This window comes from Oncorhynchus kisutch, linkage group LG16, assembly GCF_002021735.2.
Source record: "Oncorhynchus kisutch isolate 150728-3 linkage group LG16, Okis_V2, whole genome shotgun sequence".
In the NCBI taxonomy this organism is placed as follows: domain Eukaryota; kingdom Metazoa; phylum Chordata; class Actinopteri; order Salmoniformes; family Salmonidae; genus Oncorhynchus; species Oncorhynchus kisutch.
This window is the reverse complement of record NC_034189.2, coordinates 45659665-45730896: the sequence shown is the minus strand read 5'-3', so window position 1 is coordinate 45730896 and position 71232 is coordinate 45659665. Positions and strand designations below refer to the sequence as shown.

The window sequence follows — 71232 nt, the reverse complement described above, 5'->3', positions numbered from 1 at the left end:
AGCTATATACAGAAAGTACTAGTACCAGATCAATGTGGAGCTATATACAGAAAGTACTAGTACCAGATCAATGTGGAGCTATATACAGAAAGTACTAGTACCAGATCAATGTGGAGCTATATACAGAAAGTACTAGTACCAGATCAATGTGGAGCTATATACAGAAAGTACTAGTACCAGATCAATGTGGAGCTATATACAGAAAGTACTAGTACCAGATCAATGTGGAGCTATATACAGAAAGTACTAGTACCAGATCAATGTGGAGCTATATACAGAAAGTACTAGTACCAGATCAATGTGGAGCTATATACAGGGAGTACCAGTACTAGAACAATGTGGAGCTACATACAGGGAGTGCCAGATCAATGTGGAGCTATATACAAGTATACCAGTACTAGATCAATGTGGAGCTATATACAGGGAGTACCAGTACCAGATCAATGTGCAGTGGTATGAGATATTTGAGATAGATATGTATATGAAGGCAGGGTAAAGTTTAAAGGCATCAGGATAAATAATAAGAGTAGAATAAAGAACAGAGTAGCAGCAGCAAACAATTACTGTAAAAGTGCGTGTGTGTTTGTATGTGTGTGTGTGTGTTTATGTTGTGTCGGTATGCATGTGTGTGTTATGTGTGTGTGTGTGTATGTATGTATGTAGTGAATGTGTGTGGGTTTTGTGTGGGCGTGTCAATGTAGTGTGTGTGAGTGTGTATATGGTGTGTACACAACATCACCAAAAGTATGTGGACAGCTGCTCGTCGAACATCTCATTCCAAAATCATGGGCATTAATATGGAGTTGGTACCCCCTTTGCTGCTATAACAGACTACACTCTTCTGGGAAGGCTTTTGGAACATTGCTGCGGAGACTTGCTTCCACTCAGCCACAAGAGCATTGGTGAGGTCGAACACTGATGTTGGGCGATTAGGCCTGGCTCGCAGTTGGTGTTCCAATTCATCCCAAAGGTGTTCGATGGGGTTGAGGTCAGGGCTCTCTGCAGGCCAGTCAAGTTCTTCCACACCGATCTCGACAAACCACAATAAGAGCACTTACAGTTAACAGTGGCAGCGCTAACAGGGCAGAAATTGTACAAACTGACCTCTTGGAAAGGTGGCATCCTATGACGGTGCCACGTTGAAAGTCACTGAGCTTTTCACAAAGGATATTCTGCCAAAGTTTGTCTATGGAAATTGTATGGGTATATGCTCGATTTTATGCACCTGTCAGCAACAGGTGTGGCTGAAATAGCCACATCCACGAATTTGAAGTCGTGTCCACATACTTTTGTATATATATTGTATATATACAATTATATTTGTGTTTGTGAATTCATTTACTTCTGCCAGATGCCTTTTATTTTATTTTTTTCGCTGAAGACCATTCAAAAAGCCTACAATAGAATAAAACCTACAAGGCTTCTTCCTGGAAAATGATGTGTCACTTGCATAGCGTATATGATATGTTCAAGACAACTCGGAAGTTGTGCCGTTTTCAAGACAACTTGGAACTCAGAAACACAGATATTTTTGACATGGAAACTCGTAGAAAGATACATTCCAATTTGGAAACTGGAGCTTATCAAAATCAACCTATAGGACGTTCTATGCAAAAAAACGTACACCATTTTTAATTCAGAGGATCCGAGTTTCCGAGTTCTCTTGAAACCCCATCAGAACTTGAAAATCTCAGATGTTTGACTTCAGGGCTTTCAAGTCAATTGGGAACTCTGTGAAAAAACGAGCTCCGGTGTGGCACTGATGATGCAATCCTCTTACAGTGCATCTCATCCCGCAACATCTGGAGAACCCCAAGGCCTATGCTCAACTGCTATTTGTGGATTTTAGTTCAGTAAGCTCAGACAGATGTTAGTAAACCCCTACACCATCAGTTAGTATCATAGAAACCTTCTGCAGGATTGTTGAAAGTGATATCGGTGACCTCCTGAAAGAATCAGAATCACAAATCCTATGATAACCTGAGTAGACTTAGATTCGGATTTAGAATCAGATCGCTCAATTATTATGAATTAAATATGTGACAAAGGAGGAGGAATTGCATTTTTGTGGACCACCACATCACACCGATGGTTGAGAATCTCTCACCTTATGACCAAGATACCAGTCACATGATCTCATTGAGAGAGGGCCTAGGTAGGATACAGGAAGGCACCCTGCTGGCCACTTTTGATGTAGAGAGTTTGTACACTAACATCCTACATATGGAAGGCTTGTGGGAGCTGCAACACCTCTCCAGCAGAGAGACCCTACCCTTGCTCCATCCAATGAATGCATCCTGCAACTGACTGAACTGATATTATCCAACAACTACTTTGTCTTTCAGTCAGACTTTTTCCTCCAAATTTGGGATGTGGCCATGGGCTCTCCCTTTGCTCCTAACTATGTGAATCTGTATGTGGGACAATTTGAGGAAGCACTCATTTACAAAACAGACACACCCCTCCTGTCTAAAATCCTCCTATGGAAGAGAAAGATGTCTTTGTGCTCTGGGAAGGAAGTTATTGAATACATTTTTATTTGGATCCTGATGAAGTAGCATCTACTCTTCCAGGGGTCCACACAGAACATGAAACATGACATAATACAGAACATTAATAGACTAGAACAGCTCAAGGACAGAACTGCATACATTTTTTAAAAGGCACACGTAGCCTACATATCAGTACATACACACAAATGATCAAGGTCAAATAGGGGAGAGGCATTGTGTTGAGGTGCTGCTTTGTCTGTTTTTTTAAACCAGGTTTGCTGTTCATTTGAGCAAGTTCCATGCAATAATGGCTCTACATAATACTGTACACTTTCTTGAATTTGTTCTAGATTTGGGGACTGTGAAAAGACCCCTGGTGGCATGTCTGGTGGGGTACATGTGTGTGTCAGAGCTGTGTGTAAATTGACTATGCAAACGATTTGGGATTTTCAACACATTCATATTTCTTAGAAAAAACAAGAAGTAATCCAGTCAGTCTCTCCTCAAGTCTTAGCCAAGAGAGTTGGATCATTAAAGAGAATGATGCATTACACACAGACTTATACACAAAGCCCAGAGACCGCAACAGCCTGCTACGTGCGGGCAGTATGCATCCCCTTCCCCTCAAGAATGGTTTATCATATGGCCAGTTGTGGAAGATTGAATGAATCTGTGCCCAACGGTCATATTTTGACACCAATGCTAAGAAAATTACAGACAAATTCAAAACGAACTCTTGATGATGCAATGATAAAAATATCCCAAACACTAAGAGAGGAACTACTCAAACTAAACCAAAGAAGAAAACCAACGCAACAGTCTTCTGCATGAAGTATACCAAGTGTTCAGAGAAAATGAGAGCAATCCTGAAAAAGCACTGGCATCACGGGAGGCTGCTAAGGGGAGGAATGTTCATAATAATGGCTGGAACGAAGCAAATGTACATGCAAACCATGTTTGATGTATTTGATACCATTCCACTTATTCTGCTCCAGCGATTACCACGAGCCTGTTTTCCCCAATTAAGGTGCCACCAACCACCTGTGACTGGCATATTCTGTAATCAGACCAAAAAATCACACCTCTTTTAAGGAACCTCCACTAGTGGTGTAGAAACAAGTCTCTCACCGTTGCCGCTAGCTATAGACCACCTTCTACCCCCAGCTGTGACCTGGACACCATATGTGAATTGATTGCCACCCCATCTATCTTCAGAGTTCGTACTGTTAGGTGACCTAAACTGGGACATGCTTAACACCCCGGCCATCCTACAATCTAAGCTTGATGCCCTCAATATCACACAAATGATCAATGAACCTACCAGGTACAACCCCAAATCCGTAAACACGGGCACCGTCATACACCTCTGCTGTCTTCAACCAGGATCTAAGCGATCACTGCCTCATTGCCTGCGTCCGTAATGGGTCTGCGGTCAAACGACCACCCCACATCTCTGTCAAACGCTCCCTAAAACACTTCAGCGAGCAGGCCTTTCTAATTGACCTGGCCCGGATATCCTGGAAGGATATTGACCTCATTCCGTCAGTAGAGGATGCCTGGTTATTCTTTAAAAGTACTTTCCTCACCATCTTAAATAAGCATGCCCCATTCAAAAAATGCAGGACCAGGAATACATATAACCCTTGGTTCACTCCAGACCTGACTGCCCTTGACCAGCACAAAAACTGTGGCGTACTGCATTAGCATGGAATAGTCCCCACGATATGCAACTTTTCAGGGAAGTTAGGAACCAATATACACAGGCAGTTAGGAAAGCAAAGGCTAGCATTTACAAACAGAAATGTGCATCTTGTAGCACAAACTCCAAAAAGCTCCAAAAAGTTCATCTCATCTGAGATCCCCAAAGATTGGAAAGCTGCCACTGTCATCCCCCTCTTCAAAGGGGGAGACATTCTAGACCCAAACTGCTACCGACCTGCGCCGGTACTTCCGGGGCCGACACAGAGCCTTCTCGCTTCGCGTTCCTAGGAAACTATGCAGTATTTTGTTTTGTTACGTGTTATTTCTTACATTGGTACCCCAGGTAATCTTAGGTTTCATTACATACAGTCAGGAAGAACTACTGAATATAAGAGCACCGTCAACTCACCATCATTACGACCAGGAATAAGACTTTCCCGAAGCGGATCCTGTGTTTTGCCCACCAGCCAGGACAATGGATCGGATCCCAGCCGGTGAACCAAAACAACGTCGCCGTAAAAATGGTCTTCTGGTCAGGCTCCGTAGACGGGCACATTGCGCACCACTCCCTAGCATACTACTTGCCAATGTCCAGTCTCTTGACAACAAGGTTGAAGATCAAGGGTAGCATTCCAGAGAGACATCAGAGACTGTGATGTCCTTTGCTTCACAGAAACAGGGCTCACTCGAGACACGCTATCGGAGTCGGTACAGCCAGCTAGTTTCTTCACGCATCGCGCAGACAGAAACAAGCATCTTTCTGGTAAGTATGCCTTGTGTGCCTTGTGATTAACGAGACGTGGTGTGATCATTACAATATACAGGAACTCAAGTCCTTCTGTTCACCTGACTTAGAATTCCTCACAATCAAATGTCGACCGCATTGTCTACCAAGAGAATTCTCTTCGATCATAATCACAGCAGTATATATACCCCCCCAAGCAGACACATCGATGGCCCTGAACAAACTTTATTTGACTCTATGTAAACTGGAAACCACATATCCTGTGGCTGCATTCATTGTAGCTGGGGATTTTAACAAGGCTAATCTGAAAACAAGACTCCCTAAATTCTATCAGCATATCGATTGTGTAACCAGGGCTGGTAAAACCTTGGATCATTGTTATTCTAACCTCCGCGACGCATATAAGGCCCTCTCCCGCCCTCCTTTCGGAAAAGCTGACCACGACTCCATTTTGTTGCTTCCAGCCTATAGACAGAGACTAAAACAGGAAGCTCCCGCGCTCAGGTCTGTTCAACCCTGGTCCGACCAATCTGATTCCACGCTTCAAGATTGCTTCGATCACGTGGATTGGGATATGTTCCGCACTGCGTCAAACAACAACATTGACAAATACGTTGATTCGGTGAGCGAGTTTATTAGCAACTGCATCAGCGATGTCGTACCCACAGAAACTATTCAAACATTCCCAAACCAGAAACCGTGGATTGATGGCAGCATTTGCACGAAACTGAAAACGCGAACCACTGCTTTTAACCACGGCAAGGTGACCGAAAACATGACTGAATACAAACAGTGTAGCTATTCCCTCTGCAAGGCAATCAAACAAGCTAAGCGTCAGTATAGAGACAAAGTAGAGTTGCAATTCAAGACACAAGAGGTATGTGGCAGGGTCTACAGTCAATCACGGATTACAAAAAGAAAACCAGCCCCGTCGCGGACAAGGATGTCTTGCTCCCAGACAGACTAAACAACTTCGTTGCTCACTTTAAGGACAATACAGTGCCACTGACACGGCCTGCTACCAAAACCTGTGGACTCTCCTTCACTGCAGCCGACGTGAGTAAAACATTTAATCATGTTAACCCTCGCAAGGCTGCAGGTCCAGACGGCATCCCCAGCCGCGTCCTCAGGGCATGCGCAGACCAGCTGGCTGGTGTGTTTACGGACATATTCAATCAATCCTTATCCCAGTCTGCTGTTCCCACATGCTTCAAGCCACCATTGTTCCTGTTCCCAAGAAAGATACGGTAACTGAGCTAAACGACTACCGCCCTGTAGCACTCACTTCCATCATCATGAAGTGCTTTGAGAGACTAGTCAAGGACCATATCACCTCCACCCTACCTGACACCCTAGACCCACTCCAATTTGCTTACCGCCCCAATAGGTCCACATACGACGCAATCGCAACCACACTACACACTGCCCTAACCTATCTGGACAAGAGGAATACCTATGTGAGAATGCTGTTCATTGACTACAGCTCAGCATTTAACACCATAGTACCCTCCAAACTCATCATTAAGCTCGAGACCCTGGGTCTCGACCCCGCCCTGTGCAACTGGGTACTGGACTTCCTGACGGGCCACCACAGGTGGTGAGGGTAGGTAACAACATTTCGACCCCGCTGATCCTCAACACTGGGGCCCCACAAGGGTGCGTTCTGAGCCATCTCCTGTACTTCCTGTTCACCCACGACTGCGTGGCCATGCACGCCTCCAACTCAATCATCAAGTTTGCAGACGACACTACTGTGGTAGGCTTGATTACCAACAATGACGAGACGGCCTACAGGGAGGAGGTGAGGGCCCTCGGAGTGCGGTGTCAGGAAAATAACCTCACACTCAACGTCAACAAAATAAAGGAGATGATTGTGGACTTCAGGAAACAGCAGAGGGAGCACCCCCCTATCCACATCGACAGGACAGTAGTGGAGAGGGTAATAAGTTTTAAGTTCCTCGGCGTACACATCACAGACAAACTGAAGTGGTCAACCCACACAGACAGCGTGGTGAAGAAGGCGCAGAAGCGCCTCTTCAACCTCAGGAGGCTGAAGAAATTTGGCTTGTCACCAAAAGCATTCACAAACTTTTACAGATGCACATACGAGAGCATCCTGTCGGGCTGTATCACCGCCTGGTACGGCAACTGCTCCGCCCACAACTGTAAAGCTCTCCAGAGGGTAGTGAGGTCTGCACAACGCATCACCGGGGGCAAACTACCTGCCCTCCAGGACACCTACACCACCCGATGTCACAGGAAGGCCATAAAGATCATCAAGGACAACGACCACCTGAGCCACTGCCTGTTCACCCCGCTATCGTCCAGAAGGCGAGGTCAGTACAGGTGCATCAAAGCAGGGACCGAGAGACTGAAAAACAGCTTCTATCTCAAGTCCATCAGACTGTTAAACAGCCACCACTAACGTTGAGTGGCTGCTGCCAACATACGGACTCAACTCCAGCCACTTTAATAATGGAAAAATTGATGTAAAAATGTAGCACTATGTCACGTCCTGACCTTAGTTCCTTTTTTATGTCTCTGTTTTAGTTTGGTCAGGGCATGAGTTGGGGTGGGCATTCTATGTTTTGTAGTCTAGGTTTTGTATTTCTATGTGTTTGGCCTGGTATGGTTCCCAATCAGAGGCAGCTGGCAATCGTTGTCTCTGATTGAAAACCATACTTAGGCAGCCTGTTTTCCCACTATGGACTCCTGGACTTGGGAGGGGATTTTGGACGGTAAGGGACTCTGGGCACAGGCGTGGGAATATCGCCGCCCCAGGGAAGAGCTGGAGGCAGCTAGAGCCGAGTGGCAGCGATATGAGGAGTTAGCACGGCAGCGCAACAGGGACGAGAGGCAGCCCCAAAAAAGTATTGGGGGGGCACATGGGGTGGCTAAGTCAGGTAGGAGACCTCAGCCAACTCCCCGTGCTTACCGTGGAGAGAGGTTGACCGGGCAGGCACCGTGTTATGCGGTGAGGCGCACAGGGTCCCTAGTGCGCACGCATAGCCCGGTGCGCTACATCGCAGCTCCTCGTATCGGCCAGGCTAGAGTGGGCATCGAGCCAGGAGGAATTGTTTAGTAGCTACTATCTTGTCTCATCGCTACAACTCCCGTACGGGCTCGGGAGAGACGAAGGTTGAAAGTCATGTGTCCTCCGATACACAACCCAACCAAGCCGCACTGCTTCTTAACACAGCGCCATCCAACCCGGAAGCCAGCCACACCAATGTGTGAGGAAACACCGTGCACCTGGCAACCTTGGTTAGCGCACACTGCGCCCAGCCCGCCACAGGAGTCGCTGGTGAGCGATGAGACAAGGATTTCCCTACCGGCCAAACCCTCCCTAAACCGGACGATGCTAGGCCAATTGTGCGTCGCCCCACGGACCTCCAAGGTCGCGGCTGGTTACGACATAGCCTGGGCGCGAACCCAGAGTCTCTGGTGGCACAGCTGGCGCTGCAGTACAGCGCCCTTAACCAATGTGCCTACCCTGCCTTTCTAAGGTCTTCGAAAGCCAAGTTAACAGATCACCGACCATTTCGAATCCCACCGTACCTTCTCCACTATGCAATCTGGATTCCGAGCTGGCCATAGGTGCACCTCAGCCACGCTCAAGGTCCTAAATGATATCATAACCACCATCGATAAGAGACAAGACTGTGCAGCTGTATTCATTGACCTGGCTAAGGCTTTTGACTCCGTTAATCACAACATTCTTATTGGCAGACTCAACGGCCTTGGTTTCTCAAACGATTTCCTCGCCTGGATCACCAACTAGTTATTTTATGGAGTTCAGTGTGTCAAATCGGAGGGCCTGTTGTCCGGACCTCTGGCAGTCTCTATGGGGGTGCCACAGGGTTCAATTCTCGGGCCGAGTCTCTCCTCTGTATACATCAATGATGTCGCTCTTGCTGCTGGTGATTCTTTGATCCACCTCTACGCAGATGACACCATTCTGTATACCTCTGACCCTTCTTTGGACACTGTGTTAACTAACCTCCAGACAAGTTTCAATGCCATACAACTCTCCTTCCGTGGCCTCCAACTGCTCATAAATGCAAGTAAATCTTAATGCATGCTCTTCAACCGATTGCTGCCCGCACCCGCCCGCCCATCCAGCGTCACTTCTCTGAACGGATTTAGAATAGGTGCACAACTACAAATACCTAGGTGTCTTGTTATACTCTAAACTCTCCTTCCAGACTCACATTAAGCATCTCCAATCCAAATTTAAATCTAGAATCGGCTTCCTATTTTGCATCAAAGCATCCTTCACTCATGCTGCCAAACATACCCTCATAAAACTGAATATCCTACCGATCCTCAACTTCGGCGGTGTCATTTACAAAATAGCCTCCAACACGCTACTCAACAAAATGGATGCAGTCTGTCACAGTGCCATCCATTTTGTCACCAAAGCCTCATACACTACCCACCACTGTGACCCGTATGCTCTCGTTGGCTGGCCCTCGCTTCATACTCGTCACCAAACACACTAGCTCCAGGTCATCTACAAGTCTCTGCTAGGTAAAGCCCAGCCTAAACTCAGCTCACTGGTCACCATAGCAGTACCCACCCGTAGCACTCGCTCCAGCAGGTATATCTCACTGGTCACCCCCAAAGCCAATCATTCATTTGGCCACCATTTGGCCGACAAGACAGTACGGGGTTGGTGGTAATGAATCCAATTCAGTGACGCCTAGAAGGCGACGTAGACCTGAATCATCAAATCAAATCAAATCAAATTTATTTATATAGCCCTTCGTACATCAGCTGATATCTCAAAGTGCTGTACAGAAACCCAGCCTAAAACCCCAAACAGCAAGCAATGCAGGTGGAGAAGCACAGTGGCTAGGAAAAACTCCCTAGAAAGGCCAATACCTAGGAAGAAACCTAGAGAGGAACCAGGCTATGTGGGGTGGCCAGTCCTCTTCTGGCTGTGCCGGGTGGAGATTATAACAGAACATGGTCAAGATGTTCAATGTTCATAAATGACCAGCATGGTCGAATAATAATAAGGCAGAACAGTTGAAACTAGAGCAGCAGCACAGTCAGGTGGAAGTTGAAACTGGAGCAGCAGCATGGCCAGGTAGACTGGGGACAGCAAGGAGTCATCATGTCAGGTAGTCCTGGGGCATGGTCCTAGGGCTCAGGTCAGTTGAAACTGGAACAGCAGCATGGCCAGGTGGACTGGGGACAGCAAGGAGTCATCATGTCAGGTAGTCCTGGGGCATGGTCCTAGGGCTCAGGTCCTCCGAGAGAGAGAAAGAAAGAGAGAAGGAGAGAATTAGAGAACGCACACTTAGATTCACACAGGACACCGAATAGGACAGGAGAAGTACTCCAGATATAACAAACTGACCCCAGCCCCCCGACACATAAACTACTGCAGCATAAATACTGGAGGCTGAGACAGGAGGGGTCAGGAGACACTGTGGCCCCATCCGAGGACACCCCCGGACAGGGCCAAACAGGAAGGATATAACCCCACCCACTTTGCCAAAGCACAGCCCCCACACCACTAGAGGGATATCTTCAACCACCAACTTACCATCCTGAGACAAGGCTGAGTATAGCCCACAAAGATCTCCGCCATGGCACAACCCAAGGGGGGGGGGGCGCCAACCCAGACAGGATGACCACAACAGTGAATCAACCCACTCAGGTGACGCACCCCCTCCAGGGACAGCATGAGAGAGCCCCAGCAAGCCAGTGACTCAGCCCCTGTAATAGGGTTAGAGGCAGAGAATCCCAGTGGAAAGAGGGGAACCGGCCAGGCAGAGACAGCAAGGGCGGTTCGTTGCTCCAGAGCCTTTCCGTTCACCTTCCCACTCCTGGGCCAGACTACACTCAATCATATGACCCACTGAAGAGATGAGTCTTCAGTAAAGACTTAAAGGTTGAGACCGAGTTTGCGTCTCTGACATGGGTAGGCAGACCGTTCCATAAAAATGGAGCTCTATAGGAGAAAGCCCTGCCTCCAGCTGTTTGCTTAGAAATTCTAGGGACAATTAGGAGGCCTGCGTCTTGTGACCGTAGCGTACGTATAGGTATGTACGGCAGGACCAAATCAGAGAGATAGGTAGGAGCAAGCCCATGTAATGCTTTGTAGGTTAGCAGTAAAACCTTGAAATCAGCCCTTGCTTTGACAGGAAGCCAGTGTAGAGAGGCTAGCACTGGAGTAATATGATCAAATTTTTTGGTTCTAGTCAGGATTCTAGCAGCCGTATTTAGCACTAACTGAAGTTTATTTAGTGCTTTATCCGGGTAGCCGGAAAATAGAGCATTGCAGTAGTCTAACCTAGAAGTGACAAAAGCATGGATTAATTTTTCTGCATCATTTTTGGACAGAAAGTTTCTGATTTTTGCAATGTTACGTAGATGGAAAAAAGCTGTCCTCGAAATGGTCTTGATATGTTCTTCAAAAGAGAGATCAGGGTCCAGAGTAACGCCGAGGTCCTTCACAGTTTTATTTGAGACGACTGTACAACCATTAAGATTAATTGTCAGATTCAACAGAAGATCTCTTTGTTTCTTGGGACCTAGAACAAGCATCTCTGTTTTGTCCGAGTTTAATAGTAGAAAGTTTGCAGCCATCCACTTCCTTATGTCTGAAACACATGCTTCTAGCGAGGGCAATTTTGGGGCTTCACCATGTTTCATTGAAATGTACAGCTGTGTGTCATCCGCATAGCAGTGAAAGTTTACATTATGTTTTCGAATAACATCCCCAAGAGGTAAAATATATAGTGAAAACAATAGTGGTCCTAAAACGGAACCTTGAGGAACACCGAAATTTACAGTTGATTTGTCAGAGGACAAACCATTCACAGAGACAAACTGATATCTTTCCGACAGATAAGATCTAAACCAGGCCAGAACATGTCCGTGTAGACCAATTTGGGTTTCCAATCTCTCCAAAAGAATGTGGTGATCGATGGTATCAAAAGCAGCACTAAGGTCTAGGAGCACGAGGACAGATGCAGAGCCTCGGTCCGATGCCATTAAAATGTCATTTACCACCTTCACAAGTGCCGTCTCAGTGCTATGATGGGGTCTAAAACCAGACTGAAGCATTTCGTATACATTGTTTGTCTTCAGGAAGGCAGTGAGTTGCTGCGCAACAGCCTTCTCTAAAATTTTTGAGAGGAATGGAAGATTCGATATAGGCCGATAGTTTTTTATATTTTCTGGGTCAAGGTTTGGCTTTTTCAAGAGAGGCTTTATTACTGCCACTTTTAGTGAGTTTGGTACACATCCAGTGGATAGAGAGCCGTTTATTATGTTCAACATAGGAGGGCCAAGCACAGGAAGCAGCTCTTTCAGTAGTTTAGTTGGAATAGGGTCCAGTATGCAGCTTGAAGGTTTAGAGGCCATGATTATTTTCATCATTGTGTCAAGAGATATAGTACTAAAACACTTGAGCGTCTCTCTTGATCCTAGGTCCTGGCAGAGTTGTGCAGACTCAGGACAACTGAGGTTTGGAGGAATACGCAGGTTTAAAGAGGAGTCCGTAATTTGCTTTCTAATAATCATAATCTTTTCCTCAAAGAAGTTCATGAATTTATCACTGCTAAAGTGAAAGTCATCCTCTCTTGGGGAATGCTGCTTTTTAGTTAGCTTTGCGACAGTATTAAAAAGGAATTTCGGATTGTTCTTATTTTCCTCAATTAAGTTAGAAAAATAGGATGATCGAGCAGCAGTAAGGGCTCTACGGTACTGCACGGTACCGTCCTTCCAAGCTAGTCGGAAGACTTCCAGTTTGGTGTGGCGCCATTTCCGTTCCAATTTTCTGGAAGCTTGCTTCAGAGCTCGGGTATTTTCTGTGTACCAGGGAGCTAGTTTCTTATGAGACATTTTTTTTGTTTTTAGGGGTGCAACTGCATCTAGGGTATTGCGCAAGGTTAGATTGAGATCCTCAGTTAGGTGGTTAACTGATTTTTGTCCTCTGGCGTCCTTGGGTAGGCAGAGGGAGTCTGGAAGGGCATCAAGGAATCTTTGTGTTGTCTGTGAATTTATAGCACGACTTTTGATGTTCCTTGGTTGGGGTCTAAGCAGATTATTTGTTGCAATTGCAAACGTAATAAAATGGTGGTCCGATAGTCCAGGATTATGAGGAAAAACATTAAGATCCACCACATTTATTCCATGGGACAAAACTAGGTCCAGCGTATGACTGTGACAGTGAGTGGGTCCAGAGACATGTTGGACAAAACCCACTGAGTCGATGATGGCTCTGAAAGCCTTTTGGAGTGGGTCTGTGGACTTTTCCATGTGAATATTAAAGTCACCAAAGATTAGAATATTATCTGCTATGACTACAAGGTCCGATAGGAATTCAGGGAACTCAGTGAGAAACGCTGTATATGGCCCAGGAGGCCTGTAAACAGTAGCTATAAAAAGTGATTGAGTAGGCTGCATAGATTTCATGACTAGAAGCTCAAAAGACGAAAATGTCATTCTGAATGAGCAGCAGTACCGGAGGATCCGTGACAGATATGAGGTAGAGCATATTATTTTAATTTAAAATGTGGTTACATGGATTCAATATAAATATTAGGTATGACTGTGCTCAATAGGTTAAAAAAAAACTACAAAAATGAATGTTTCCAGCATTTGATTACACATGAGAGCTTCTGTGGGTAGTCATGGCAATGGGGCCTTCATTGTGACATCACAAGATTCTGATTCTGGGAGGTTAGCTGTTGCACAGACAAACAGAACAGTGCTAAGAGACTGATTCAATTAACCACTGATATATTATTAATGTCCTATTTCATTAGCAAGAGCACACGCTGCTAACTTGAGAGGTAGGTTGTAATATAACTTACTGTATAACTATGTTTCTGAAGAATAACTACTTATCAAATGACTTGTGTACTAACATGACCCTTTGAGTAGGCCTGACATGCAATCATGGTGACAAGTGAAACTATTGACGAGAGACAGTTTGCTTGAATCAATTTTTTGTGAGAAAAATGTTCATCCTGACAACTGAGATGGCATGTTACAGTTGGTGTAGTCAACCAGCCTAAAGGCAAATACATTCTATTGATGAAAGAAAACCCCATCTCTGTGTTAATCCCCAACATACATTGTAATCAATTATCTCTATAAATATGTATCAAATATGTACCTTTTAAATTGAGTTGCTCTCAGAGACACTCAAAGAGCAGACTGGAGTGTTTCAAATAGATGAAACTGTACAACAAGTTAGGTCCATGATGGAAATCACTTTCTTCCCCAAAAACCTTTTTGAATGATATTATATAAGTGATTAGTGTGGTTTGTGATGATGTGCAAGTAGAGATACTGGGGTGCAAAAGAGCAAAAATAAATAAATAACAATATGGGGATGAGGTAGTTGGGTGTGCGATTTACAGATGGGCTGTGTACAAGTACTGTGATAGGTAAGCTGCTCTGACAGCTGATGCTTAAAGTTAGAGAGGGAGATATATGTCTCCAGCTTCAGTAATTTTTGCAATTCGTTTCAGTCATTGGCAGCAGAGAACTGGAAGGAAAGGCGGCCAAAGGAGGTGTTGGATTTGGGGATGACCAGTGAAATATACCTAGTTGGAGCGTGTCGTATGGGTGGGTGTTGCTATGGTGACCAGTGAGCTGAAATAAGGTGGGGCTTTACCTAGCAAAGACTTATAGATGAACTGGAGCCAGTGGGTTTGGCAATGAATATGTAGGTTAGGGCCAGCCAACGAGAGCATACAGGTCGCAGTCGTGGGTAGTACATATATGGGGCATTGGTGACAAAACGGATGGCACTGTGATAGACTACATCCAATTTGCTGAGTAGAGTGTTGGAGGCTAATTTGTAAATGACATCGCCGAAGTCAAGGATCGGTAGGAGAGTCAGTTTTACGAGGGTATGTTTGGCAGCATGAGTGAAGCATGAGGCTTTGTTGCGAAATAGGAAATCAATTCTAGATTTTTTGGGGATTGGAGATGCTTAATGTGAGTCTGGAAGGAAAGTTTAGGTTTGTTAACATAGCGTCCAAAGAGGGGCCAGATGTATACAGAATGGTGCCGTCTGCTTAGAGGTGGATCTGAGAATCACCAGCAGCAAGAGCGACATCATTGATATATACAGAGAAAAGAGTCGGCCCGAGAATTGAACCCTGTTGCACCCCCATAGAGACTGCCAGATGTCCGGACAACAGGCCCTCCGATTTGTCACACTGAACTCTATCTGAGAAGTAGTTGGTAAACCAGGCTAGGCAGTCATTTGGGAAACCAAGGCTATTGAGTGTGCCGATAAGAATGTGCTGATTGACAAAGTCGAAAGCCGGGGCCAGGACGATTTTGCACCTCCACTTTTTTTTTTACCAAAAAAGTTTCATAATCCATTGGATAATTTTTTAAATGTTAACTTATTTTTGAGCTAGTCTGTATAAAAAAATATATTATAAATAGTATAATTGTGTGATATGATAGCATTTTGCAAACCCGCTCGCTCCCCTGTCGAACCAAGATAAATGGTTTTGACCACAAAAGTTTTGCTTCACTACATGCTCCACATGCTCACACTTTGATTTGTGTAATGTTAGCTAGAAATCATAAGTGCCAATCCAGATAATGTGTAAACTCCACATAGTTGTGCTCTGTAGGTGTCATTGAGTAGGTTGATAACCCATGTCATGGGTACACAATCCATACCTAGGCAGTACAATATGAATGTTCAAAACACACAATAGACCGACTGGGAAGGGAAGGGGACAGTCAAAGTCCTGCAAAAAGAGCTACGACACTAATATCTGTGTAAACTTCACATAGTTGTTTTCTCTAGGGGTCACTGAGAGTAGGCTGGTACCCCATTTCATAGGCTAGGCTATGCATATAATTATGCCTAAATTTTTTTTTTACTTAACTAGGCAAGTTAGTTAAGGACAAATTGTTATTTTCAACAACAGCCTAGGAACTTCCTTGTTCAGGGGCAGAACGACCGATTTGTCAGCTCGGGGATTCAATCTTGCAACCTTTCGGTTACTAGTCAAACACTCTAACCACTAGGCTACCTGCCACCCCAATGAAGTTCTGAATTATAATACACCCACAGTGCGATTTAAATGTATTAAAATGAATCTTTCGACGAATTTATATGACAACATTCCAACCTTATTAAGCATTATCTAGTCCAATTGTGGCATGTTTTCACAATTATCAGTTTCAATGGAGGGCTTTTATTTTGAAGGCGACCCGCCGCTTCCACTAGTGTTGCTCACGCAAATAATGTTGTTCACGACACACACGCGTTGTTATCGTGGTCACGTCAGATAGCATTGTCCTACAAAACGCTAAAGCTTATTAAACAACTTTACACAGGACAAATGGTATCGTGTTTATCCGCGGAATCCACACAGAAGACGGTTATTTGTTAAGGCTTAACGAAAAAAAAAAAGCTATCGTCGCGCGACGATTGTGTACGATTATAGCTAGTAGCTAACGTTAGCTAGGTTACGAAGCCAAATATCTGCATAAAGTTACTGCATGAAGTTACTTAAAAGGGACAACATGTCTAGCCTTAACAGTCGCAATATTTTCGAGAAAGAAACAACGTCGATTATGACTTTTATCGTTGAGACGGCAGTAGCAGAAATTAGCCAACTGTTTTTGGACAACGAATCAATCGCGGCGCCAATACCAAGTAACCTGGGAAAAAAGGTGAGCAACGTTGTACAAAGATTGTCATTGTTTAATAAGCAAGCGTTAGTTTGGATCTTGTTGGTCATTAGACCAAGACCGTGGCAAAAATATTGACTATCATTCTTATAACCGGGGTTACAATTTCTCCAAACGGAAAACGTTTTGCGACTAAAACTAGTTTTTATTGGACAAATTCAGGTTAGTCCCGCCCAATAATATATTATAGTGGGTGCTGTTCTGAAGTCACCGTCCGCCATTATGATACAGTATTTCAATGTAATGTTTCAAGGACATATACATTCATTTAACTATTTATTTATTGGGGAGTGCAACATAAGAACTATACATTTTTTTTTAACAAAAACATTTTTTATTGAGGAATTATTGGCTTCAGTTCATACAATACTATGTATTGGTTTTTTTAAAGTATGTATTACAGTGTCTGTAATGGAGAAAAAAAATACGTATTTATCTTCCAAAACATGTAGCTGTTGAAATGAAAACATGTACCTCGCCTCTCTACAGGACAAAGAAACAGCGTTGATGACTATAATGTAAAGCTGGAGTAGTTAATGCAAGATCCCATAATGTTTTCAATATTGCTAACCAGTTTAAGTTAAATCTGATGTAAAGTTACTCCCCCATTAAGCCAGTACAAAGAAATTGCAATGGTCAAGATTAATACATGTATCTTAGTACAATAAACCTAGGAGTGGGTTCACTCAGACTGTTAAAATCTCTGGGTTCAGTGGTGGCCTTTTTGTATATGTCCTGTAGTACTAGGTGGCTGCTAATGTAAACTACATTCATTGTCAATGCACAGTATTTGTTCAACAGTTGTGAAAGGACTATTAGAAAATCCATAAGAACAGCAGTTAAACTGGATACATGTATCACCACTTCATCCATGCTTATTAACATCAACAACAATGGGTTATCGTTTTGTAAGCCAGCTAGTATAAGCAGACATTTGCGTACATGCGTTGCTGCGGTTGCACAGTACCACAATCCGTCAAAATGAACCAAAAAGTACATTTTCTACACAAATAATTTAGATACTACATATGAAATGTCTTCCCACATCCCTTGAATTGGTGCTGGCTATATCCATATCCACACATCGTGGCATTGTTGACAAATTAGAAATTTTAACGTAGGGTTATTGTTTTTCCCTGATTCACTTCAAGCGCTCTTATTGGCCAAGACATAGCGGCAGCATGTCGGAAACTGTTTAGTCTAGGAGCCAAACCGAAGCAAATATAACCAAACAGGGAGGGACCTACCCAAATGTGATCAATCGAAACTGTTGTTTTTGTTTCAAGACTGTTGGTGGTAAACAATTTCCATTACAAACCGTTTGTTGCTACGGTCTGCGACTAATGAATACACCCCTTGGCATTACCTGGTCAGACCAATGGGTCAGCCATCAACCAAGCCATAACATTACGTTTAGAAGGAATTCTCTCCTTCTAGTTGTAACGAACATACAATACCAGTCAAAAGTTTGGACACGCCTACTCATTCCAGGGTTTTTCTTTATTTGTACTATTTTCTACATTGTAGGATAATAGTGAATAAATCAAAACTATGAAATAACACATTTTTTAATGAACCTTTATTTAACTAGGCCAGTAAGTTAAGAACAAATTCTTATTTACAATGATGGCCTACCCCGGTCAAACCCTAACCTGGACGACGTTGGGCCAATTGTGCGGGACTCCCAATCATGGTCGGTTGTGATACAGCCCAGGATCGAACCAGGGTTTGTAGTGATGAACGGTGCACAATAAAGTATTAAATCCAGTTGTTAGATGCTAACCCCTCCTAAAATGTTTTACATGTTATGTTCTCACTTTGCACATGCACCTGTCTGTTTCACACATGTTTGTCGTATTTAAAGTCTAGTATATGGGCCAGTGAAGTATAACTAGCTAAGGAAAGTAGCAAAGTAAAAAAACAAATTGAGTGTAACTTTGTTGGCTTCGTTCTAATATACTTCAATCTCTCTCTAGAAACAGGTTGGCACCATTATGCACCTTTTGACAAAGGAGGCTGTTCGTAAAATCTGTAGACTATTCCTAGAGGTCTCTGCGGCTTTACAAAATGAAAATGAGAAACTGAAGATCAAGGTGGAACAGATGGATAAAGATCTGAAGGCGATGGGTGAGGGGCGAGAAGAACCGAAAAGACCAACCCATATTCTGCACAATGGAACGATCTTTAAAATTAAGCCAGTTGGTGAGTGTGGATCCAGCAACTCATCACTGTCTATTGAATATAGCAAAGGAAGCTTGTTTGTATGGTTTGCTTGTACTGATAGTTTGTCTTCCACCAGTTTGTAAAGGGATGTGATGCACAACAGCACAATGTTGTTCAACGCAAAGGAAATGTCAAGTTTTATCTGCTTGTTATTTAAGATCTCCCAATGATGCCTGTTAACAATGTGAAGACAAACACAGTGGCCTCAGCATTGCTCAGCATGGGAGATGTCAGTCAAGTAAACACTGTCATCGTACGGGAAGAGGTATGTTCTTGTAACTTATGATCATCTTCTGTGTATGATTTTAGCAAATCTGACAAATGTCTGTTTTATATTAAAATAATGACTTTCCTCCATTCCAGACTACTGCGAGAAATACAGGCTCTAGCACCGACCCTGTGAAGGAGAGGAGTGAGGTGAAATCAGGAACTAAAACGTCTGTCATTGAAGGTAATATCCCAAAGAAACAAAGTACACAACTATGCTTAAACCACAACAATAGACCACTTTTGAGGTCTGGGATTTATTTTCTATTTGATATTTTATAGTGGAAGGGTGTAGTTTCCCTTTAATTAAATTGTGCACCTTGGCAAGAGACCTTTGTGTTTGGCAAGCGGTGTTTCTGTAGCCTACTGTATAATGTATAGTGTGCATCACAGGAGGTTGGTGGCACCTTAATTGGGGAGGACGGCCATGTGGTAATGGCTGGAGTGGAATGATCTCAAATTCATGTGTTTGATGCCATTTCATTCACTCCGTTCTGCTCACCAGCCTCCTGCGGTGTGCATGTGATTGCAAAGTTTGCTAAACAAATGCCCACGTGACTGATACAAATCGTCATGATATCATTCTGCCAGGTAGGCCTACTTTGTAGTCAACATTTAATTGGGAAGGTTTTTTGGGAAAGCCTTTTAAAGGACAGTTTCGGCATGCTAACTGGCAAAAGAACATACAGGCATTACTTCTTCAGAAAGTTCCAGGAAATACAAATCACTGATGCAATCTTTTCTATTCATGAATTATGAGAAACTAGTGCAATTAAACACATTTTTTTTATTAAATTCAATACATTTGATTTATTTATCTGTCCACTTCGGACCATTCAATCAAGACTTCAGACCAAACATTTTAAATACCAGGTATGCATATCCACCGATTCTTGCCTTCACATTCACTGGTAGGCTAGATATCATAACTTGAAATGTATTTTCTACTGCTTTCCTGTGCCTACCGCTCTTCTGTGAGCTGCTCCACAACCAGTTGTTTGAAAGCTGCACGCTCTCGCTGCCCGGTGATATTCCGCTCAAAGTAGGCAGTGTGTGGCACAGTGTGTGGCACAGTGTGTGGCACAGTGTGTGGCACAGTGTGTGTGGCACAGTGTGTGGCACAGTGTGTGGCACAGTGTGTGGCACAGTGTGTGGCACAGTGTGCTAAATAATCTACATGATGAATTTACAGCTTCAGGAATTTGACTCTTTTTCATATATATATATATATATATATATATTTTTTTTTATCAATTAGCCTAGATTGAAAATTATTGGCATCATTATAATATAATATTTTACCTTTATTTAACTAGGCAAGTCAGTTAAGAACAAATTCTTATTTTCAATGACGACCTAGGAACAGTGGGTTAACTGCCTGTTCAGGGGCAGAACGACAGATTTGTACCTTGTCAGCTCAGGGATTCGAACTTGCAACCTTTCGGTTACTAGTCCAACGCTCTAACCACTAGGCTAACCTGCCGCCCATTGGATGATTGACTGGCCCGGAGGGTTTCCAAAACCTCCCGGAACCAGTGGGCAGCCCTGTAAGTCGACCCCTTCACCCTATTCACTATATAGGGGTGCCATTTGGGACACAGCCGTATAGTTGTTGCTGGTACAATTTTGTGTTGTATTGAAAGATGGCTGTCAAACCAGTAGCATAATGCCTGTATATTCCTCTCATCTGTAGGTGCTGCAGAGGCTTACAGTAAACCGACAGAGACTTCTTCTCTTCTTCTCTCTGTGGGAGACTCGCGTGGACTGAATACAAAGCCCTCATTTAGAGACACTGAATCCAAGGGTGAACCTATGAGAGCTGTTGTTCCAGAGGAAACAGGCAGCGGGAGAGGCAGTCATGCAAGAGAAACAAGCAGCCGTACTGCTAATGGCACAGAATCCACAGAAAACAGCCACGGAATACAGCAGAGCATTTCCAAGCCGAGGAAACCCTTCAAGTGTGACATATGTGAGAAGACCTTCCACGCAAACTGTCTGTTGAAACGCCATATAGCAGTTCACAATAAACCGAAGGGGCCCTTTCAGTGTGACGTTTGTGCGAAAACCTTCCGCCTGAACTGTATGCTGACTCAACACATGCAAACTCACTCAAAAGAGAAACCTTTCAGTTGCAAAGTTTGCGGAAAGAAGTTCCGTAGTAAGACAAATCTGAAATCACATGAGTTTGTTCATGCAGAGGTGAAACCGTTCACCTGCCTCACTTGTGGACGAGGTTTCGCATCAAAGTACATGCTTGACGTACACCAGCGAGTTCACACAGGTGAGAAACCATACAGCTGTACTACGTGTGGAAAGAATTTCAGTATATCTCAAAACCTGAAAACGCATATTAGATCTGTACATACAGAACGTACAGAACGCCCACACTCATGCTCCCAGTGTGACAAGACCTTCTGGCGTCCCGTCGAATTGCAGGAGCACCAGGTAGTTCACACAGGGGAGAAGCCATTTAGATGTGAAATATGTCAAGCTACTTTCAGCTTTAAGGAGAACCTTACGAGACACCATCGAATTCACACGAAGAAGAGGCCGCACACATGTGAGGCGTGTGGAAAGACATTCATTCAGTCCACCAACTTAAAAGCTCACATGCTAGTTCATGGGGCATTAAAACCATTTATGTGTGACGTTTGTGGAAAGACTTACCTTTACAATTATCAACTGAGAATTCACAAGCTATCACACGTGGCTGATGGAGAGGGGCACTCAAGAACCAGAAAGAACAAGGCCAACCAACAAAAACAAACCGACCAACCAAAACCCTTCAGCTGTGAGATATGTTTGAAGGGCTTCAGCTCCATCGGTTCTCTGAAAACACATGGAAGAATTCACACAGGAGAAAACATATACACTTGTTCCACATGCGGAAAGACTTTTCTCCATAAAGTTACTTTTGACTATCACCAGAAATTACACACCGGAGAGAAGCCCAATGCTTGTGGTTGTTGTGGAAAGAGATTTATTACAAAACAATCTCTTAAGATACATGAGCTGATCCATACAGGTGAGAAACCACACAAGTGCAGTGATTGTGGGAAGACTTTCGGATTTATCGGTAATCTCAAAAGGCATGAGCGAGTCCACACGGGAGAGAAGCCTTTCAGCTGTGATGTCTGTGGGACACGATTCAGACAAGCCAATCATGTCAAAACCCACATGCAAGTGCACACAGGAGTCAGACCATACTCCTGCAAGAGATGTGGAAAAGGCTTTTCTGATTCAAGACACTTCAAAAAGCACAACTGTGTCAGTAGCTAACACAAATCTTCTGATCGCACTTTCAGAAGTAAGAAATGAGGATTACATGCCATGATGCTACAATCTCAATAACTTGGATATCAAATAACTTGAGTCAAATGTGTATGAGTCTGAATACTGCAAGACATTGGGTTTTGTTGTGTGGATTTCCCAAAAGATTCCATAATCTTGGCATGTAAATTATTTCTTTACTGTGATGATCACATCCCTAATATTAATTGTCCAGTGAGACTTTTATTCTAATAGACAAGTCCATATATTAACTACACATATTAACTACACGTTTTGTTCTTTGAAATAGCTTTAACTATTAGGTTGGATGGCCTTATGGGATTCTTTCGGTGCAGGGAAGGATTAACAAATACCATTTATGCAGAGTAGAAACTAGGAGGGTGATGATGACAACAAAAAACTGCAGTCATTTGTGAAATAAACTTTACTGTTGAAACAAGATATTTCAAGGATTTTACCAAAATAAACCTGGAATAAAGACAATATTACAATATTGTTTTTTGTTGTAGTCCTTTCTTATTGAGTGTCTCTGACTGTGCCTTCCATACTGTAGTACAGAGATCAAGTCTCCTCTCCAGAGTGTTGCCTCTTCTGGTGGCGTTTTCTGTCGTTCATTTGGGAGAAGCTTTGTCCACATTCTGATCAGTGGTACGGTTTCTCTCCAGTTGCATTCTCATGTGTATTGTGAGAGTTCTTTTGGAGAAATCTTTTTCCACAGCAGGAGCACTGGAAAGGTCTCTATTATGCACGCTTCTCACATGAGTCATCACATGAACGGGATAAAGTATCTCCACATGAACGAGCAGGGAGAGGGTGCTCTTTCTCCAGAGAGTTTGAACTTGTGTGCTTGCTTGTGACACTTAACTGTTTTTTCAAGAGCAAAACTCTTCCCACAATCAATGCAGTAGTACGGTTTCTCTACAGTGTGTATTCGCTGGTGCTCTCCCAACTCGCAAATTTGTAAAACCCTCCATGCAGTCAGTGCAGAGGAATGGTATTTTTCCACTTCCAGTGTGTATTTTTTGATGTCTTTCAAACTTTGCCTGTTTTAAGAAACACTTTCCACAGTCAGAACAGTGGAGTGCCAGTTCTACGGAATGTACTGGAAGGTGTGATCTTAGTTTGGCCATGTCAGGAAATCTTATCACACCTTGAACAGCTGTAACGTTTATTTTCCTTGTGTTAGTTGATGTTGTTTAAGCCTCTCCTTTCCTGCAAAGCTTTTGTGACAATTAGAGCAGTGGTAAGGCTTTTCTCCCGTGTGTGTTTCCTGGTGTCTTTTAAGATGATATCCGTGAGTAAAACTCTTATTGCAGTCGGAACAGTGGTGACGCTTTTCCCTTGGTGAGATCTCTGTGTGTTTTCGCTGGTGCTTTTTCAACACCCATAACTGTTTGAATTGCTTCCCACAGTCAGGGCAAAGGTGAGGCATTTCTTGACTATGTACTTCCATGTGTATTTTTAGTTCTCCAGGTTCAGCAAAGATTTTATCACAGTACAGACAATGACCCCCCTTTCTTGTGTGTCCTCTGGTGACTTTTCAGAAGATCCGAGCGGGTAAAACTTTTCCCACAATCAGGGCAGCAAAAATGTTTCTCTCCCGTATGTGTTCGCTGGTGTAGTTTTATGTTTATCCACTTTAGAAAAACTTTTACCACAATAAGAGCACTCAAGAAGCCCCAAAGTATGTTTTTGTTGGTGCATTTAACAACTGGAATCTATATATACATTTTTCAACCATTTTTCCATCCTAAAATTTGGAATAAGCCAAGGCTTTGATTTCTGGTCAAACAGAAGAAAAAGGGGTCTTAAATACAGTACCAGTCGAAAGTTTAGACACACTTACTCATTCAAGGGATTTTCTTTATTTTTACTCTGGTTAAGAGAATGTCAAGAGTGTGCAAAGCTGTCATCAAGGCAAAGGGTGGCTACTTTGAAAAATATAAAATGTATTTTGTTAAACACTTTTTTTGCTTACTACATGATTCCATATGTGTGTTATTTCATAGTTTTGATGTCTTCACTATTATTCTACAATGTAGAAAATAGTAAAAAATAAAGAAAAAACCTTGAATGGGTAGGTGTGTCCAAACTTTAGACTGGAACTGTACATCGAAACAATAATGTTGAAGTAAAGACCCCTGCCAACTAATATCAACATTTAGACTTGCAGAAACTATTTCCCTTCTGTAAGTTTAAGAAATATTGCCTGTCTTGGCATTCTGTTACCAAAAACCCAACTTTTTAAAAATATTTTTTTTTTTACAATTTATGAAGTGATTTAAAGTGCATCATTCTGTTGCCAAATCTGTAAAATAATTACCAAAAAAATCTGTAACAGAATGACTGAAATAGCTACAATGGCAATTCATAGTAGTCACAAACTGTCCTCTCTTCCGCTGACATACTGTTAAGTTCAGCTCATAACTGTTTACTTTCTCTTTCTGTCACCTGGTGGTCAAAGCAAGAGTGTGAGAATCTGGACAACCCTCCCTCTCTCTTCTCTCTCCAGTTAATGTCACCGCTCCCAGTTCTTAATGACACCTACCCATGAGCCCCCTCTTTCAATTCACTGTAACCAGCCCTGGCACCAACCAACACCGGACGTCCATGGACATTTGAAAAGTAGTTCAATTTGGTCAGTCCAAATCTGAACCAATCATAGACTCTGTTTCACAAGTTTGGACAGCACAGTACAGTAAATAAAAGTAAAGTATAGGACAGTACAGTATGGTACTCTACAATAATTAAGTACAGTAGCGTGCACTAGAGTAGAGTACATTTAAAATGTACTGTATTTTACTCTTCTGTACTATACTTTGATGCCCAAACGTGTGAAACATAGATGTCTATGATTGGTACAGATTTTTTAAAAGCACTTTATAAAATACAATTGATTGATTTGGTCCCGACCAACCAAATGTGGTTTTGTTTGCGAGCACATTAAAATAATAACCAGTCTGTAGAATAATACCCAATCATGCAAAGGAGGATATTACATTTGTCTACCTTTCTGTCTATTCAGCATTTCTGTATAGTACAGATCAGGGAAAAGGAGCCAATGATATCATTATGTTCCTGGGTGTTAATCCATTTCACTTACTGTTGTTCGAATACCAAAATAGATTTTTTTCAAACTCGATGTGTTATATCATTGCTGACACGTATTCTTTCTGCAGACATGTTTGAATCTGACTTTGGAGTAGATATTTCAGTTTTGGGGAGATATTGTTACATTAAAAAAACGCTGGGAGATTTTACCATTTTGTTACCAACATTTACATCTGCACTGTTCTTCGAGTAAATGTGCTTTTGTATATTTTTTTGTGGAAATTATTTAAAGTAGGCCTTGTGCATAGAGCTGTGTGGTTTGTTTAACTTTGCAATCGATGGTTATTGTTTGGTATACTTTTAAAGTGAAAAATAGAAGTCTCCGCGTCATTCTGTTACCATGGAATTGCCCGACTACTCTTCATCTCGGTTCTCCTGCATTGTTTGTGGTAGTCCTGTGTCTTTTTCAAGTTCCGCCATTTTCTCTGACGTATTTTGAATGACAACAGAAGGGGTTCGGGTAAAACCAGAGGCTGCAAACCACCGAAGTCTGCTATGCTAATCTATACAAAATAGTTTTTGCTGGTAGTAATTTAAGCTTTGAATACAAATCTAACCAAAAGTGAGAAGAAAAAGCCTATCTCACAAGAGCATTGCTGCTGCACGTGTGTATCCGCTGTCTGGTTAGCTATTCCTCTCCACGTGTGTGTCGTGAACAACATTAGCGTGAGCAACAATAGTTCATCTGCGGTTCGCTTTCAAAATATCAGTCCCTCATTGAAACCGGTGCAAACTGATAAACATTTAGAAAACATTTCACAATTGGACTACATAATACTAAACAAGGTTGAAATGTTATATAAATGCTCAACACATTTAATTGGTTAATTTGAATGAGGTGAAATTACTGTATTCAATGTATTTGAATTCAGAATTGATTTGGGGGCATACATATATGCACTGCATACATATGTGCACCCTAAGGTATGTAATGTGCACCCATGAAATGGGGTATCAGCCAACTCCGTGACACCCACTGAACACAACTATGTATAGTTTACACAAATATTAGCATCCTACCTCTTATTACAGGACTCTGACTGTGGGAAATCACCATCCCAGTCAGTCTATTGTGTATTGTGCATGCATATCGCACTACAGCCTGACCTATGAATTGTGTACCCATGAAATGGGGTATTAGTCGACACAATCTTGGAATGTTGTATAAATTGAACAAATTACAATTATTAGGTCAACTTGACAAAAACAAGTACAAGCCTGTTGAAATCGCACTGTGGATGTATTTGAATTCAGAATTGTATCCCACTTCAATACACGTAATAGAGTGACTGGAAAGGTGATTTTCCCTCAGTCAAAGCTCTGCAATAAAGGATAAGACGCTAATATTTGTGTAAACTCATAGTTATGGCCGTAACGGGAATAAATTAAGAGTTTCGCTGAGCAAATCCATATTTTGTCAGTAACAAATGTATTTTGATAACGTTTTCAGAGCTGTCTAAGGGAGTGAACGTTATTTATAATAAGAATTACATGGAAAATGTCTGGCTCTCCCTTCTGAAAAATATATTTTACCTAAACCCTCCCTGACCCTCCCCTATACCCCAAATAATAATTTAAAACGAAGTGGATAGCAGAGAACATGTCTACCGTTTACCCTCACTTCCTGGACAGACCAGAGCCTTAGTTAGATATGCAGTTTTAGAAACTGTTCTTCATCCTGTAAGCATTATATGGCAACGCAGGAATACTGAAGGTTGTGAGTTTGCAGACTAACGTGGACAAGAGTAGGGGTGGAATTAATCAATCGTCTTATTTGCTGTGCCGAATAAAAAATAGCTTTTATATAAACATTTCATGCAGTTGTACTTCCTTTTACATATTAGCAGAATCCTTTTTTAATACCACACAAATTACACAAATTACAAGGTAAGAATGGACAGAAAGATAGACATATGTATTCATCGTATCATATTTTTCCAATGCCAAATCAGTATGTGTTGTTTGCAATTAAACTGTCCCTGTATGCAAATAATTCCATCTGAGACGTCATTAGGAATCTGAGGATCATACTTTAAAAAATGAAGACTACCTTCCCACGCCGGACAGAGTAGACCTATCTACGCAGAAAAATGTCAACTATTACTGCTGGCTACTCTTCTTTCCTGGCTTAAATTAATTATGCCCACTTGAATTTGCCTACTTTCAGCACCATGCGCTGTCCATTTCCAATTGATTGTGCGGCGGCTGCTGCTTCAAATTTCAGCACCACAATGCAAGTTACTAAAATCTGTCTTATTGTGAGGTCAATAACTCTGAAATACAAGATGAGCAAGAAACAAAGTTTTTAATATAACAAATTATAGTCATATCATGCTATCAACCTCCGGTACTCCTGATCTTCGCTCTCTCCTTCTCAAACTGAATAGAACATAGGTTTATTTTCGGGAAGAGGCCACTGACTCTCCACCTGAACTGCCACCGTAGGCCTACACAACACAGCTATTGTCTAGACAGCACACAAAAGTTTTCGATCAGCAAGAGCTGAGCAGGCTGGGGCTCAGGGTTGGAATATTAATTTCAGTGTGTAATGCAGCCTTGTTTTATCTACACCATCAATACATAGCCTAATAAGCAACTCATTCCAAAACACTGAGAAATAGGAAAATGTCATCCATTACAAATTACATGACCATCCCCTGGACTAGATTTAAAAAATAAATATATAATAAATCTTCCCCTTGACTGAAATTGAAAAAGCCCTTCCCATTTTCCTCCAGGTACCAATTATGTACATTTAAATCCATCCCTAATGTGATTTTGAATCAGAGCTTCCTGGGCCTTGGCTAGGAGACAGGTCATATTCGGTCGACATCTCAGATACTGATTCAGCTGTACTGGCTAATTTAGCCATTTAAAGTTTAAAACAAGCTTCCTTTGTGTTTATTTTTTTATTTAAACAGTGAGTGGATGTTAACTTCTATCTCATCTGAGGTTCAGATAAAATACTGAGAATGTTTAAATACAAGGCATTGTTTTAGCTAGTATGAATATTTTAAATACAGAGGATGTATTTACAGTACTTTCTGGTCTTTTACAGCATCTGGCTGTATTTTTCATGTTTTGAAGATTTTAAATTCACTCAGGCTCAAATGTTATGGTCCCAAAGAACATCTGGAAGGCGGCCATGCAATCAGGCAAACAGTTTCACTGCGATTGCAAGAGTTCTGCGGTTGGGTGCTTTTGATGTTGACTCATTGTTGCTTTTCAACAATGTAAAAGGTATGTACAGATATTGCAGAGAACTTTGAATTATAATTACTAGAAGGGACCTAGGCTACCCTTAACCGTGGCTATAAAAGGGGCACAGCTTAGGGGTTGAGGGGGGAGATTTCTCAGGCTCAATATAATTAGGTCTCCAAGTTCAAAGAAAATCATTGGGTCATTTTTGTGGGGTCTTCATCTCAGAATGCACATACAAGGATAACAGGTGTTGTGAAAAGAGAATACTTGCTGTTCACCCAAACCAACACTGTTTCGAATGGGAATGTCTGTTTTACTCATTTTAATTATACTGGACAAAAATATATGTGAAGTGTTGGTCCCATGTTCCATGAGCTGAAATAAAAGATCCAAGAAATGTTCCATATGAAAAAAAAGGGTTTCTCTCATTTTGTTCACAAATTTGTTTACATCCCAGTTAGTGAGCATTTCTCCTTTGCCAAGGTAATCCATCCACCTGACATATCAATAAACTGATTAAACAGCATGATCATTACACAGGTGCACCTTGTGGTGGGGGCAATAAAAGGCCACTCTAAAATGTGTAGTTTTGTCACACAACACAATACCACAGATGTCTCAAGTTTTTAGGGAATGTGTAATTGGCATGCTGACTGCATGAATGTCCACCAGAGCTGTTGCCAGATAATTGAATATTAATTTCTCTACCATAAGCTGCCTCCAACGTTGTTTTAGAGAATTTGGCAGAACCTCCAACAGGCCTCACACCCGTAGACCATATGTATGGTGTTGTGTGGGTGAGCGGTTTGCTGATGTCAATGTTGTGAATAGAGTGCCCCATGGTGGCGGTGGGGTTATGGTATGAGCAGGCATAAGCTATGGACAACAAACACAATTTCATTTTATCAATGGCAATTTGAATGCACAGAGATATCCTGATGAGTCCCATTGTCATGCCCTTCATTACCATCACCTCATGTTTCAGCATGATAACGCACAGCCCCATGTCCCAAGGATCTATCTGTACACAATTCCTGGAAGCTGAGAATGTCCCAGTTCTTCCATGGCCTGCACACTCAGCAGACATGTCACCCATTGTGCACGTTTGGGATGCTCTGGATCTACGTGTACAACAGCATGTGCAAGTTTCCGCCTATATCCAGCAACTTCGCACAGAAATTGAAGTGGAGTGGGACAACATTCCACAGGCCACAATCAACAGCCTGATCAAATCTATGCAAAGGAAATGTGTCACCCTGCATGAGGTCACACCAGTCTGGTTTCTGATCCCCCACCCCTGCCTTTTTTTAAAAGGTATCTGTGACCAACAGATGCATATCTGTATACCCAGTCGTGAAATCCATAGATTAGGGCACAGTTCATTTATTTCAATTGACTGATTTTCTTATATGAACTGTAACTCAGTAAAATATTTGAAATTGTTGCATGTTGTATTTATATATTTTTTCAGTATAGTAAAATTGAAGAAAAAAAGGGAAGCATGATGTAAAATGCGAACCTGGTATTCCAAGTGTTTCTAGGCGACTAAAGCCCAGAAATTACAATCTGATGATCACACGCTGCTATTTATCGTTGACCAGCAGATGTCCCTAATGTTAATTGTGAACAGATAATGAAGCTCCGATGAATTAACCGTTTTAGGCGCCGAAACCTTCAGAAAGCCTTGTCAGAGATATGTTGATTAATTTTCCCTTTTGTAATGTAACTATTTGCACATCGTTACAACACTGTACATAGCCATAATATGACATTTGAAATGTCTATATTCCTTTTAAACTTTTGTGAATAATTTTTTAATGTTCATTTTGTATTGTTTATTTCACTTTTGTTTATCTAGTTCACTTGCTTAGGCAATGTGAACATATGTTTCCCATGCCAATAAAGCCATTAGAATTTTATTGAAAATTATATTTGAGAAAGGAAGAGATAGGAAAGACATTGGTCAATGCATGAGAGAACGTGTAACGCCCCACCCAGCAGACTATTGACCAATCACGTTCACGTTGTCATGCTACGTCACCCAATATTGGGTTTCTGAGCTAGCGCCATTCTCTCCCATTTCCCCATCTCCTCAAAGGGATCGACTCAATTCGAAGGGCTTTATTGTCATTGGAAACATGTTTACGTTGCCAAAGCAAGTGTAACAGGTTAGGTATATCTGGCCTCGTTTAGGTGTCAATGAAGGAAACCTCGCGGGCTGATCTTCTTCGTTGGGGTTTAACGGCGGGTGGCATCTAATATTATTTTGCATTACCGCCACCGCGTGGGCTGATCGATGTAGAATCAATACGTCACATGTGTCGACGTTTCTCTCCGTTTTTCGCTTTACGTGTTATAAGGTTTCGTCCATTGAGAATGCGGAGACACAAAACACTTCCGATATGCGGTCTCTTTTATAGGGTTTCCACTATATAGCACAGGCACAAAGTAAAAATTGGACATATTGTAAAAAAATTGTGAAAACAAAAAATATATTTTGGGTTTTAATTTAAGTTTATGCATGAGGTTAGTTTGAAAATTACATTTTAAGGAAATTAAATACTTTGTGGCTGTGGTAACTAGTGACGACCCCTTTCTAGTTTCGCTAGCTTTGAGCAGTGTGAACAAATTCCGAACGAATCTATTTTCGTAGATAGCTGCCCAAAAAGAGACAGAAATCAAGGTAATATGAACATATAGCTCGTTAAATACATGCTTGTTTGGTTATATATTCGACCTTGCGAAAATGGTCCGTTGTATTTTAATAAACAACAACGTTACTTGACATAGCTAGCTAGGTTGGCCTGGTAAGTTAGCATGCTGACAAGCAGAATGAATGGGACTCCGGACCATTCCGTACTAGCTAGCTAGCTTCTCCACATGTGTTTGAGCCTGTTTGCTAGTTAGCTGTCAGCTAGCTATACCGTTGGTTAGCTGCGCCAACTGGCACGTCTGTCTTTTCAAATTAGGTTGTCGTTTGTGTCAATTTGAGTAGCTAGCTAGCTAGGTGTTGAGCCAGCTATATGAAACAGGGAAGCTAGCCAAGATAAATTACTATTAGCTAGGTATCTATGTGACAAGTAAACGCAGGGTATAGATTGCTGTCTGTATTCTTTGCCAGCAGTATTCCAGACGCAACAATACATGTTACAGCCTTGATTGTTCTGTTGCTAAATGTTTTGTTGCTGTTGCAGATGCCTCCAAAGAAGGGAGAAGGACCAAAACAACCACCACTGATTGGACGTTTCGGGACTTCGTTGAAGATTGGGATTGTGGGATTGCCGAATGTTGGGTATGGACATGACTACAATTTAGTAGTTGCCCATAGTTGTAAAGTAGGGTTTGGAGAATCATTAGCATGATTCACACTATAGCGCCAACCAGAGTTGCATATTTTGGGGAATATTCAGAGGAGGAAGGAGGAAACTTTACGTGGGAATATATGCAAATTAATATTAATACCATTTAAATGTAGATGCTTTTTGCATTGGATATATTTATCATAGACAGAAACATAAATATTTGACCTTCTCATAAGTAGACCGTCACTCAATGCCTAGGTTAACCTCCACTGTACTCACATCCTACCATACCTTTGTCTGTACATTATGCCTTGAATCTATTTTTCCACTCCCAGAAATCTGCTCCTTTTACTCTCTATTCCGAACGCACTAGACGACCAGTTCTTATAGCCTTTAGCCGTACCCTTATCCTCCTCTGTTACTCTGGTGATGTAGAGGTTAATCCAGGCCCTGCAGCTCCCAGCACCAATCCCATTCCCCAGGTGCTCTCATTTGTTGACTTGTGTAACCGTAAAAGCCTTGGTTTCATGCATGTTAACATCAGAGGCCTCCTCCCTAAGTTTGTTTTATTCACTGCTTTAGCACAACCCTGATGTGCTAGCCGTGTCTGAATCCCGGTTTAGGAAGACTACCAAAAATCCTGAAATTTCCGTCCCCAGCTACAACATTTCCCGACAAGATAGAACTTGCAAAAGGGGCAGAGTTAGCCTGCAGAGTTTTGTCATACTATCCAGGTCTGTGCCCAAACAATTCAACCTTCTACTTTAAAAAATTGTTGCTGGTGTCCAGCTGTGCCCTGGACACCAAATGTGAATTGATTGCCCCCTATCTATCTTCAGAGTTCGTACAGTTAGGTGACCTAAACTGGGATATGCTTAACACCCCGGCCATCCTACAATCTAAGTTAGATGGCCTCAGTCTCACACAAATGATCAAGGAACCTACCAGGTACAACCCTAAATCTGTAACCATGAGCACCCTAATAGATATCATCCTGACCAACTTGCCCTCTAAAAACACCTCTGCTGTCTTCAACCAGGATCTCAGCGATCACTGCCTCATTGCCTGTGTCCATAATGGGTCCACGGTCAAACAACCACCCCTCATCACTGTCAAACGCTCCCTAAAACACTTCAGCGAGCAGGCCTTTCTAATCGACTTGGCGTGGGTGTCCTGGAAGGATATTGACCTTATCCTGTCAATAGAGGATGCCTGGTTGCTCTTTAAAAGTGCTTTCCTCACCATCTTAAATAAGCATGCCCCATTCAATTAAAAAAAAAATAAGAACAGATATAGCCCCTGCTCTTGACCAGCACAAAAACATCCTGTGGCGTTCTGCATTAGCATCAACTAGTGATATGCAACTTTTCAGGGAAGTCAGGAACCAATATACACAGTCAGTTAGGAAAGCTAAGGTTAGCTTTTTCAGACAGACATTTGCATCCTGTAGCACTAATTCCAAAAGTTTAGGGACACTAAAGTCCATGGAGAATAAGAGTGCCTCTTCACAGCTGTCCACTGCACTGAGGCTAGGAAACACTGTCACCACCGATAAATCTACGATAATCGGATCATTTCTGAGTATATTGGTTCCTGACTTACCTGAAAAAATGCATATATTCGATGCTAATGCAGAAAGCCTCAGGATGTTTTCGTGCTGGGGTGAAACAATGGCTATATCTGTTTTTAGTTAGAAAGGCCTGCTCGCTGAAGTGTTTTTGGGAGGGTTTGACAGTGATGAGGGGTGGTCATTTGACCGGGGATCCATTACCCACGCAGGCAGGGAGGCAGTGATCACTGAGATCCTGGTTGAAGACTTGAGGGCAAGTTGATCAGGGTGATATCTGAGAGGGTGCCGGATTACGGATTTAGGTTTGTACCTGGTAGGTTCCATGATAATTTGTGAGATTGAGGGCATCTAGTTTACGGCCGGGGTGTTAAGCATGTCCCAGTTTAGGTCACCTAACAGTGCGAACTCTGAAGATAGATGGTGGGTGATCAATTCACATATGGTATCCAGGGCTGAAGGGGGTCTACTTGCACATCATCATCTACACATCTATCACTCCAGTGTTAATGCTAAATTGTAATTATGTTTCCTTCATGGCCTATTTATTGCCCTACTCCTCTATATTTGCACACACTGTAAATAGATTTTTCTATTGTGTTATTGACGTTTGTTTGTTTGGTTTTTGTCGCACTGCTTTGCTTTATCTTGGCCAGGTCGCAGTTGTAAATGAGAACTTGTTCTCAACAGGCCTACATGGTTAAAAAAAAATACTTAATTGCAAATTATTAAATCCTTCCAATAGAAATAAAAACTAAAAACAAAAAACAATTTAGTTACGAATTGAACTTTAATTAAATGAGTTGACTCTTCACATGGGGCGATTTCGCTGAACAACAAAAGGAAGAGAATATTGAATGATCCCCAATGATCCATCGCATCTCCCGAAAACATTTTCAACATGCATCTGTAAAATGATAGTCTAGAAACTAAAGCTTTGGTTGTCTTCCTCTCAGGCTTCCATGTCTTCTCCCTGGAACTCCTCAATGTCCACCTCTTGAACATCAGACTCTGAGGCCTCATCTTCACTCACTTTCCAACCTCGTTGAGGATGGCTCGTTGTCAGGCTCAAAAAGCCTCAAATTTGCCTGGATGGACACCAATTTTTCAACCCTTGTATTGGTCAGCCTGTTGCGTGCTTTAATGTGTGTTCCCAAACAAGGACCAGTTGCACTCTGAGGCGGCTGATGTTGGTGGGATTGAGGAGGAGGATGATGATGATGATGATGATGGAGGCAACAGGGGAAAGAGCCTCAGATCCACAAAGTCCCTTCCACCAGGTGGCTGATGAGATATGTTCGCACGACTGCCATATTGCATCTTCATCCCAAAGCCTGGAAATGTACTTTGCCAGACTGCCAAGAACCTTGCTCTCATCCAGACCAAGGTGGCAAGGCACGGTAGTGATGACACCATAGGCCTCATTTATCTCTGCACCAGACAGGATGCTCTTGCCAGCATACTTGACAGAGGTCTTCACACTTTTTGATATATTTCAGAACTGCAGTTTCCTCTGCTTGGAGCAACAGTGAAGTGGGCAGGGCAGTACAGATTTATTCTCTTACATCTGCATGCAGAGTCTGAACATCAGACAGGATGGCATTGTCTCCCTCAATCTGTGCAATGGTTACTGCTGTAGGTTTCAGGCTGCTTACCACTCTCCCAAAATGCATCATCCAGGAGGATCCTCTTGATGGGGCTGTCCATATCTGCAGACTGTGATATTGACATTTCTTGGAGAGACTCCTTCCCCTCTAGGAGACTGTCAAACATGATGACGACACCACCTGGGTGTTGCTGGGCAGCTTCAATGTGGTGCTCTTATTCCTCTCACTTTGCTTGGTGAGGTAGATTGCTGCTATAACTTGATGACCCTTCACATACCTAACCATTTCCTTGGCTCTCTTGTAGAGTGTATCCATTGTTTTCAGTGCCACGATGTTCTTAAGGAGCATATTCAATGCATAAGCAGCACAGCCAAAGGGTGTGATGTGAGGGTAGGACTTCTCCACTTTAGACCAAGCAGCCTTCATGTTCGTAGCATTGTCTGTCACCAGTGCAAATACCTTCTGTGGTCCAAGGTCGTTGATGACTGCCTTCAGCTCATCTGCAAATGTAGAGACCGGTGTGTCTGTTGTCCCTTGTGTCTGTACTCTTGTAGAATACTGGTTGAGGGGTGGAGATGTTGTTTATTATTCCTTGCCCACGAACATTCGACTACCCATCAGAGATGATTGCAATACAGTCTTCTTTCTCTATGATTTGCTTGACTTTCACTTGAACTCTGCATCTAGAAAATGAGTAGATCAAGCATGTCTGGTTGGAGGGGTGTATGCTGGGCAAAGAACATTCAGAAATCTCTTCCAATACACATTGCATGTGAGTATCAGAGGTGAACCAGTTGCATACACAGCTCGAGCAAGACATTCTTCAGCATTTCTCTGACTACGTTCCTCCATTGAGTCAAAAACACTTCTGATTCCAGGAGGACCATGAGCTGTTGCTATCGATAAAGTGTCTGATTCATCATTTTCACCTCTGACAAAAGTCCCTCTACTTCTATTCGAGGTTGCTTGTTGTGAGCGCTGAGGGAACTTTATGCACTTGGCATCTTTGTTGCATTCTTCACGTGATTTAGCACAGTATTTGCAAATGTACACAGCTTTTTCTTCTACATTAGCTGCAGTGAAATGTCTTCACACATCAGATACTGCCCGTGGCATTTTCCTGTAAAGATTAGAAAACAAATAGTTAAAAAAATAAATACAGTTCCATGTACAGATAAATAGTTAAGCGTTCGATTAAGCAACTCCATTGTAAGATAAATATTTTAAAATGAAACATGTATGGTAACCGGTGAATTTACACTCCTCAGTTAGCAGGCTCAAGCAAGCTAAAACCCACATGGTAGCAAAAACTAACTAGCAGAAATAGTTAGAAATGATTTAAATACACGTTGCTGTATTTCACAATTTACTTGTTAACAAAAAAAACATGTATGTCATATAAAATATATTCACCCCACCCAGTATTGTAATCAAAACTTACCAGAAAGCTTGTAGTCCTTGGCTCAGACAGTGTAGTAGTGTGGTCTCAATAGCATCTCATTAGTGTGCAAGATCTTGAGATCAGCTGTATATGTGATGGAAGAATGCACTGTGCAGGCAGAGGGTTGAAATTCCATTGAATTGGGGATAGTTTAACCAAAATAAGCCTTAAAACCTATAATTGCCTTGTGTATCCCACAAAAAAAGGTTCAATGTTTAAGCTAACTTTTTAAAAATGAATTTAAGCAAAATTTCCAAAATTCTCAGGCTTAACTTTCCATGGAATATTTTTGTAAATTTACCGGAAAGTTTCTGACCCTTTGCAACCCTAGGGCCGACACAACCTGTACTGTGCTGGCTGCGTGTCAGTACAGTGCGAATCAGACAACAGTATCTACTTTGGTCGTTCAGAAGACCTTACCATGCAGATGTCTTGGGCTGTAGAATAGTGACCATCTTTGTCTTGTTATTTTTGTCTACAGGAAGTCAACATTCTTCAATGTGCTGACCAAGAGCCAGGCCGCAGCAGAGAATTTCCCCTTCTGCACCATCGACCCCAACGAGAGCAGAGTACCCATCCCTGACGAACGCTATGACTACCTCTGCACCTTCCACAAGCCCCTCAGGTAGAATGTTAACTACTTCTGCACCTTCCACAAGCCTTGGAAGGAGTAAACACTCTGTACATCCAAGTTTGTGTGTGTAACTTCTCCATCTCTTTCTCATTGGACAGTAAAGTCCCAGCGTTTCTGAATGTGGTGGACATAGCTGGGCTGGTGAAAGGAGCTCACGCTGGACAAGGACTGGGCAACGCCTTCCTGTCTCACATTAGTGCCTGCGATGGCATCTTCCACATGACACGTGAGTTTAACACACTCACAGAAACTCACACACACTGTAATCCTGGTGTACATTTGTAATGTCAAATCCGCATTAAAACCGCAAGTGTGTGGAGCTTCCATTCTAATCAATGGGGCACTCACACCTACTCGATGCTAGCACAGTTCAGATGTGCATGAACAATATACTAAATTCCTATTTTAGCAGCTTTGTGACGTCCAGCACCATTGCGTAACCTGGACATAAATGTGTGTAGGTGCGTTTGAGGATGAGGACATCATCCATGTGGAGGGTAATGTGGACCCAGTGAGGGACATTGAGATAATCCATGAGGAGCTACGGCTGAAGGATGAGGAGTCTCTTGGACCAATCATAGATAAGTTGGAGAAGACCGCTGTCAGAGGAGGAGACAAGAAACTCAAACCTGAATACGTGAGTAGAGTGTGTGTGTGGGGTGGTTGATGAGTGCTGAGACTGAGGTCTGAAGCTGTGTGAGTGCTTGATTCAAGCGCTTGAAACACTTTTCCATGTCCTCTCATAGATTGTTTGAGACCCACAGGTGTGCCTAGGGAGAAGGGGCCACAGATAAAATCAGAATTCAGCATTTACTCATGTTCTCTCCTTTCATTCCCTTCTCTCGTTCCCTTCTTCCCTCATCCCTCACTCAGGACATCATGTTGAAGGTAAAGAACTGGATTTCGGAGGAGAAGAAACATGTCCGCTTCTACAATGACTGGAATGAGAAGGAGGTAAGGACTATGTGTGTGTGCTCACAAAAGAGAGGGAGCAGAGTACCATTAGTTGCAGGTGCCTGTATACCAGAACACGCACATAATCCAGTGTGTTGTCTGTGTATGCAGATTGATGTGCTGAACAAATACCTGTTCCTCACGTCCAAGCCCATGATCTACCTGGTCAACCTCTCAGAGAAGGACTACATCAGGAAAAAGAACAAGTGGTCAGTGGGTTCTTTCTTAATTCCTTATTTCCTGTCTTTCTGAATCTTATGTGATTTGGGTTGTGATGCCTGGCAACCATTATCTGAGGAGCTGAAATGCTACTTGTTGAGGGTCTGCACTTTGCTTGCAGTAGGGGTTTATTTTATGATTGTGGCATTTTGTGCAAAAAAAAAAAAAAAAAAACAATATTAGAAAAACAAAGTTGATTTTTGATTTGCTCTATATACATAGGATTGTCTTCTCTTAAATATACATTCTCTCCCAGGCTGATTAAGATTAAGGAGTGGGTCGATGCCCATGACCCAGGAGCTATGGTCATACCAGTGAGTGGAGGTCTTGAGGCCAAACTACAGGACATGACCGACGAGGAGAAGGACAAATACTGTGAGGAGGCGAAGACTCAGAGGTACACACACGGACAGATCAAACACACAATGAACACATTTTATGATATTGCAAACCGTTACCTTAACTGTGTGTGTGTGTATATTGCAGTGTACTGACTAAGATCATTAAGACGGGCTATGCAGCTCTGCAGTTGGAATATTTCTTCACAGCGGGACCAGACGAGGTTAGAGCGTGGACTGTCAGGGTAAGAGACACAGTTTGGTTATCTCTCTCCCACAATGAGGTGTGGGTGTGACTATCACAGCGTTATGTATTACTCCTCTCTGTCCTACAGAAAGGCAGCAAGGCGCCCCAGGCGGCAGGGAAGATCCACACTGACTTTGAGAAAGGTTTCATCATGGCAGAGGTCATGAAGTTCCAGGACTTCAAAGAAGAGGGCACTGAGAATGCTGTCAAGGTGTGTGTGTACTTGTGTGAGGCTGAGAGAAAGATTTACTGTGTCATGGGTGTAGATGGCATGCCATAAGTACTTGTCAAAAGTTTTTTGTCTGATCTTATCTGGATAAGACCATCTGATAAAGATGGCGCTGTATTGGATGACCTCTGTTTTGCGAGCTCTGACCCAACTTTGCTATTTTGGGACTATTGCTGTTTATTTTTCCTTTATTTTCAAAGTGTATCCATTATCATTTCTTATAACCAACAATAACACCATATCAGCAGTTACTTATCCCAAATCCGGCTTCAACTTTGACTCATCTGCCGTGGGCTCTTTCTGTAATTCCGCTCCAATTTTCCTGGTACCCAAGGGGAAACGGCTTTACAGAGGGGAATCCTGGTGAGATTAAGGCGAAGGGAAAACTGGCCACCATTTCCCTCCATTCTGTTGGCCAATGTACAGTCACTTGAATGACATTTTGACTGCGGATTTGCTACCAACGAGTCTCTTGTAAACTGCGATATTCTCTACTTTTCTGAAACATTGCTTTTGGACAAGATACCACCCCATGGCTATCCAACTCAATGAATTCTCCATTCACCGAGTAGATAGGACAGTAGATTCATGGAAATTGAGAGGGGGAGGGGTGTGCCTCTATCAACAACAAATGTTATTCTGACTTGAGCACAAGCATGCCCCCATCCACATCGACAGGGCTGCAGTGTAGCGGGTTGAGAGCTTCACGTTCCAAATTACTAAGGACTTAATGGTCCACACACACATGCACAGTCATGAACAGCTTCTATCCCCAAGCCATAAGACTGCTAAATAGCTAACAAAATGGCTACACAGACTCTTGAGTTGACCCTTGTATTTTTTCCTATGCATACTGACACTCCAACACACAACATTTATACTGACTCTACACACACACACTCACATACAATCTTAATTTATGCTGCTGCTATTCTATCATACATATCTACCTCTATCGCTCCAGTATCCCTGCATATTGTAAATATGGTATTGGAACTGACCCTGTATATAGCTCCTTACTTTCTTGTGTTCTTATTTTTATGTGTGTGTGTTTTGTTCTACCTTGTTATTTTTTAGTACTACATTGATATTGATCAATGCATTGTTGGGTTTAGAGTTTGCAAGAAAGGCCTTTCACTGTACTTGTGCACGTGATATTAACTTGAAACTTGCTAAATTACTTTGTATAATGTCAATAAAGTTTTCCTGGTTTGATTTGTCCCGTAGGCTGCTGGGAAGTACAGGCAGCTGGGCAGGAACTACATCGTGGAGGACGGAGACATTATATTTTTCAAATTCAACACACCCAATGCACCCAAGGCAGCGAAGAAGTGATGGGACCAACGCGACCAGTACATTAACACAGGGTTCTTGTGTCCCGTCTCATTTTGTCCTCGAGGGCCGCAGTGTCTGCTGATTTTCTCCCCTCTTCCTGGTATTATGAATGTGAGGATAGAATTAGAATGATTGATTAATTCTATGTATGGTAGGATGAAAATCGAGTGCACACTGCAACCATTGAGGTCAGTACCAGGTCCTGAAGTGTTTCCTGGTCAGTTTATTTGGTCAGGAAAAACTCCTGGCCCTAGTCAGGACTGATTGGAATAAGGAGGGACCATTATTATTATTTTAAGTAAAGTAGGCATCTCTGACTGTGCCTGACCAGAAACCACCAACGTGACTTCCGTATTTGCCCCACCATACAAAATCTGCCCTGGTGCCTTTTTTTTTGTTGGCATGGGACCCTGATTATCGCACCTACCCATACACTATATGAAATGTATATCTTTGCCCACCTCACACAAGACATTGCTTCAACATTGTGAATAAGAGGAAGATATAAATCAGTCTTCTGACACCCCTGGCCACGTTCATATTTGGAGGTGAATATTGCTTTAATTTGTTCTGGTTCCTGAAAGGAAAACATCAACTAGCTAGCTACTTAGCTAAACAATGGAAGGTGCACAATCCATGGCTACAAAGCTAGCTGGCTAACTAGCTACCTACTCTGTAAGTTAGCTTGACATGCTAGAAATTAATAGAAACAAGTTACTAAAATAAATGTTTTATCTTCTGAATCTATTTGTTTTTCCTGTCTTGAATGTAGAAGTTCTAGTTTGTGATCTCCCTCCCAAAAATGCAATCTCTGAGACTTTGTCAGTGAATCAGGTCTCCATGGTAACCAGACACTTTCTGCCATACAGTACATGCCTTCAAACTACCATAAAACCCCTTTAAGTATGCCCTTACCTAAGGAAAACGTTTGAGGGACTCTTATGCAACACTCCAATTCCCTTAGGTAAGGGGAAATTATAAGATGTTTTGTGCAACTGGGCCCAGGCCTGACACAAGCATTTTCATGGAAACGAATGCACTGCAACCACAATATAGATCAACAATACACTAAAGACTACAGATTCAGTTTATGTTCAAATGTGTCTTAATTGATGGGTGTTGAACCAGGGTGTATGTGCTGTGTTGTATTTTGAAATGGATGGTGATGCTTGACCATCCTACCGATCCTCGACTTCGGTGATGTCATCTATAAAATTGCCTCCAACACTCTACTCAACAAACTGGATGCAGTCTACCACAGTGCCATCCGTTTTGTCACCAAAGCCCCATACACTACCCACCATTGCGACCTGTACGCTCTCGTTGGTTGGCCCTCACTTCAAACTTGTCGCCAAACCCACTGGCTACAGGTTAACTACAAGTCTCTGCTAGGTAAAGCCCCGCTTTATCTCAGCTCACTGGTCACCATAGCAGCACCCACTCGTAGCATGCGCTCCAGCAGGTATATCTCACTGGTCACCCACAAAGCCAATTCCTCCTTTGTTCGTCTTTCCTTCCAGTTCTCTGCTGCCCATGACTGGATCGAATTGCAAAAATCTCTGAAGCTGGAGACTCACATCTCCCTCACTAGCTTTAAGCACCAACTGTCAGAGCAGTTTACAGATCACTGCACCTGTACTTAGCCTATCTGTAAACAGCCCATCTACCTACCGCATCCCCATACTGGTATTTATTTTGCTCCTTTGCACCCCAGTATCTACCTGCACATTCATCTTCTGCCGATCTACCATTCCAGTGTTTAATTGCTATATTGTAATTACTTCGCCACCATGGCCAATTTATTTCCTTAACTTACCTCATTTGCACTCACTGTATATAGACTTTCTTTTGTTCTACTGTATTATTGACTAGGTTTTGTTTATTCCATGTGTAACTCTGTTGTGTCGAATTCCTACGCTTTATCTTGGCCAGGTCGCAGGTGCAAATGAGAACTTGTTCTCAACTAGCCTACCTGGTGAAAAAAAAATAATGCTTGTAACAGGCTGGGGGGGGGGACATGTTGATACTGCAAAATAGATTATATGCACAGTGACAGGTTCTGTGCATACGAGTCTTGGTTCATGCAAAAAATATTCCTTGTTGCAATGACTATTTTCCAGCAAATATTCTTGAACATTTTCAGCATAACTGAAGCAGTTCCTTACAAAAAGCAGAGGCAATGAGCAACATCTGGCTGCCAGCCTCACAGAACATTGTAGCCAAGATGTTCACGATCACTGGACTTAAAGATAACGGAGTTGCAATGTTAGACAGCTAACCTAGTAGTGTAACAAGGTGAATATACGGATACATTAATACGAAAAATATTGGAACTTAAACGGTGTTGCAATTACATTTTGGCCATTTTCCCAACACTTCCTGCTCTTTAATTTCAACCATAGATTCCCAGATATTTGAGGTTCTTTAAAAACAAACAGGAAGCCGATATCCCATAAAAATGACGGACATATCGCTTGGCCATAGAAGTCTCACCAAACCCCAAAGCTAACCAATCAATTTTGAGAAGAACGGCGGGACTTCCTGTTACGTTCATGTTAGCGCCCCCCCTTTTTGTGTTTCCCTCACTGTCAATCAAAATAGAAAAAAATCGACCCGAATTCACCGATCAACACAAGCCCGCCTTTGATAAAAGATAATAATGTTCGGAGTTTAGTTGATCAGATAATCTTTCGATTATTACAATTCACGATATGACTGGTACATAACATTTAACCCATCGAAGCATACAACCAACCGGTGAGTTTGTACGTTACAACCGATAGCAGGCTAGCTACGGCTTTTAATCTTTTGCAGGAGACCTATGCTAGGTAGTTAGCTAGTTAACAAAAGTAAACATTCAATCTGTGTCGAAATCCGCCTTGAAACATTGTCGCAAAGTTAGGGTTTGCAGTTTATTCTTCATCGACTGAAGTTTGTTGTCTCTTTGCAGCATTTTAGGAGCGGCAAGCTGTGAGAAATGTAGTGTTTTGCTCAATTTTCCTATCTCTCCATGCTAGCGCCAGAGCAACGTTTGAAACAAGAGGAAATGGCTACCGCGGACGTGGAAGGCAGTCAAAGCGAATTCCTACAGCACGGCGGAGCCTCGGAAAACCAGGTACCCCAACATTTTCTATCTCGTATTTCGACTCCTCCGACCTACTACTGTGTGGTGTTTTTAGCTAGCTAGAAGTTCACACGTTTTAAATGTTGCAGGGGGTGTAAAGCTAGTATACTTCCGCCGCTGTGTTCCCCGCTATAACGGCCACCCACTTTACCCCTCTAGAACCCGCCCATAGTGGGTAGGACACAGCCCGTCACTTGGTCAGGTCGCTGATATTTAGCTCGTCTACCTGGGGCTAAAGGGGTACAGTGGGGAAAGGAGGGGTGAGTGGGGAAACCGAACAGAGAACGTGGGAATCTGTGCACCGGACTACAAAATATCTCCCCCACGCCCATGTTGTAGCGATTACGTATTTTGTCTAGCCACTCTAGCTCTATTCGTTGGATGAAAGAAGGGACTCTTTAGATGTTTTTTTGTCTAGTTGTGGTGACTAGCTCTCGAAAACTATTCTCCCTATGTAGACTGTTCAGCTGTTACTTTCGCCCACATTTGGCTCCATGTGAATTACAATTCCGAAGCTGTGTTATAACATTTAGAAACGCCAATCATTGCGTTCAAAGTGGTTTTCAAAACACATGGTAATATCCGCCTTATCTTTCATATCAGCGGGAAATTGTATTTCAAATAAAAAAATATACTAACTGTAGCAGTTTTGCACAGATCGACAAGCTGTGTGTCTCCAGTTGATGAACTACACTTAATCTCCAGTCTTGCATACACACGTGTTCGTGGCCGCCTATGTCTCTTCTGTCTTTGTAAATAAGTGATATAACATGGAGATATGGCCGTGTGGGAACACACATCCTATAAAAGTTGTGTAGTAATTTAACCATTTGTTTAAAAACATTTTTAAAGTATTCCTGATATGAAAAAACGTACAGCAAGCGATGTGTGTTAATGTTTAGACTATCGTCGGGGCTCTTACCAAAACTCTCCTGTCAGAATATAATGTACTCGTCAATAGGTGCTGAATTGGGTAGATGCGTTACATGCTTGAGGAAGTTTGGATCCTTTCTTATCAAACCACTTAGCTACGCCATAGCCTGTATAGCGGATTCAGAAATATTTAGGTTCATGGTTGATTTCTCATTTTTGCCAAAGGGAAATGTCTTGATACTACTGTATTATTACTAGTCCAATGTTGCAGATACCTATAATATAGGATTAGATATCTATTTGTATCTATTATATCTATTTTTAACAATATACACTAATTGTCTTGTCTGCTGACACTGTATTGTGATATCAAACTGCATGTTTGATATCTGCATGTCATTTTGCCCTATTCACAGCGTGGAGCCTGCACCCTGGTATCTGTCTCTGTACCCCTAGCTCTCGTAACAATGTATGTAACAATTTACAAATGTGTGTCTTCTCTCTGTCAGACCACAGACATGACCGCCATCCAGCTAACAGGTTCAGACCGTTGGGAGTTGTTAACTCCGGTCTCGACCGGGAAGGATGCGCAGCAGGGAGTCGTCCACATTCCTAACTCTGGCATGATGACCTCTAACGGCCAGTATGTTCTCCCTATCGGGAACATGGACAGTCAGCCCATCTACGTCACAGCATCTGGAAACGACGGCTCAGCCAACGGAGTGTCCAGCATACAATACCAGGTAGTGTACTGTACACACACATGCATATACACTACAGGGCCAAAAGTATGTGGACATGCCTTCAAATTAGTGAATTCGGCTATTTCAACCACACCCGTCGCTGACAGGTGTATAAAATCGAGCTCACAGCCATGCAATCTCCATAGCCAAACATTGGCCCGTACTGAAGAGCTCAGTGACTTTTAACGTGGCACCGTCATAGGATGCCATCTTTTGTCAAATTTCTGCCCTGCTAGAGTTGTCCCAGTCAACTGTAAAAGTCGTCTGTCCTCTGTTGCAACACTCACTACCGAGTTCCTAACTACCTTTGGAAGCAACGTCGGCACAAGATCTGTTCGTCGGGAGCTTCATGAAATGGGTTTCCATGTCCGAGCAGCCGCACACATGCCTAAGATCACCATGCGCAATGCCAAGCGTCTGCTGGAGTGGTGTAAAGCTCGCCACTGTTGGACCTTGGAGCAATGGAAATGGGTTCTCTGGAGTGATGAATCACGCTTCACCATCTGGCAGTCCGACGGACGAATCAGGGTTTGACTGATGCCAGGAGAGCGTTACCTGCCCAAATCCATAGTGCCAACTGTAAAGTTTGGAGGAGGAATAATGGTCTGGGGCTGTTTTTCATGGTTCGGACTAGGCCCCTTAGTTCCAGTGAAGGGAAATCAACGCTGCAGCATATGATGACATTCTAGACAATTCTGTGCTTCCAGCTTTGTGGTAAGTTTGGGGAAGGCCCTTTCCTGTTTCAGCATGACAAAGCCCCCGTGCACAAAGCGAGGTCCATACAGAAATGGTTTGTCGAGATTGGTGTGGAAGAACTTGACTGGCCTGCACAGAGCCCTGACCTCAACCCCCCCCCCACAAACACCTTTGGGATGAATTGGAACGCCGACTGCGAGCCAGGCCTAATCGCCTAACATCAGTGCCCGAACTCACTAATGCTCTTATGGCTGAAACTGCAGCAAAGTTACAAAATCTAGTAGAAAGCCTTTCCAGAAGAGTGGAGGCTGTTGTAGCAGAAAGGGGGAACCCACTCCATATTAATGCCCATGATTTTGGAATGAGATGTTTGACGAGCAGGTGTCCACATACCTTTGGCCATGTAGTGTGTGTATACACATACATACACACACACATGCACTTGCACACACGCACCTCTGTTAGCAGAATGTCCAGTACCAGGTCGATTATCATGTTAGCCCTTACACACAATATTCTCTACACACAAATGCCGAACTCTCTCTTCCATGTCATCCCTCAGATCCACAACTCAGATGGAACTCTGGCAGGCTTCTCTGCGCAGGGATTGGACGATGGCTCGGGCCAAATCCAGCTCATCCAGGACGGTAGCCACGGCAATATCGGAATCAGCATCGCCACGACGACAACCTCTGACCTCCTAACGCAGGCCGGGCATATGCAGCAGATTCAGGGCGTGTCATTGGCCGGGGGCACGACCTATAGCAGCGCGGTTCCCATGGGGCTGTCGGGGGGTAACATAACTTTCCTCCCTATCAACAGCATAGACCTCGAATCACTAGGGCTTGCCGGCGCTCAGACGGTTCCCATAGCAACGACGACCGACGGTCAGCTGATCATGGGCTCCCAAGCGCTGGAGGGGCAGGAAGGTGCAGCCAAACAGCTAGCGACCCTAGTTAGTGAAGCTAATGGTAACACAGACCTCTATGTGCCAACAACCTCATCATCCCAGCTGCCTGAGACCATTGACGGGACGGGGGTTCTGACCCAAGCTACTGCCGTGTCTGCCGGGGTTTCAGACCCATCCTCAGAGAACTACAACTCACACAACCACCTGCAGCAAATACAGGTCAGTCATATGACATAGAATTCCCTAGGCTTTATTCCCAGTGCCATACACCACATATAACAGTCATATTACAGAGAGCCATCATACAGGAAAAAAGTTACTAGTCTTGTTTAACTTGTCTTCAGCAGGTCATATCATATTACTATGTATGTTGCTGTAGGTCCTCCTCGGGACACTGTTCTAAGAGCATGGCTGAAAAAAAATACCATGACTGAATTAAGTCTGTTTCATCCAGGTGTCCCCCTCTCATGCCTCGACCCTCTCCCAGCCCATCCTGCAGCTGTCGGGGGACAACCAGGGGGCCCAGGGACAGGATCTATCCCAGTCTGGGCAGACGCTCCAGAGTGTCCAGCTCGTCAACCCTGGAACCTTCCTCATCCAGGCCCAGACAGTCACTGCTTCGGGACAGATACAGTGGCAGACCTTCCAGGTAGGTTGTGCGGGTGTGTGTTTATCTGTTTCACTACCGTACGTAGGTGTGTGGGATCATGCATGTGTGTAACTCTTTCTAACGCACTCCCTCTCAGGTCCAAGGAGTCCAGTCTCTGCAGGGCCTCCAGCTCCCCCAGGCCCAGGGGGGCCAGCAGCTGACTCTGGCCCCAGTCCAGGGCCTCTCTATGGGTCAGGGAGGATCCATCACCCTGCCTAACCTCCAGACTGTTACAGTCAACTCTATAGGACAGCCAGGGATACAATACACACAGGGAGAGGAGGCCGGCAGTCCTGCAGGTAGGAACATACATATGTATACACACACATACATACAAACTCTCCATCTTTCTATTTCTTTCTTACTTTGTCTCTCTCTCACACACACACACACAACTATCTCTCCCCACAGACATCCAGATAAAGGAGGAGCCAGACTCTGAAGAGTGGCAGCTGAGTGGTGACTCCACCCTCAACCCCAGTGACATCAACAACCTGCGTGTCCAGATGGATGACGAAGACATGGACATGTCCACCGGGGAGGGCAAGAGGTTGAGGAGAGTCGCCTGCACCTGTCCCAACTGTAAAGAGGCTGGAGGGAGGTGGGTTGGAAAGACACACACACAACATATTAACACAAATATATATATTAGAAGGGTGGATCCTAGCTTTTAGCTCAGTGGGTTAATGTGGTCAAACCGCATTCCATACTCAGTAGGGTCCGTTTCTACCAAGACAATTGAAATTCAAATGACTGCAAGAAGTTGACTTTGTGTGTTGACCCCAACCCTCTCTCTTGTCACCCCTTCCTCCCAGAGGGTCGAGTCTTGGTAAGAAGAAGCAGCATATCTGTCACATCGTGGGCTGTGGGAAGGTGTACGGTAAGACTTCTCACCTCAGGGCTCACCTCAGATGGCACAGCGGAGAACGGCCCTTCGTCTGCAACTGGATGTTCTGTGGCAAGCGGTTTACCAGGAGTGACGAGCTACAGAGACACAGACGGACACACACGGGTAGGAATACACACGAACACCATCTTCACTACATAACACCAGCTTAACGCTCACCACACTTATTTTTTCATCACTCTCTACCTCTTTTTCTCCCTTTCATTTCTCTGTCCAGGAGAGAAGAAGTTTGTGTGCGCACAGTGTTCAAAGAGATTCATGCGTAGCGACCATCTGGCCAAACATATAAAGACTCACCAGAATAAAAAAGGTGTGGCTTCCTCCTCATTGTCTCCGCCCCCCAGCGACACCATCATCACCGCAGACGGAACCACCCTCATCCTTCAATCAGCTGCTGGTGCCCATGATCTCCTAGGCAATCAGGAGATCCCACTGCAGCTGGTCACCGTGGCACCCGGTGAGGTCATGGAATGAGGGCGTGGCTTATAGACTGGCCAATAAACAGGGACCGTGTGGGCTTTTCTCCCATTTTTTTTTTATATATGAATATATATATATACGTAAATATATATGACAAATATATATATATATATTTTAAGTAAGAGTTATCATGACTTTATGTTTTTTATTTGCAGTCTTTTTATAGGCAGGCAAACAAATGACATTCAATGTTGTCTCTATGTACACACAAACAAAGATGCACACACACTCTCGCAAACATGAATACTCACTACGAAATGCCTTATTTTGTATCATACTGTTGTATAAAATGCTGGAGATGCATGTGTTTTTTAAGCTTTTGCAGATCATGTAATTGTGTTAGGATGCAAGGAATAGGAAAAGTGTAGTAGCCCTCTCTAGAGCGATTGATTGATTCATTGACTATATTGAATCATCAATCGCTTTCTCTAGTGGGTGTTTGTGTATTGAGAGACTACATGTGGCTTCATTAACTCTTCACCTGAAACGACAAGCATAATAACACCCTTTTAAGACCTTGTGAACACTGTCATAGCCATGATATAACACTTTCTTTCTTTAAATTATAAAACACTGACGGAGTTTATAACAACCAATATCTGCATAATGTTAGACCTTTAATGTAGTGGTAGAGTTGGGCATGCACATTGATTCTCCAACACATACCTTTTATTTGTTAACAATGTTCTGATCAATTAATGTTTGGATTGATTGAAACTTTGCTAACCAATAAAGTTATGTCTGTGTGGACACTTTTTATTTTATTATATATATATTTTATTTCCAGCCCTGTGCCCCATGAAAGTGATGTGACCTCATGCTATTAAAGCTTGTGACATGCCCTGTAGTTTTAGGTGAAGCATTATTAGTGGTTGGATTGATTTGGTGATAAGTTGGCCTTACATGCTGATCTGGGGTCAGTTTAGCGTTTACCCCCTTAATGTTTGAGGTTAGGATTTGGAGAGGGTAAGCTGATCCTAGATCTGCCTGAAGGAAACTTTGACCCACAGCAGAATGTTTGAGTCATCAGTCTAGCCAACACGAGCACACTTGCAGTGCTTGCTCAAGTCAAATGCGTCTTCAGTTAACTTGTTTTTTTACTTTTTTTTTCACATTTGTGTTGTATAGTCACATTTTATATTCTTTCTATGACTAGCTTAGTCTGGGACTTGTCAGAAGGAAGCGTCTCATATCGGTTTTTATCCATGGAATTAAAATGAGTTAAAGGACACAGGTCTGAAAATCAACTAAATTTCTCAATCGCCCACCCAAAAATGGTGGCAACATTTTGAACTTGCCATTTTTGCATTTCTGGAACAGCTGAGGTTCACTGACCAGTATATTTAACATTTCAAATGGTACATCAAATATGGCTGCCGGAGCACGCACCCACTGCAAGACATTTAGTGGAGTCCAATTTTCTACCCTTCTCCCGAAGTGTGTACTCGTTCACTCACCCTCATGGATTTAAATGGAATTTATTGGAAGTGGATTAGGGTGGAAACTTCCTCCAGACATTTTTGTACCAATCCAATGCACACATCTGGGTGAAGCGTAGAATCTGAATCGCAATATTCAATTCTACTCATTCAAATTCTATAATGTTCCCACTCTCTTGCTAGTTGCTACTCATTGTAAAGGAAACAATCATGCCATTATTATTTCTAAATGTTATTGTAATCTTTCCTTGTATGTGCATGTCTTAGCGTCCACTTACCTGTATATTATCTTCTATTCACATTGTTTATAGAAGCCATTTTCTTTAGATAAATAATTTTGTTGTATCAAAAGCTTATTTTAATTTTTTTTTTTTAAAGAAAGTGTCAAATTTGAATGTTACTTTTTGTAAAACCTTTTTTCAAATGGATCATAATTAAAGTCTGAATCCTTCCAATGACAGACTGTGCGTGCGTGCCTGTTTGTGTCATACTAGTTATTGTATGATAACAGCAAAGATCTTTCCTCTCTGGTTACAGCAATCTTTGGTTGCAGTACTTCTGAAAACAATAGGTGGCAGCAAAGCCATGTGTGGCAGGATCACGTCAATTGACATCCACGAAGAAGAACGGTTTGTTTTTAACAATGGTTTTAACGAAGAAGAAACTGCAGGTTTGTTGTAATAATTATGTTCTTGTGTCTTTAGCTGTTCGTTGCATTATGTTATTGATAGGAAATTTAAACAAGAGGCAAAGACAGTAAATTTAGAAAACTGAAACATCTGACTCACTTCATTGCAATAGTAAGAGTTAGTAAGTATCCTAGCCATGTATATGACTAAACCACCATATTTTTATAACTAACCCAAGATAGACCAGAGCCGGTTGTTTCCAATAGTAGCAAATGAATCATAGTGGACAGAACAAGCATGAAGGGGGGCAGAGCCAAGCACGAGCTAGTGTGCTAAATGTTGTCGCATATATTTGCATATTTCAGTTAGAGAACACCTACTCTGAAGTGCGCGTGTGCAATAACTCAATTTGCCTTTGTTCTAAACAGGCAACGGGCAAAGTCTACAAAAACTCCACTCTGTTAGAGATCATAGTTTCGGAAACAGAAAACTGTATGGAGATCAATTACATAATTAGCAGGATCTCGGTCAAAATCTCCCACTGCTGGTATTTTGGCTTCACTTTTATACATCCGGTGAAATATCTGTCTCATTGTTCTGTCTGTGACTGAACAACAGATGGAAGGGGTTTAGTTATCATAAACTCAACAAAAAAAATTGAAGTTGCTACCTAGTAGTAGTGTAGTCTTTTTTTTTACCCGAGTTGGTTAAAATCGAATAATTGATTTCAAGACTGGGCAGAAAATCGATCAGTTCGCATTTCGATGGCCTAGGTAGACGATAGTACATGGGTGCTAGATCTGCACTATCGGGCTCTCAAAACGCTGAAACAGATTGTATTTATTTTTATTTAACCTTTATTTAAATAGGCAAGTCAGTTAATAACAAATTCTTATTTACAATGACAGCCTACCGTCAGATACGTACATACCGCTTCATTATTAGAGTCCTACTAGGAAGACTACATTTCCGTTCTAGAGGACTGACATAAGTATGATGCTGCCCACTATAAAAGGCTTCTTTTGTTTGAAAATAGGTGATGTGTGCTGTGTTCAGACTTGACGGATCCCAATGGGATGATGCGGCGCACTCTACAGATGTTTTAACATTTTTTTTATTTGAACTTTTATTTAACTAGGCAAGTTAGTTAAGAACAAATTATTATTTACAATTACGACCAAACCCGGACGACGCTGGGCCAATTGTGCGCAGCTTTATGGGGCTGCCAATCACGGCCGGTTGTGATACAGCCTGGATACGAACCAGGGTGTCTGTAGCACTGAGATGCAGTGCCTTAGACCGCTGCGCCACTCGGGAGCCTCACGCCTATTATTTACCATGCTATAGCCCTATTCGGACGGGTATTACTAAAACCGTTGGTTTTGTCATCATTATCCAAACATGTACTTTGTTCCAGTGGTCGATTCACATATGATTAGTTTATCCAAACGGCTCCCTGTAATTCTAATTTATTTCTATATTTTTAGTTGAATTTATTTATGATGGAAGCCTGGATGTTTTTATTGTGGTCGTGGATATATTTCAACGCCATGTCCAGACGATAATAGGCTACACTGATAACTCGTGCTCGGTTGCCAGATGTAGGCCTATAGGTGTCACCATAGTGTATTATGTAGCACTATACAGGATCTCTCCAATAATGGTATCTTTCCACGCGGCAGGATATATTCCGTAGCTGCCGCCGCACCACTTCCACCTCGTCCTTTTATCGGCTCAATCCAGAGCGGATTCGCTTTTTAAAATCTCTGAGTGTATGCACGCAGTCCCGCAGCTTTCCAATAGTTTGAAGCAGCTAACTAGCCTCTTCAACAGGGTGCTCTGCTGTCACCCCATTCGGTCTGGTTTGTGCCATCTCGTTTGGGGTTCTTCCTTGTTTTAATAACTAATTTCGCCTTTGCACTCCTAAACAACGCGATTTTTAGAAACTTTTGCAAAGGGTAAAGTGTTCAAATCTTAGTCCACTCTGTTCATAACATATTCTATTTTGGGGGACAGAAAATGATTGAGATCAAATGTTTAATCGATGAGAAATTTTGCAGAATGTTTTCCAACATCCATGTTCTCCCACTGCACACCAGTGAGCTTCCTCTCACTACCATATCAAGCGGATGCTAAACATTTATACATGTACATCCAATGAAATTGAAATCTCATTGTTCTATCTGTGGTTTCATCTCACAGGGCGCAGCCATCTTGCCTAAACTCGTGTGTGTCAACGGTGAACGAGCTATGCAAAGTAGCTAATTTAACGAGAGTTGACCATGCATGATGACAAAGCACTTAAAACCTGCCAACTTGAACTCACACGCTTATAACGAGATAAGCTATAAACATGGCGTGAGTTACATTCGACCCACACGTATAAAGCAAGAAATAAGCTATACACGTGTGTGATGTAGAATGCCCTTCACCGTTAACTCCCGTTGGCTTAATAATACCGAGCAAAAATATAAACGCAACATGTACAGTGTTGTTCCCATGTGTCATGTGCTGAAATAAAATACCCCAATAGTTTTCTATATGCACAAAAAGCTTATTTCTCTCAAATGTTGTGTCCCTGTTAGTGAACATTGGAAACACATCTCAGCTCAATTACACTGAGGGGTTCAGTTTGTAGCTGTGTTTACTATAGTTCTGTTGCACTACTTTACAGTACATAAGTAACTATTCCTTAATTTGAAACTGACAGCTCTATTACATTACTGTGTAGCTGTGTTTACTATAGTTTTTATGTTGCACTACTTACAGTAGGCTACATACAGTAACGATGCTAGTTTCCAGTGACTATCCTAGTTTCCCTTGGAAACTCACTTTTCAACTATTACACTACAGTCTTGCACGGTGTGTAGCTGAGGTTACTCGTTTTCTGTTGTAGTTACAGTTAAGACAGTAACTATCCTAGTTTCCCCTTGAAACTCACATTACAGCTATATTACACTGCTGTTTTTCACACAGTGCGTAGCTGGGTTGGTGCATGATAGTTTCTATTACTCTACTTTACAGTACATACTCAAACTCACAACACAATTGCACTGAGGGTTTCAGTATATACAGTGGGGCAAAAAAGTATTTAGTCAGTGACCAATTGTGCAAATTCTCCCACTTAAAAAGATGAGAGAGGCCTAACTTTCATCATTGGTACACTTTAACTATGACAGACTATGACAGACAAAAAACCATGCTCTCCTCCTCATGTGCAGGGCCCAGAGTTGTTCCTGCTGATTAGTAGTGCCCAAAGCCTTTCCTTGACCACATGACTTGACCAGGAAAAACGTCTGCCCATGTCTCACTGTTCCCCCATGTCTCGTCAGGACTTTGCTGGCCCATTGGAAAACACCCGCTGAAGAACCAAAGCCTCCAAAAGGAAAGACAATAAAGAAACTTGCTCAAACATCCCCCAAAATAACAAACAATGAACCACCTCAGAAGCACAAAACACAACAGGCAAAGAAATCACACTGTAGTTACAGCCCAAGAAGAGGAGGATAAACAAAGCTGCCAAAATACAGACACAAACAAAGATTTTCCTCAAATACCAGCCACAAACAAAGAAGTCTCTCAAATGCTCCCAATAAGGGAAGTGGACATGGAGGTAACTGAAACATGGGACGCAGCAGACATTCTGACCTACCAGATTCTATGACATCCTATGGGTTCTCGCTCGCTTATTTACACACACCAGTGCACAGTACACAAATACTTTTCTTTTGTAAAGTTATGTCGGTGAAGAATGTTTCATAAAACAAAGTTAGTTTTCAGAACCAAGAGTTGTACATAGATACTGTTTAAATAGAAAACAAATGTAGACATACAGTATCTCAAACAGAGGTTGTCCTCTACTGGTTATGACCATGGTCAGTTTCAGTACGTTGGTATCAGTTTTAAATGTAGTCAAAAGTTTTTTCTTAGTTTCACTCCCTGGTAAATGCAACGACTTGGGACCGTTCAAAGTGCTTACACTAAAGCTGAACATGCAGAAAACCTGAACATTTTGATTATCAGGAGTGAACTTTACATTATTACATCCTGAGCATTGCCCCTGTCGTTTAATGAAGGGTCAATAATGTTAATCCAGCTGGAAAAACTAAAATTTTGTATATAAACATTGTAAATATTTTTGTTGTTGAATTATTTATTTTGTATAGTTTATCTCTGGATCAATACGTTTAGTGCTATCCTGGATCCTTGGGACATCCCTAAAGATTATGGATATAGGTCTCTCTACCCTAACAATGTCGTTGTCCACAAAGAGGCACGGTGGGCTGTCTAGCTCCCGCCTTTCTTTGGATTGGTGGAGACATCTCATTATTGTAATCTGTTTTTTAGTATTTGATGAGGGTTGTTGACGTCAATCTCGAGTATTCAATGGCGGGATACACTACTAGCCTTATAACATGAATATGCATAGCCATCTCCGATAAAACGTGTTTTTTCTCAAAGTTGCTGGGCTGTCACGTGGCCTACTTATATCGGTACACTCGTAAGCATTCCAAACGTCTATTCGATCAAATAGACCTCAGGTAGCAAATGAACCATTCATTGACCTCCATACAAAAACTTGCATAGTGGGCGAAACAACGAAAAAACCGCCACCTGTTGGAGGGGGACCGGTTTTCCGGCAAATTAGGCTACTCTTCCTATCTGGTTTCGACTTTCCTTTTTTTAAATGTATTTATTTTTATTTGCTCATTAGGCTATTCCTTTTATTGACATGTTCAAAGCAGAGCAATGAATACCATTAAAGATCCCACATTAGAACTCCGTAACATGATGCACAGTAAATAACCTGCATCATTACAGATAACATTTTTTATCCAACAGCAACATGTTTATGTGCAATGTGTTGACCTACGTGTTAAAAATGTATCTATGTCCTCATCTGTTTTTTGTTTTTTTACATGTCTGATGTATTTATGTTGTCTGTTTTCTGGTTTAGACGTTCTTTAAAAAATATATTTTTTTATTATACATTTATTTTACTCATAATACAAAAATCAACTTACATTGCTACATCAAACATGTCTAGCAAACCAAACACAGGTATTAACAATGCTCAAACATACAAAAAAGAAACAATTTAAGTGCAATTATATTCACTCTGAAAATATCTTATTATAATGATTCATGAAGATTATTATGAAGGTTATTCTTGTTGTTATTCACTAGGGTTAGTGTTTCAATAAGATAATTCAATTCAATCAGAAAAATTGGTCATTTTGGTATAGAATTTTGGAATTTTCGTTTGTGTATAAAGTATTTGGCTACAAGAATAAAAAATAAAAAAAGGTTTAGACTTTCCCGTCTACTCACTGTGGTTGTTCAAGCGTCACATCCGCTTTTGACTTGCTCATGCGTCAGTGAATGCGGCGCTAAAGAAACGGAAGCGAGTAGCAGTGTTTCGCTTCACTTGATAACATTGTTAGTTAACTATAATAAACCAGTTAAATATATATCGTTTAAGTTTCTATCGACAAGAAATGAGCGACAACGAAAAGGATTTTGGCGAGCGGGTGCGTATAATCAACCACGATTCTTGCCCTAAAATGAGCAGACTCAACGACGCCATTTTGCCCTAGCCTAGCTAGGCAGCTAACGTTAGTTAGCACAACCATGATGTAGTTAATAGCATTGATTTGCATCGACTGTATGGATTTTGTACCGTTTATATTTTGTAATTTAATGTCCAGTTACTCTTATGTTAACATTGGTGTCTGTTCAGTGTATTTTGCAACTTAACGCTAGTATATGTTAGCCCAATCAGGCCGAGTGGTTTGCAGCTGTTTTAACGTTAGCTAATTCACATCAAGTAACGTTACATTTTGAATTAACGAGTCTACTGAGACTGCTGGCGAGAAACAGTTACCAATGTACATTTACTCATCATTGCAGGTGAATGCAATATATAACTAACTATATAGATTAGTAACTAATTAGCGAAGTGGTTTACGGCTAGAATGTTTTAACTTCGTCCTCACTTACTGCTGCAGTCACTTAGCTAATTACAGATTGTACGCCAGATAATGTGACATAACAAAAAATGGTCAGTGCCGGTCGACTTAACTGGGTGTCTTCCATAGACACCAATAGACGGGTTGGTTGTTTTGCGACAAAACTGACTCGGGCGAAGGCTGGTTTACAGTTGGTCTATCGACATGCATGTAGACAGTTGTTGCAGTGACATCATGAACATCCGATTGTTGTCTGACATAAAACTTTTTGTTATGAAAAAGTATAAACGCAAACATGACAACAAACACAAAAATGACAGGCTGCCACACAACAGCTGCCTGCTGGTCCAAAATAGCATAACTGCTGTATTTTAACACATTAAACTCATTGGTTTAAAAATGTTCTCGATTCAGTAAAAAAAAGTATCACCAAGAACAGGTTAGTTGAAAAACCTATGGCGGCGGTTTGTTTGAGTTTATTTAATTTTTTACAGGGACAGTGCACATTAATCAACGTTTCAGTAAAAATGCCGGTTTTAGCCAGCCGGCTAATTTTCAACCGCAGTCCCTGGGTAGGTTATTAAAAACAATTACAATATTGACAATCATTGAGCAGTGAGCACACACAGAGGACAAGCAAGACATAGCATACAGACAGAGCAACATAGGACAAGGAAGACATGGCATACAGACAGAGCAACATAGAACAAAAAGCAGCAAGACAAAATTCATAAAAGCAAGTGTTTCCACACCTCACAAGCTACAGACAACAGGGGGCCTTTCTCTATTGCCCAGTAATGGACAACAACAATCTTTGGTTATATCACATTATCCGGCATAACCTCTGTAGCTATTTATTAGTCAGTTACAATGTATCAAGCTCTTCCACATGGCACCACCCATGTGAGAGTACTGTCTCTTTCTAAAGTTGTTATTTAGTTGCACTGTAATGGTCCTGCAAAAGCCATTTTTGTTTTAAATCACACATAAACAAATGTTATACTGAGTGTGGCATTGAAAGAAGTAGCTAATTTACTTTAAACCCTTACTCAGATTTATTATAGCAGTTCTTCAATCTTTGTCCAAGGGCTTGATAAACCAGATGTGCTAGTACTGGTCTGGAACAAAAGCCTGCACTCCTTGTGTGACCCTCGGACTAGGATTAAAGAATACCATAATTTGATAACTTTTCTAGTCTTCATTCATCATATTATGATGTTGTGCATTTCAGAGAAATCAATATACATATTTCCTTAACATTGCTTTGATTTAATGCTTTTCAGGTGAGCCAACTTATTTAGTCTGATTTGAGTGTAAAGAGCCTGGTTTTTGCACATTTTGACCTCTGTAGCTCTTATAAAAATTTAAAAAACCAACCCTTTTTTATCATCCTTGTCTGTTTTTCGTTAAGGTTGAGTTGGGAAGAAGCAAAATGGCGGAAGAAGTTTCAGATATGAAGTTTGAAGTTGTTAAAGGGCATATTTGATGAAGCTGATGGTGTTGATGCATGCTAATGTAAAATGAAGCTGGCAGAAGCGAGCGGCCACTCTGTCCACTGGTAGAGTGATGTAATGGCAGAAATCAAATGGGAGGAAGGAAGTGGGGGAAGAGGAGAGACAAATGAAGTCAGAAATGGTGTGAAACGGAAGAAAGAAGAAAAGAGATGGTTGTTTTGAAGTTATGAAGTTAAAGAAGTGATGAAGTTATGAGAAGTGTTCGGGGGTATGGTTAATTCCCTATAGCCTGCTATGTTATTACTACAATCCTATTTCTCTCTCCCTCTCCTTCTGTTTTCCAAAGCAGTGTTTCCCAAGCCATCCCTCAAGGACCCCCAGTCATTACACCTGTTTGTTCTCTTCCACCATTGGTACACCTGATTCAACTAAATCTCAAGCTCTTTCTCAAATTGAATCAGGTGTACTAAGACAGAAATGTGCAACAGTTGGTCTCCCTGAGGGATGGCGTGAGAAACACTTCTTAAGCATGCATGCCAACTGTTCCTCCATCTCAGACACATTACCTAGTCCTCAACACGCAAGGTTAAACTCTGCTACGCTGCCTAGAGTGTAAGAGAACAATCCGCTCATCATAGAACTGTGTTAAGATTAACTAGATTAACACCTACTTTAAGCCTATATGATATCCTCTGGTCGCCTGTAACAGGCAGATCTAGTTACAACAAATACCTGTCGTTAATGAAATGTTATCATTTTTTTTTCTTAAACTACTGGAGCTGAAATATAAGAGGGGCCTGTAGCAGGTTTGAGCGAGGTTCCTTCTGTACCTCCTCTCTCTCTATCCTGACCATTTCTATGTTTTGATTCTGAACTGTGTTTTATGTGTATCTGGCCCGTTCAGGACTCGCGGTCCGCTTCCAGGAGTGTGAGCCCAAGGGGTTCTGGGAAGTCTGCCAGCCGCTCCCCGGCCCATTCCCCAGCCCGCTCCAAAGATGGCTCCAGACACTCCAGGTCTAAGTCCCACTCCCGATCCCGCTCCAAGTCCAGGTAAGAACCCCAGCTCCAAGGAGGCTTTGGGTTTTGTGGTGACACTTTTAGGAGCTGCTGGGTAGCATAGTGTGTATTTTTGTTCAGGTCCACATAGAGCTTGTGTTGTTTTTGTGTTATGGCTTTATTTGTGTTTTTGTTTCCAAACTCTTTTTAAATCAGGGACCATCAACTAGATTCTGCCGTGGGCTGATTTCTTAGTTTTTTTTGTTGAGCGGATGGTCAGGGGACCGGCACATAATTACAAATCATTTATAGACTGCAAATTTGCCGCAAGAAGTCCAAACAAACGATCACGTATACCTCTCTATTATGTGTGGGAATACTTTGGAACAGATTTCCAAAATTATAATCACTTGGAGCTGATCTGCTGGTGTTTTTACAGTCTTATGTTGAATAAAAAATTAGAATAACAAACACTTTTATTTTTACTTGGGGTGGCCAAATAAAATCAGCCGCCAGTTAGAAACCCTGCTTTAAATGTTCTTAACATGTCTTTTTATTTTCCCCAGGTCTCGTTCCCACAGAAGCTCCCGCAGGCATTATTCCCGCTCTCGCTCCCGTTCCCACCGCCGCCGTTCCCGTAGCCGTTCCCGAAGCGGGGAATACCGCCGTCGTCGGAGCCACAGCCACTCCCCCATGTCCAACCGCCGCAGGCACATTGGCAACCGGGTACATACACACATACACACACCTCTGGAGACGAGACTCTCTGAGGCAAACCCCACACACAACCTCTATCCTTCTCACAATCCTCCTCTATAGGCCAACCCGGACCCGAACTGCTGCCTGGGTGTGTTTGGTCTGAGCCTGTACACCACAGAGAGAGACCTGAGAGACGTGTTCTCCAAGTACGGCCCCCTGGCTGACGTCAGCATTGTCTACGACCAGCAGTCACGACGCTCCCGCGGCTTCGCCTTCGTCTACTTTGAAGTCCGAGAGGACGCCAATGAGGTAGGAAGGCAGGGAGGGAGGGGTTATTGCAGGGGAAGAACAGAGAAGAATCAGAACGTTTGAGTGAGCATGGTGTTGAAGGGGAATACTCTTCTCTAAACATCTTTGTCCCACTCCTCCACCCCCCCTCTGTGTTTCAGGCTAAGGAGAGAGCTAATGGAATGGAGTTGGATGGACGGAGGATCAGGGTCGATTTCTCCATCACCAAACGACCACACACTCCTACCCCTGGGATATATATGGGACGGCCCACATAGTGAGTGACCGTCTTTCTTAGACTCACGCATCTGGGATGGCCCACGTGATGCACACACGTTATATATTCAGTGAATCCTCTAACCGTATGTGTTTTCCAGTGGTGGCGGCGGCGGCAGCAGCAGCAGCGGAGGCGGTGGTGGTGGTGGAGGAGGAGGAGGAAGTGGCGGCCCCAGCTCAAGCTCGTCTCGCCGTAGCTCGAAGGATTACGATCGTGGCGGTGACCGTGGTTACGACAGAGGCTATGACCGTGGCTACGATCGCTATGACGACCGAGAGTGCTACAGGTCCTACAGGTGAGACACCTGGCCTGGATCTTATAGTTAGTGGTTGCTAAGCAGGACTGGGCAGTTGGTTGGTGGATGCTTATTGTGTGTTGTCTCTCCAGACGCAGGTCTCCGTCCCCGTACTACAGCCGAGGGGCCTACCGGTCTCGCTCCCGCTCGCGGTCTTACTCCCCACGTAAGTCAACCAGACTTAGCCCCGCTTAACATGGTTAACTTGACGGCTAATATACTAGTGACGCAGCGGCGGGGCCTCAATGTCTAAATGTCTCCCTCCTGTCTCCACAGGCCACTACTGAGCAGAGGGAGAAGAGGAGCAAGATGATACTTTTTGTGGGTTAGGGCCAGGGGGGGTGGATGTGGAGTTAGGGCCAATGGTGGGGTGCATATCTGGGGAAGTTAGGGAAATGGTAAAGTATGTCATTGTGAACTTGATAAACAGTCATATTTTTTGTTTATTTTAGTTACATTTATTCAGTAGGTGGATTTCTGTACATGAGCTTCTTTCTGTCAGTCTTGCCCGTTGTGTTTAGAGAAGCTGTCGATTTGTTAATCCAGGGTTCTCCCCAGGATTTTTTTAAAATGGTGGTGCTGCTGAGTACAGCGAACACCTGTAATTCCCATTTCCTGCAATCAAGAGCACATTTCGGTAGGGTTCAATTTTACATAGTGGCGCAGCCAGTCCACAAGGTGGCGCAGCACCCCTCTTACATTCTTTGGGGAGAACCCTGTTTAATCCATCTGATCTGTATTTTGTATCACCAGGCTCCTTTTTACTGGGTAGATGTGTTGAAGTACATTGATATTTAGTGCACGATAGGCTCTAGGGGAGAGGGCCCAAGGTAAATGCAGCTCTAGGATCTGATTACCTTACCCCCAATTCTAACCTTTTAGGTTGATTAAAAAATATCTCACCCTTTATCAGTGGTTAGGGGGCAACTTCTTCCTCCTGTATGTTCGGGAGAAGAGCCAAGAGCTAGAAGCTCTACCCTATTCAATGCTGTGTGTATGGGTGTACCATGATTTTAAGTCTGCAGTATTCCAAGCAATAATAAAACTGCATCTTTTCAAGTTGTCCATCAATACTTTCTTAATGTATCCTGTACTTGGTGTGTGGCAAACTGGTGAAAATTGTGAGGCTATAGGAATTGGTAAACCTTACAACAGAGAAGGGTCTTGTTACAAACATAAACAATTAAAAGGCTAAGATAAATGTTAAGGATGATGGTATTATATTTATGGCCCACATGTCCACAGGACCCCAGCATAGGAAAAAGGGAGGTATTGAGATCATTGATCTTATTTTTCTTATTCAACAATGACCATGTTTGCATTGCATCCCATTATTATAAAAGTGATATGACATAGGCAGGTAACCCCAACAACAACTTCTCCCCGGGCGCTGATGACGTGAAGGCAGCCACCAGCACCTCTGATTGAGGGGTCGGGTTAAATGCTGAAGACGTTTCAGTTGAATGCATTCAGTTGTGAAACTGACTAGTTATCACCTTCCTCAAGGAAGAGCTGCCTTTGTTCTAATGTAATTGGTTGGATGAACGTTTGCTCAGTAGGTGCTTACAGTGACTGGGTCCAGGATGTCTACAAGATGTCTAAACTAATTAAACAGCAATAGTGGAGTTTAAGATCAACATTTTTAATTGGTGTATTTGAGGTTTAAAAAGGCTTCTGAAGTTTAATTTCCACTTTGAAATGTCAGACTTGATAAAATGTATCCAACCCTACAAAAATGTCTTAATTTTAATTCACATTTCCTGTTACTGCAGGATTACTTTCCTGCTGTAGCAAACTGTCAAATTTAAATCCTTCATCTGTACTGACAGGGCCATTTTAGTGTATACGACTTGAGTGCCAATTCCGTCAAGAACAGAGCTGCCCCCAGATGCAAAATGTGTACACCCAGAATCAGGTTGCCACACAGCGGGTTACTGATTTCTTCCTAACAATCAGTGGGCAAAGCTTAGTGATTGGTGTATAGATGGGTAAAATCAAGAAACCTCTCTGTGGAAGTAGGATGCAGGTGAATGGAGGACATAGACCTTTCCATGTGGTTGGTCCCTGGTTCAAATCCTGGTGGGGAGGGTGTTCTAAAGCCTGGATTAAATTCATAGTGCAGCACACTGGACAGCCAACAATGCAGCTATTACAGGCATTTTCCCCAATGTTTGTATATATTGAATTCAGTGGAAGTACTGCACATGTCTGCTCAATCATAAAAAACCTTCAAGTCAACTTTGACTAGCTGCTCTACAGCGCTCATTTGGATTGAATCGTTGCCTAAAAGGCCTGGTTTCAATCCAATGCCTGTTATAGAGCAGTGCATTACGCTTCGAACACACCGACTGTCATTGCGTTTTGATACACCAGAAGTACATTCATTTCCAATGGAACGCTCTGCGTTTGCCTTTCAGCATTGCGTTGCAGAAGGCAGTTGCAGTGCGTTCTGTGTGGTGCATACGTTGGATTTATTTAACGTATGCATCAAATTTGTATGCATAGACTTGACAAAAAGTAGCAAAATGTGACTTAATTTTTGTTGCACACATATCCAGTAAAAAAATGTGGGATAACAAGATTGACTAGAATTTCTTTACATGTTTTATTCATTTATTTTCCAAGCATTATTTATTCGATGACATCCATAAATTAATTGTGAGAGCCTATAATATAATTTCCCTCCAAAATGCAGTTTTGTAGCGAAATGCAATAATAAATAGTCTAGTGGGCAGAGTAGGCTCTTTTAACAATGAGACCAACGTTGAGGAAGGTGGTCTTGATCACGCTGTTGGGCCGGGAAAGCGCAGGTCTGTGTGGGTCCAGAGATGGTTAGTCCCGAAAGCAGGCAGGAGAGTTCCACCGTTTAATTCAAGAGTTTAGACTGTTTGGAGAGGAATTCCGAAGTAACTTTCGTCTGGACCGAAGCCAGTTCGATCACCTGCTCCAGGTGGTTGGAGCCAGGCAGTGTTGCCAACTCCACAGTAAGGAAAGTAGCTATTGGCTGTCCTAAAAGTTACTAAATGACGTCATCTCTCAATTTGCATAATTGACCATGTGCATGTATTTGTGATGGATGCTGTAGGAGAGAGGAATAACGTCGTGGGAGAGACAAAGGGTGAGTAAAAAACACCCTAAATATGTTTATGTTTGATGATGATTACAATATAATTAATAGAGCATAATAAACAGTAATGAGGTAGCTATAGGAGTAGATATAATACGTGGGTGGAATTCAAGTTAGACACAATATTGATCATTATTTTGAATTATATTTCAGATTCTTGGCGACAGGGGACTCCTACAGGACCATGGGATTCAGCTTCCGAGTTGGACGGTCCACGGTGGCAGGCATTGTCCCCTCTGTGGCACAAGCCATTTGGGACTGTCTGGTTGGTGTATACATGCCTGTCCCCGAGGAAGACTGGAGGGCCATTGCTGCCGAGTTCCCGGAGAGGTGGAATTTCCCCAACTGTCTTGGCTCCATTGACGGGAAACATGTAGTAATCCAGGCTCCACCATGCTCAGGTTTGCAATTCTACAACTACAAGGGTACATATTCAGTTGTACTCTTGGCTGTAGTAGATGCCATCTACTGTTTCCGTGTTGTCGATGTTGGTGCTTACGGCAAGGGAAGTGATGGCGGGACCCTCCGGGACTCTGCCTTCGGCCAGGCACTTCAGGATGGCACCCTGGATATTCCACCACCTGCATCACTCCCTGTGGCTGAAGACCTGGGACCTGTTCCCCACGTCTTTGTCAGCGAAGAGGCCTTCCCTTTGAGACCCAACCTCATGAGGCCCTACGCTGGACCCCAGCTGCCATTGCCAAAGCCTGTAAGGATCTTTAACAAACGACTGTCCAGGGCAAGGTTAGTTGTTGAATGCTTTGCGATCCTGGAAGCCCGGTGGAGAATGTATCGGAGAGTGCTTGGTCTCAGCCCCTCAAATGTTGATGCCTGCATGAAGGCCACGTGTTCTCCACAACTACCTGTGGAGGTCATTCCAGGAGCCAATCCGGATGGCAACGGGCACGCCAAATGGTCACCTACCTGATGTCACCAGGGCAGGTGCCAACAACGCCCCCAGACAGGCACTCCAGGTGAGGGAGAAGCTGACCACCTACTTCTCATAGCCAGCAGGTGAAGTCCCATGGCAGTATGCCGTGGAGTGAAACAGCTCTTTTAAGAACCATCCATTGTTGTCCATAAAATTGCATTTTTCCCCAGATTACTTTGTGTATCATTGTCTCTCTTCATTTGGAAGTTATATTGAAGTGACATTTGGGAGTAAAGAACACACCTTAACCCCTTCCTTCTCCCATTAACATCAGTATTATACACACCTGGCATGGTACATCAGGTGAGCGGGAGCACTAATTAAGGTTATACAACATACAGTTAGTATGATAACAAAGGGAAAAGTTAACCTAGGGTCCATACAAATAGTACAGTTTACCACAATATTCACTGGTCTTACAAAATACAGGTAGGAAGAGAATGTGTTTTTACTTTCATCTTGTCTTAGATCTGCAAAGGTGTAGGGAAGAAATAAGCAGATTATGTCTAAATGATATATTAATAAACAAATGAAACTGACTATGAAAATGTTATAATTTAATAAGTATTCAAGTACAGGAAAAACCATGACAGGTTTGTGTGTTGTAAAAATGTTAAAAACAAAACTATTGAAAGAGGTGTGTGTATGTGCGTGTAAAAAAATACAAAAAAATAAATGTGTAGCCTGTAATCTGTGAGGTTCATAATAATCTCAGGTGGTCCGAGATCCAGGGGTGATTCCTCCATTTCATCATCTTCCATGGCTGCACCGGTGGTGGTCATACTTGTGGATGATGTAGACGTTGTAGAGGGTCTCGCTGCATCGGTGGTGGTCATACTTGTGGATGATGTAGACGTTGTAGAGGGTCTCGCTGCACCGGTGGTGGTCATACTTGTGGATGATGTAGACGTTGTAGAGGGTCTCGCTGCACCGGTGGTGGTCATACTTGTGGATGATGTAGACGTTGTAGAGGGTCTCACTGCACCGGTGGGGACAACACTTGTGGATGACGTAGTAGAGGGTCTGGCTGTAAAATTGCCACTCGTTGCCCTAAGCACAATAAATGGATCCAGAAAAGAATGTGGCAGAAGCGACAAGGCTGCTGCCTGAAGCTGCTGACCCAGACCTCTTCTTCTCTTTCTCTGCCCTTCTCTCTCTCTGATACCTGTCCCTGAGTCCACTCCACTTCCCGCTAGTCTTCTTCTACATAGACATGAACACGATAAGCCAAACCATTACCTAGCATAACTATAGTTATTAGATGGCTATCATGGACATGTCACCTACTGTACACACAGACAGACACACATCTGACCCAATTATCAGTGGTACAGTAGCATCTACCATTTCTATTACTATTTATCTGACATACACACTCACACTATTTCAAACATGATTATTTGGGAAAGTTATCAGGGGTAGTAACTAGCATAATTTATATAACTATTTATTTCACACACATACCTCATTGGCTTGGTTAGCAAGCTAGGTTAGCTAGCTATCTAGCCACATCTAGCACAAGCTCACTACTAAACTGACCTGGAAATCCACTATTGTGGACACTTGTCTCCAAGCAGCATTTTTGTGTGTTTATGTCCCTGTAGCTGTCAGCAGTTGTGTCAAAAAGACGCGGTTTTGAGGATACTGCGAAAAAAATGATCTCCTCCATGTGTGCAACCGCATGCTACCATCTGCAAAAGATACCTGCATCAGTATAGTTGCCTAGCTGCGCAAAATGTTATGCAGCAGTGATGCAATCGATGTATTCGAAGCGTTAGAACAGACTTTTAGGTAGTTTACGCTTGACCCGACATGGGCAGTGTTTACACTGAACACAATCTCCACAAACGTCAGGAACAATGCCTGTAAAAGGTGCATTGTTGGTTGTCCTGTGTGCTGCTCTTCTGTGTAACACACCTTGAATACTTGCCTATCTGTTTTCTAGCAGTTGTCAGTGGGGTGGAACTTATACCTCGATCACACCGACAGCATCATTGCATTTTGGTACAACAGAAGTACATTCATTTCCAATGGAACGCTTTGTTTGCCTTGCCTCATTGCTTTGCAGTGCGTTCTGTGTGGGGCATACGTTGCATTTATCGAACGTTGGCATCAAACTGTATGCTTAGAACTGCTTGACAGAAATGGTAGCAGAAGGTGAATGTTGAGGTTTTGTTGCACACATATCCAGATCATGCTGCGGACAAATGACACTAGGTGTGATCTATCTGTTAGAGCAGCAGGTGCCGCCTCGATCAGACGACAGTAACATTCCATTAATGCTGCTTAATAAATTCTGCAGTCAAGCATGTTTACTGAATGTGCGCAACAAAAGTTCACAATTCACCTTTTGCTAATATATCTGTCAAGTCTATGCATACAATTTGATGCTTACGTTGGATACACACCACACAGAACGCACCGCTGCAAACACAGCATTCCATTTGAAATGAATGTACTTCTGTACCAATGACACTGTCGGTCTGATCATTGCGCAAAATGGTACGCAAACAGCATTTTTTTGTGTTCATGTCCCTGTAGCTGTCAGCAGTTGTGTCATCTGGATACCATTTCTGTCAAGCTTCCACGCATACAATGATGCATACGTTCGATAAATCCAACATTTGCACCACACAGAATGCTGATAGGCAAACGCAGCGTTCCATTGGAAATTAATGTACTTCTGGTGTACCAAAACACATGATTTCCTGTCACATCTTGTGGCCTTGTTTATGTGCTGCTGTGCGGTTTGTTGCTAACATTACTTTGCTACCTGCCAACTTTACGGTTTTTACTTTTTAATAATAGTTCCATATTTTATTCCCCCCCGCTCAACTTTTTTCATTAAACTCTTTCACCCCGGACTCTTTATCTGGACATGGTTCTACAGGACTATCGGACCACCATTTTATTACGTTTGCAATTGTAACAAATAATCTGCTCAGGCCCCAACCAAGGATCATCAAAAGCCGTGCTATAAATTCTCGGACAACCCAAAGATTCCTAGATGCCCTTCCAGACTCCTTCCACCTAACCACCTAACTGAGGAACTCAATTTATCCTTGGGTAATACCCTAGATCAGATATTCCCAACTGGGGTATGCATACCCCCAATGCCTTCGGGGGTACGTCAAATAAAAATGTGATTCACATTTTCAACCAGTCCATTTATATTTTCCAACTGGGCTATACATTTAGATGGTTTTTTTCTCTCTCACCTGAGTCGCCTCATTTCACTGCCAAAAATTAAATTAAACCATCTAGTGTACAGCGAAATAACAACACAATGTCAAATACAGGTAGTCTAGTCAAATAATTAACATCCAATCACATTAACCGTTACTCTCTCGCGGGAATTCCACTAACGGTCGGTATGTAGCCAAATGTAGCTGCTGCTCATGTTGGTATCTGTACTGATGGCACAAAAGTCATGACAGGGAGACATAGTGGAGTGGTAACACACGTGCAAACGGTTGCTCCCGTAGCTACTTGCGTACACTGCAGCATCCTCTGAGAGGCTCTTGCTGCCAAGGGAATGCCTGACAGCTTGAAAGATGTTTTGGACACTACAGTGAAAATGGTTAACATTGTTAAAGCAAGGCCCCTGAACTCTTGTGCATTTTCTGCACTATGCAATGATATGGGCAGCGATCATGTAACGCTTTTACAACATACAGAAGTGCGCTGGTTATCAAGGGGCAATGTATTGACACATTATTATTTTTTTATTGAGAGACGAGATTAAAGTTTTCACTTGTCTGACCGCTTGCATGATGATGAGTTTCTCACACGACTGGCCTATCTGGGTGATGTTTTTTCTCGCCTGAATGATCTGAATCTAGGATTATAGGGACTCTCCGCAACTATATTGTGTTTTTTTGTTTGTTTATATGCGTTGTTTGTAACATATTTATTTACTCTTTTTGTACATAAAGTTTCCGCAAACGTCTCTTATGACCGAAAATAACTTCTAGACATCAGGACTGCGATTACTCACCACGGACTAGCAGAATTGTTTTTCTACTTTCACGAAGCTGACGAGCCCGAGGCAGAAGATATTTGGCTCCCGTGGGAACAGGCCCCGACCCCAGTGATCTGCATGAAGAGGAGGCGGAAAAAGAGAGGCCGGAGGGCGGGCTGCTTTCTGAGAAGTCGGAGGCGATTGAATAAACCCCCACCTCCCTCAATTCTGCTAGCAAACATGCAATCTTTGGATAATAAAAGGGACAAGTTATTGGGAAGATTAAACTACCAACGGGACATTAAAAACTGATGCATACAAAGCTCTCCCTCGCTTGACAATCTGACCATAATTTCATCCTCCTGATTCCTGCTTACAAGCAAAAATGAAAGCAAGAAGCACCAGTGACTAGATCAATAAAAAAGTGGTCAGATGAAGAAGATGCTAAGCTACATGACTGTTTTTGCTAGCACAGTGTTAGCACAGTGTCATGACGTTGGCCTGTGGGTAAAGGTTAATGCAACCCTAACCCTAATTTTAGCTTCGAAATGAGAGAATTGGGTTTTCATAAGGTTAGAGCTCTGCTCAATCAGTGGCCCACCCCTGTGAAGAGACATTGGGTTTTCATAAGGTTAGAGCTCTGCTCAATCAGTGGCCCACCCCTGTGAAGAGACATTGGTTATAAACTATGAAACACACCCTTCTCTCCCTCCACTATATAAGCCATTGAAGAAAATGTAACTATCTGTTCCGAGGACGATAGGACTAACATGTCAACTACAGAACTAAGCCAATCTCAGCATGAGCTTTGGTTGTGAATGGTATGAACTTTGAACTCTTATTCACTAAAGAAGTGAGACATCCTAGACATTGAGTTAGCAACAGCAGCTGTAAACGTGGGCTAGGAAAGGACGGACGACGTATCCAGTCTAACACACAACAAAATTACTACAACATATCCAATTTACCACCAGAGACATTCTTTCAAGGACAGGAAGATCTCTGTTGGCCAACACCGCCAGCATCTATGTCCAACCTACAGAAGCGCAGCTCAGAGTAAATATTTATTGCATTTTCCTTTTCCAAATGGGCGGTAATTTAGAATGCATAAGATACTGTATTTACGATAGCACAGCTTCTCCCTTTGTTCCTCAGTCTTCCCGCTCTTTCACTCAAACCCAACCCCCTCCCTTTGTGTAACCAGCCGTCATGTCGGCTCAATCCACCAGGGACTTTTTCTGTATGACATAATTTGCATTCTGTGTACATGTAATTCTGTGTGATTAGTTAGGTATTTAGTAAATAAATAATTAAAAACAATTTTGTATTGCTGATTCAACTTGTTAGCCAGGGTTCGTGATGAGACTGAAATAAGGTGACGATTGATATTGACTGCTATTGATGTAAAATATTACTAGGTCTTTCAGAGTTTATTCGGAAGATAACAGCTCTATAAACACTATTTCGTGGTGCCCCGACTTTCTAGTTAATTACATTTACATGATTAGCTCAATCAGGTAATATTGATTACAGAGAAAGGATTTTATAGAATAACATGTACACCACATCTGTCATTGGCTGTAAGTGCATCAATGATGTTGTCCCCAAAGTGACCGCATGTACATACCCCAACCAGAAGCCATGGATTACAAGCAGAATCCGCACTGAGCTAAAGGTTAGAGCTGCTGCTTCAAGGAGCAGGACTCTAACCCGGAAGCTTATAAGAAATCCCGCTATGCCCTCCGACGAACCATCAAACAGGCAAAGCGTCAATACAGGACTAAAATCGAATCACTCTACACCAGCTCTGACGCTCGTCGGATGTGGCAGGGCCTGCAAACCATTACAGACTACAAAGGGAAGCACAGCCGAGAGCTGCCCAGTGACACAAGCCTACCGGACGAGCTAAACTACTCCCATGCTTGCTTCGAGGCAAATAACACTGAAACATGCATGAGCGCCCCAGCTGTACCGGAAGACTGCGTGATCACGCTCTCCACAGCCGATGTGAGTAAGACCTTTAGACGGTCAACATTCACAAGGCCGCAGGGCCAGATGGATTACCAGGACATGTACTGCGAGCATGCGCTGACCAACTAGCAAGTGTCTTCACTGACATTTTCAACCTCTCCCTGTCCGAGTCTGTAATACCAACATGTTTTAAGCAGACCACCATAGTGCCTGTGG

At 42.6% G+C, this 71232-nt stretch overlaps 5 protein-coding genes across 10 annotated transcripts; all 5 read left to right on the top strand.

Moving 5' to 3' along the window:
- The first annotated feature begins 16175 nt into the window (after window positions 1-16175).
- On the top strand, window positions 16176-22908 carry LOC109906739 (zinc finger protein 708). 2 transcript variants are annotated; one of them, XM_031792585.1, is made up of 5 exons: window positions 16176-16614; window positions 18615-18834; window positions 19014-19120; window positions 19219-19306; window positions 20816-22908. In XM_031792585.1, exons 1-5 carry the CDS (start codon window positions 16441-16443, stop codon window positions 22399-22401), a joined length of 2175 nt encoding a protein of 724 aa, XP_031648445.1. In that variant the 5' UTR covers window positions 16176-16440; the 3' UTR covers window positions 22402-22908. The 2 variants fall into 2 exon arrangements, with proteins under 2 accessions (XP_031648445.1, XP_020360196.1); XM_020504607.2 differs by having other exon boundaries at window positions 18609-18834.
- Window positions 22909-30759: 7851 nt separating this feature from the next.
- LOC109906738 (obg-like ATPase 1) lies at window positions 30760-41345 on the top strand. Its single transcript, XM_020504606.2, has 11 exons — window positions 30760-31408; window positions 31920-32017; window positions 37124-37267; window positions 37375-37502; window positions 37738-37913; window positions 38150-38230; window positions 38342-38439; window positions 38706-38846; window positions 38936-39032; window positions 39123-39245; window positions 40491-41345. The coding sequence occupies exons 2-11, from the start codon at window positions 31920-31922 to the stop codon at window positions 40596-40598; spliced, it is 1194 nt and encodes a 397-aa protein (XP_020360195.1). The 5' UTR covers window positions 30760-31408; the 3' UTR covers window positions 40599-41345.
- Window positions 41346-43181: 1836 nt separating this feature from the next.
- On the top strand, window positions 43182-50879 carry LOC109906737 (transcription factor Sp3-like). 2 transcript variants are annotated; one of them, XM_031792589.1, is made up of 9 exons: window positions 43182-43355; window positions 43616-43713; window positions 45105-45338; window positions 46597-47163; window positions 47432-47593; window positions 47691-47892; window positions 48005-48194; window positions 48409-48605; window positions 48718-50879. In XM_031792589.1, exons 2-9 carry the CDS (start codon window positions 43645-43647, stop codon window positions 48972-48974), a joined length of 1878 nt encoding a protein of 625 aa, XP_031648449.1. In that variant the 5' UTR covers window positions 43182-43355; window positions 43616-43644; the 3' UTR covers window positions 48975-50879. The 2 variants fall into 2 exon arrangements, with proteins under 2 accessions (XP_031648449.1, XP_031648448.1); XM_031792588.1 differs by having other exon boundaries at window positions 47399-47593.
- Window positions 50880-51018: 139 nt separating this feature from the next.
- LOC109906735 (transformer-2 protein homolog alpha) lies at window positions 51019-62085 on the top strand. 4 transcript variants are annotated; one of them, XM_031792595.1, is made up of 9 exons: window positions 56379-56579; window positions 58429-58739; window positions 59376-59521; window positions 60034-60193; window positions 60287-60475; window positions 60616-60731; window positions 60832-61026; window positions 61119-61192; window positions 61303-62085. In XM_031792595.1, exons 4-9 carry the CDS (start codon window positions 60161-60163, stop codon window positions 61311-61313), a joined length of 618 nt encoding a protein of 205 aa, XP_031648455.1. In that variant the 5' UTR covers window positions 56379-56579; window positions 58429-58739; window positions 59376-59521; window positions 60034-60160; the 3' UTR covers window positions 61314-62085. The 4 variants fall into 4 exon arrangements, with proteins under 4 accessions (XP_031648453.1, XP_031648455.1, XP_031648452.1 ...); XM_031792593.1 differs by lacking the exons at window positions 56379-56579; window positions 58429-58739 and adding an exon at window positions 51019-51089; XM_031792592.1 differs by lacking the exon at window positions 58429-58739.
- Window positions 62086-64027: 1942 nt separating this feature from the next.
- On the top strand, window positions 64028-65553 carry LOC109906164 (protein ALP1-like). Its single transcript, XM_020503800.2, has 2 exons — window positions 64028-64144; window positions 64307-65553. Exon 2 carries the CDS (start codon window positions 64338-64340, stop codon window positions 65079-65081), a length of 744 nt encoding a protein of 247 aa, XP_020359389.1. The 5' UTR covers window positions 64028-64144; window positions 64307-64337; the 3' UTR covers window positions 65082-65553.
- The last annotated feature ends 5679 nt before the right edge of the window (window positions 65554-71232 follow it).

Excerpts from the sequence above, each read along its gene's own strand:
- LOC109906739 (XM_020504607.2), top strand. The coding sequence starts at position 16,441 with ATGAAGTTACTTAAAAGGGACAACATGTCTAGCCTTAACAGTCGCAAT. Across the intron at positions 18,835-19,013 it reads CTTTAAAATTAAGCCAGTTG|ATCTCCCAATGATGCCTGTT; the intron begins GTGAGTGTGGAT and ends TTGTTATTTAAG. Across the intron at positions 19,121-19,218 it reads CTGTCATCGTACGGGAAGAG|ACTACTGCGAGAAATACAGG; the intron begins GTATGTTCTTGT and ends CCTCCATTCCAG.
- LOC109906738 (XM_020504606.2), top strand. The coding sequence starts at position 31,920 with ATGCCTCCAAAGAAGGGAGAAGGACCAAAACAACCACCACTGATTGGA. Across the intron at positions 32,018-37,123 it reads GTGGGATTGCCGAATGTTGG|GAAGTCAACATTCTTCAATG; the intron begins GTATGGACATGA and ends TTTTGTCTACAG. Across the intron at positions 38,847-38,935 it reads GAGGAGGCGAAGACTCAGAG|TGTACTGACTAAGATCATTA; the intron begins GTACACACACGG and ends TGTATATTGCAG.
- LOC109906737 (XM_031792588.1), top strand. The coding sequence starts at position 43,645 with ATGGCTACCGCGGACGTGGAAGGCAGTCAAAGCGAATTCCTACAGCAC. Across the intron at positions 47,594-47,690 it reads TACAGTGGCAGACCTTCCAG|GTCCAAGGAGTCCAGTCTCT; the intron begins GTAGGTTGTGCG and ends ACTCCCTCTCAG. Across the intron at positions 48,606-48,717 it reads ACACAGACGGACACACACGG|GAGAGAAGAAGTTTGTGTGC; the intron begins GTAGGAATACAC and ends TTCTCTGTCCAG.
- LOC109906735 (XM_031792592.1), top strand. The coding sequence starts at position 56,547 with ATGAGCGACAACGAAAAGGATTTTGGCGAGCGG. Across the intron at positions 56,580-59,375 it reads AAAAGGATTTTGGCGAGCGG|GACTCGCGGTCCGCTTCCAG; the intron begins GTGCGTATAATC and ends TGGCCCGTTCAG. Across the intron at positions 59,522-60,033 it reads CGATCCCGCTCCAAGTCCAG|GTCTCGTTCCCACAGAAGCT; the intron begins GTAAGAACCCCA and ends TATTTTCCCCAG.
- LOC109906164 (XM_020503800.2), top strand. The coding sequence starts at position 64,338 with ATGGGATTCAGCTTCCGAGTTGGACGGTCCACGGTGGCAGGCATTGTC.